General features: G+C 42.3%; 1 protein-coding gene and 1 long non-coding RNA gene across 2 annotated transcripts; both read right to left on the reverse strand.

The window, feature by feature from the left end:
- Window positions 1-28,817: 28,817 nt before the first annotated feature.
- On the reverse strand, window positions 28,818-33,048 carry LOC113024943 (uncharacterized). The gene is made up of 3 exons (XM_026172245.1): window positions 30,597-33,048; window positions 28,974-29,480; window positions 28,818-28,849 (listed from the first exon to the last, which is right to left on the reverse strand). Exons 1-3 carry the CDS (start codon window positions 33,031-33,033, stop codon window positions 28,818-28,820), a joined length of 2,976 nt encoding a protein of 991 aa, XP_026028030.1. The 5' UTR covers window positions 33,034-33,048.
- Window positions 33,049-34,990: 1,942 nt separating this feature from the next.
- Window positions 34,991-35,325, reverse strand: LOC113026432 (uncharacterized). The gene is made up of 3 exons (XR_003272914.1): window positions 35,294-35,325; window positions 35,148-35,212; window positions 34,991-35,064 (listed from the first exon to the last, which is right to left on the reverse strand). It is a non-coding gene; the product is annotated as an uncharacterized LOC113026432 (long non-coding RNA).
- Window positions 35,326-72,089: the final 36,764 nt, after the last annotated feature.

Genomic DNA, 72,089 nt, shown 5'->3' on the forward strand with positions numbered 1-72,089 from the left:
CTCTCATTGAGTAACGTAACGGAATACGTTACAAAATACATTTTGAGACATGTATTCGGTAATCTGTAGTGGAATATATTTTAAAAGTAACCTTCCCAACACAGCCGACAGATTACACCTACAGGAGTTGTTCAGCCATGGAAACCCACACATGAAGATCCTGGTGCACAGTTTTTGTGCTGATGTTAATGACAGAGGGAGTTTTGAAATTCTGAACGCTGAGTCAGCAGAACGTTGGCGAACATGCTCTGTAATGTGACATTGTTGGACACCTCTTGGCTCATAAATGCTTCATTTTGGTCCCAATTGATTGCTGATTACACTGACACGCTCAAATTCAATGAGCTCTTTAGAACAACCAATTCTTTCACAAATGTTTGTAAAGGTAGAATGCATAGTATCATGCTTTTATGCACCTGTGGCAATAGAAGTAAAGTGAAGTGAAGTAAATTCTCCTTCTCATTCCTCTAGGTTAGTCTTTAGTGCTGCTCTTTTTTCTCCTAAATTGCAAAAGTGTTGAGAAATTCCAGATATAGTGTTTCACCAGGAAAATGTAACATAATAATAGTTAGTTTTGAAATCTTACCATTTTATAAATATAGTAGTTTTATCTACCAAATAATCAGTCTGCAAATTTTGCAGATCTCAAAATTAAAAATGATTGTATAATTTGAGTGAAACCCATTTTCTTTTCCATCGTGGGTCCTAAAAGTGGATTCTAAATGGAAAACATGGATTCGATTTTTTTAATGTTTTTTTTTTTCTTGTCCATGACAGCACTCAATTCTATATGTGTTGTCTGATTTCTCTTGAAAAACATACATGTATGTTATTTATTAAATATTGATTTGCACTCGTGATGGCTAATGCCAAGTGGCAGGCATGGTCACTTGCGGCACATTATAAACATCATATAAATGTACCTGCAAATGTCACTTTGTTTATCGTATCTCAACAATGCCACGGACTTCAAAAACAACCCAGTCAGTCAGTAAATGGACTGGGACATCATCACAAAGCACATGACCCATAAGCTATACAGATCTATCTCAAAATAATAAACATAACTACGGTGTACATTTTAGGACATCGTCAGGTCTCAAGAAAAAAGTTGTCAGGTATCAGACAAAAAAATTGTCAGGTGTCAGTTGTCAGGAAAAAAGTTGTCAGGTATCAGACAAAAAAATGTCAGGTCTCAGTTCTCAAGAAAAAAGTTGTCAGGTATCAGACAAAAAAATTGTCAGGTCTCAGTTGTCAGGAAAAAAGTTGTCAGGTATCAGAACACAAGGTACCAGACAGAGAGAAAAAATCTTCGTGCAGGTGGCGGTGTTGTCATGTCCCACCCAATGACTGTATAAAAGATGGACGATGCGACAGCTCCCCAAAAATGAAGCCAAAACGTCTCTATCGCCCCCTGGTGTCTGGCTGCAGTATAGGTCATAAACCCCACCTCCTCCATGTTAGCGGATGGGACTGGGGTCAGACTAAAATTAATTTATTCTCCTCAGATAATTTTTTTCCAAAGATTCTTTCTTTTGTTATCAATAGTTCTCATCACGCTGATTGATGTTCAAGGGGTCTCCTCTCTCATGAGTTTGATTCTAATTCCTACCACGGTGATGTTAAATTGGGGTGAAACGTCATCATAACAGCTTTGACTGGCAGCTGCAGTCACGGAGAAACTTGCGTATCTCTGGACCCAGGAAACCCAGCTTGGTCCTGATGGTCTCCCTCACTAGTTTCTCTCCAGGGTGAATGTAGCTGTTATACACAATATGGATTATTATTAAATGAAAAGAACAAATTAGACTACACTACTGAAACCTTCTGCTGCTGTTTTTAAAGTTTCCATGTTACCAGGCTGTAGAGATTTAAACCGTTTTAGATCCATTACACTCACAGTCTTAAATGTTAAAATCTCAAAGGACAGCATTATATTTTTGATATTAACAGTAACTCTGGGCTTCTGTGGAGTGTGTAGCTGATCTCATTGCTGTCTAAAAATGGATAAAAAAAACCATAAGATGTGCTGAATCCTTCAATAACCCAGACTATTAGAGTAACAAGTGTGTAGCATCGCTAACTAGCTAGCAACAAGCCTCCAACACAGTGCGTATGCTAGCGGCTAATCTAACTAACGAATTAACAACAGAGCGATTTTAGAATAAGATGATAAGCTGTGTGTCTTTTTTTATAACAGTGACATGGTTGTTTTTACCTTAATTTAACGAGTAGTCAGTTGCGGTAAACCAGCAAAAATCTCGAGCTGCCGGGCTACGTAAAAAGTGTAGAGGGGCGTGTTTGCGGTCACGTCCAGCAGGTATGTGGGTGGGAGTGTTACACAGTCGCTCCACCTCAAGTCACTACTGCGCAGACTCTGGCTCCAAATTTGCAAGATGGCAGCCTCCACAAGCGGGATATTTTGGCTTCATTTTTGCACAATGGTAGGAGGCGGTGTCGCGTCGTCCATCTTTTATACAGTCATTGGGTGGGACATGACAACACCGCCACCTGCAGGAAGATTTTCTCTCTGTCTGGTACCTTGTGTTCTGATACCTGACAACTGAGACCTGTCAATTTTTTGTCTGATACCTGACAACTTTTTTCCTGACAACTGAGACCTGACAATTTTTTGTCTGATACCTGACAACTGTTTTCTTGAGAACTGAGACCTGACATTTTTTTGTCTGTGTGGAATATACTAGGCACAGGTACACGCACACACAGGTCTTTATCGCCAAGTTCCACATTTATTTACACTTTCACACACTGATACTATGGCACAGAATGACAGCTGTCCATCCCAGCTGATGTGTGTCTCTTTTTCTCCTCTCCCGCTCCTCTCCGTCTCACTATAACACAGGGGAGGGAAACCATCATCAGTCCATAAACAACATCAGCTGTTCTTACCGGCCTCGCAGCGCCGCCCTGATGAGCCTTCCGCTCCACTCCTCCCCTGCAGCTGCGCCCGGGGCCACGCCTCCGCCACACACCCCCACCGCCTGTTCGAGGCCGGGGAGCCGTCCGGCCGAGCCAACTCCCCCCCCCCCCGCGAGCGAGAGAGGAAATCGGCCACTGCCATCTGCGCCCCCGGCCTATGGATCACCTTGAACTTAAAGGGCTGCAACGCCAGATACCACCGGGTGATCCGGGCGTTGGCATCCTTCATGCGGTGGAGCCACTGCAGTGGGGCGTGGTCCGAACAGAGGGTGAATGAGCGTCCCAGGAGGTAATAGCGCAGGGAGCCGACCGCCCACCGGATGGCCAGGCACTCCTTCTCCACGGTGCTGTACCGGCGCTCGCGCTCTGCTAGCTTCCGGCTGATGTATAGGACAGGGCGGTCGGCCCCCCTTACCTGCTGGGACAAAACGGCTCCCAGCCCTCTGTCCGAGGCGTCAGTCTGCAGAACAAAAGGGAGGGAAAAGTTAGGAGTGTGAAGCAGCGGCTCCCCACAGAGAGCCTTTTTCACCTGCACAAACGCCGCCTGGCACGGCCCCGTCCACTGGACCAGATCCGGGGCACCCTTTCGAGTGAGATCGGTCAGGGGGCTGATTAGCTGCGCAAACCCCGGCACAAAGCGACGATAGTAACCCGCCAACCCCAAGAACCGTCTCACCTCCTTTTTCGTCCTGGGGCGCGGGCAGGATGCGACAGCCGCCGTCTTCTCCACCTGTGGACGCACCTGCCCGCCCCCCAGGTGGTACCCCAGATACTGCACCTCCCTCCGTCCAACCACGCACTTCTTCGGATTGGCCGTGAGCCCCGCCCCCCTCAGGGACTCCAGGACCGCGGCCACCCGCAGCACATGCTCCGCCCAGGTGTCGCTGTGGATGATCACGTCATCCAGGTAGGCGGCAGCATACGCTGCGTGCGGACGCAGAACCCGGTCCATGAGACGCTGGAAAGTGGCCGGGGCCCCGAACAGGCCAAACGGAAGTGTCACGAACTGGTACAAACCGTACGGAGTGGAGAAGGCCGTTTTCTCCCTGGCCTCGGCAGACAAGGGAATCTGCCAATAGCCCTTGGTTAAGTCCAGTGTCGTGAAAAAGCGGGCCGTGCCTAACCGGTCCAGGAGCTCGTCGACCCGAGGCATGGGGTAGGCATCAAAGCGTGACACTTCGTTCACCCTGCGATAGTCGACACAGAACCGTATAGACCCATCCTTCTTCGCCACCAGAACGATGGGGCTACACCAGGCGCTGTGCGACTCTTCTATTACTCCCATCCTCAGCATTTCTGCCAATTCCCTCTGCACGATTTTTCGCTTGTGCTCCGGGAGCCTGTAGGGCCGTGAACGCACCGTCACGCCAGGCTGCGTCACGAAATGGTGCTCGATGAGGGACGTCCGGCCGGGCAGGGGGGAGAACACGTCCGCAAAACGCTGTTGCAACGCGACAACATCCGCTCTCTGGGCCTGTGTGAGATGGTCATCACAAGGGAGGGAGGCGGGAATGATAGAATTTGGCACCTCAGGCCCCAACTCATCTCTCTCCTTCACCAAGCTCACCAGAGAAGCGGTTTCAACCTCTCGCCACAGTTTGAGGAGATTGAGGTGATAAATCTGCGTGGCTCCTCCCCTGTCCGACCGAGCGACCTCATAGTCCACGTCCCCGACTCGCCGTGTGACCACAAAGGGTCCTTGCCACTTGGCGAGCAACTTCGAGCTGGAAGTAGGGAGTAACACAAGCACTTTATCTCCCGGTGAAAATTGCCTGAGCCTAGCCCCTCTGTCATACAGGCGTTGCTGACGCTGCTGAGCCTGGAGCAAATTCTCCCGTGACAACCTCCCCAAAGTGTGGAGTTTTGCTCTCAGGTCCAACACGTACTGAATCTCATTTTTGGCGGGGCTCGGACCGTCCTCCCAGCTTTCTTTAATCAGGTCGAGCACCCCACGTGGCCTCCTGCCGAACAGCAGTTCAAAGGGAGAAAATCCCGTGGAGGCCTGGGGCACCTCCCGCACTGCGAATAACAGAGGGTCTAGCCAGTGATCCCAATTGCGTTCATCCTCGTTAATGAACTTCCGAATCATGGATTTTAAAGTCTTATTCAGCCGCTCCACCAGCCCGTCAGTCTGAGGGTGGTAGACACTGGTCCGAATAGATTTAATGCCCAGTAATTCGTACAGTTCCCGCAGTGTACGAGACATAAACGACGTGCCCTGGTCAGTCAGTATCTCTTTCGGGATTCCGACTCGGGAGATGACCTGAAACAGTGCCTGCGCCACACTCTTTGCAGAGATGGTGCGCAGCGGAACTGCTTCCGGGTACCGCGTTGCGTAATCCACCAAGACTAACACAAAGCGGTAGCCGCGTGCACTCCGGTGAAACGGCCCGATGAGGTCCATGCCGATGCGCTCAAACGGGACCTCAATGAGGGGGAGAGGGCGCAGCGGCGCCTTCGGTATGGCCGGCTGGTTAACAAGTTGGCAGTCCGGGCAGGACGCACACCAGCGGCGCACATCCGCTCGGATGCCCGGCCAATAAAATCGGGCCGTTATTCGCTCCAGAGTTTTCTCATAGCCCATATGCCCTGCCATGGGGTTATAGTGGGCCGCCTGGAAAAGCGTTTCCCGGCGGCCCTGCGGCACCAACAACTGGGTGTGTGTTTCCTCTGCCTGAGTGTCACGACTCACTCGATATAATCGGTCGTTTAATAAGACGAAACGCGGGTAGGTCTGCGCGGCCTCAGGGCGCACCACGTGACCATCAATAGCCATCACTTGGTCAAAGGCTGAGCGTAGGGTGCCGTCACGAGACTGCTCCAGTGGGAAATCACCCATGGGGGACACTTCCGGAGCCGGCGGGTCCCTCACGGGACGTCCCGCCGGCCCCTCCCCCCCGGAGTCAGTGTCGGACGACCCCGCGTCACCGCTGAACGCCGCGCACACGCTACACCCCGCTTCCGGTCGTGATCGCACCCCCGCGTACTGCCCCAGTAGCTGATGAAACCCCGGCCAATTGGTACCCAGAATCAGGGGGTGCGACAGGCGCGGGCTAACCGCCGCCGTTACTCTATGCGTTTTGCCCTTATACTTTAATAACAGCGGCACTATGGGATACCTGTGAACGTCACCATGCACACACCTCACCTCCACCCATTCTGCCTCCAGCAATGCCCCGGGGCGAACCAAGCTTTGGTGTACGAGGGTCTGCGTGCAGCCCGTGTCCACCAACGCCTGGCGTATACCCCCTCGAGTCCTTACCGGAATACTGTATGTCCCTCCTGGACCGGGGGAGGGTGCTGGGGCGCCAGCAACACGAAACACCTGCCCCACTTCCATAAGCGGACAATCCCTCCTCAGGTGCCCCGGCTGCCCGCACTTCCAACACTCCGGCCCCGGCGTCTGTGCTGCTCTCCGTGGCTCGGGGGCGGCTCCACTTGGCTCGGCTGCCCTGGACGGCACCAACGCCGCGAAAGGGTTAGTGGGGCTCAGCGCCGGGGCCTGTTTGTTCGGCCTCCGTCCGGCGTCCCCGGGTTCCCCTGCGCCAGCGGCAAGGTGGTCCTCCGCCAGCGTCACCGCTACCTCCAAGCTTGCGGGCCGGTGGCACCGGACCCATCTCGCCGTCTCCGCTGGCAATCCCTCCGTGAACTGCTCCAGCACCACCTTGTCCACCAGCTTCGTCTCCCCCTCTGATGTTCCCGGTTGCAGCCAGCGTACCGCCGCGTCGCGCAGCTGCCGGGCCCAGGCGAATGGTCGGTCCGTTGTAGCCAGCCGACAGGCCCGGAACCGCCGGCGGTGGTCTTCGGCGGTGAGCCCTAGCCTGTCCACCACCGCCCGGCTCACGTCCGCGAAGCTGCTCCTCGACGCCGGAGGCAGACTCAGGGCCGCTGTTTGTGCCTCCCCGGACAGCAGGGGGAGCAGCCGCGGAGCCCACTCCTCCCGCGGCCATTGGCAAGCCTCCGCCGTGGCACGGAAGGTCTCCAAAAAAACCTGTGGGTCGTCCCCGTCCCCCATCCGGGGCACCGCCACCGACAGTGGCGAGGGCTTCGGCGTGGCAGCGGCCCCGACCAGCCGCTCCAGAACTTGCGTCTGCCGGTCCGTCTGCTCCCGCAGCGCGGCCAGGTGGGCACGCTGGTCGGCCGCCTGATCCCGGCTCATCGTCGCCATCTCCGCCAGCATCTGCGCCAAGAATTGCAGAGGCTGGGCGGGTGGCGCGGCCTGTGGGTCGGACATTTCCCCACCGGCACTTTCCTGGGTTTCGGCACCACTTGTGGAATATACTAGGCACAGGTACACGCACACACAGGTCTTTATCGCCAAGTTCCACATTTATTTACACTTTCACACACTGATACTATGGCACAGAATGACAGCTGTCCATCCCAGCTGATGTGTGTCTCTTTTTCTCCTCTCCCGCTCCTCTCCGTCTCACTATAACACAGGGGAGGGAAACCATCATCAGTCCATAAACAACATCAGCTGTTCTTACCGGCCTCGCAGCGCCGCCCTGATGAGCCTTCCGCTCCACTCCTCCCCTGCAGCTGCGCCCGGGGCCACGCCTCCGCCACAGTCTGATACCTGACTACTTTTTTTTTTAGACCTGACGATGTCCTAAAATGTACACCGTACATAACCAATAAATATAAAGACAATAGTAGCTGTTAGGGACGATCGTGGCTCAAGAGTTGGCAGTTTGTCTTGTAATCGGAAGGTTGCTGGTTCAAGCCTCGGCTCCGACAGTCTTGGTCATTGTGTCCTTGGGCAAGACACTCCACCCGTTGCCTCCTGGTGGTGGTCAGAGGGCGTCAGTGTCCGGCAGCCTCGCCTCTGTCAGTGCGCCCAAGGGCAGCTGTGGCTACAATGTAGCTTGCCATCACTAGTGTGTGAATGGGTGGATGACTGAATGTAGTGTAAAGCGCTTTGGGGTCCATAGGGACTAAGTAAAGCGCTATACAAATACAGGCCATTTACTATTTCTTTTTTTTTTCTTTTTTACAATTGTAGCTGAAGACTTCCTGTCTTACAGGATTGATACAAATCATCATGATTTGTGTCCATAAAAATGTTTAGAAATACTGGCAACTAAGAATTAAATGAATGAACTGAACAGTGAGATGTACTGACAATTATTTAAATTGTAATCTTTAACTGCTCCTCATTCAGGATTTTTTGACAACAGAACAAATGGCTGCCTCATTTTCCAAATGTTTTACGTGCTGAATGTTAGATGAGTCTGAAATAATTTAATTCACAATAATGAGATTCTGATAATGATGTGGGAAGATTTTGGTTCGGTCAGTGGGAATAAAGGTGTAGATATGTTTGGCTTTTATTTTGGTAGATATAAAATAATATGGCTCCAACAGACAATTTGACAGAAATGAACTGTCCTATTGTAAAATACAACACAATAGTATTGTTAAAATATGAGCATTGGTAGCCACTAGGGTGAACACAAGTTTTCACTAAAATTTAAAGGAAGCTTCCTGTGTTGACTTGCATTGAATGCTGTCTGAACACAGTAATCAGTACAACACTAAACTACAGTATTGGGTGTGACATAAGTCTAACTATGTGACACATTCAACCCAAAGAGATGAATGACACATTCCTAAGTGTCACACTTTTGAGCCAAAGAAGGTTGTCACAGTGTTTGGTTTTTATAAACTTCATTTCAAGCAACTATATTACAAGAGTACAACTGATGTGCTTACATGTTCAGATTTTGTGGTTTCTGTTTTCACAAACATTCATTTTTTAAAAACGATTTTCACTGTAGCAGTTTCATTTGTCGGCAAATATACTGTAGCACACTTCTGGTTAATGGAAACTGGGATCATTCTAACACACAGTTCAATCATACTGTCCTTGCTCTTTGGATGTTTACATGTCTTCGCTCTAGCTCTATGAAAGGTACTTTGCTTTATTTTGAAGAGTGATAACCCTCTGGGATGTTTGGAGAAAAAGACCCATCCATTCAGGGTTCTCCTCATTATAATCTGCCTTTGAGGACAAAAATTCTCACTGTGTTTGATGAGCATTTGGGTAATACACCTTTTACCATTTTTTGGAAGGCTGCAGCATATGTAATATACCTTTATGGTAAAATGAGAAAATAAGTCAAAATATAAGGTTGCTGTTGTTATATTTTTAACACCAGCTTCATAGTTGAGAGAGACACTTTGCTAAAAACACTCTGTATATAAAAGATGGGTGTAGCTACAGTGATGACCTCATTATCACCATCTTGGTTTTTGGAAACCATGTATCATGCACAAAGAGGGAATCTGAGTGAAAAACTAGTGAACACTGCATGCTTGCAAGATAGAAACTTGTCATCGCAAAGCAGCAATGCCAATAATAGGTCTTCTACTCCAGGTGGGCCAATGATATGTAAGCTGAACAACATCCTGTATTTAAAAAAGGCATGAATCTAACAATAAAGTCTATAATTCAATTTACTTTGGTATTAAATAATGGAAGAAGTAGGGTTATTTTCTCATATACCTTTATAAAATTATGAGGAGTCTTCCCTGTTAGTAAATAGGAAGAACACAAGTTTGCGACACTTTGCAATTGCCTCATTTTTTTTAGACTCGGAGGCTATGTCCAACTTTTATTTACAGTCTGTGTTTGCAACATGATTGTATATGGTTGTTATAGCAATTCTAAATTTGAACAAGAAAGTTTATTTAAAATTAAAAATTATTGCTAAGTGGTATTTCAAAATTAAAACGAGGAGTATACCATTGAGTGGAAGACCATCCATTCCCTTCCACTTATCCTTGTCAGGGTCACAGGAGGGAGCTGGAACCTATTCCAGCTACCACATGGCGAGATGCGGGGTACACCCTGCACAAGTCACTAGTCTGACACAGTGCTAGCACAACTATGAGCAATTTAGCAATTAACCTAACCCCACTAACTACATGGCGGAGAGAACCACACCTAAAGGCCCTGGCTAGGTGATGGGATCAAACTCAGTACCTTCTTGCTGTGAGGCACCAGTGCTTATAACCGTGAAAGTGGAAGACCTATACATTCACAGCTGAAAATACACATCTGAATAAACATTGCAATGTAATACAATAGAAATATATTTTAAAAAACATGAATAAATTTACATGAACATCCAGCTGTCTCACTTTCATCGCCGGTCTTTCAGCAAATCTCTAGGTCTTATCACAGGCTTCACACACTACTTTGAAAACCTCCAAACTGTGTCACATTTATTGTGCTGGAGGGCATTTAAAGATTACTCCTCACATGCTATATAAAGTCCACTTAATGTATAGCAACACAGATGGTGTAACATTCTTGCAAAGCCAAACAGGGTCCAAAGGTTACATTTTAAATTTAGCGCTAGCAGAGTGTGATACCATCTTCGGTAGTTAAGTGAATATATTCAGTATGCAGTTATTATTGAATGAAATAGCTGGATAGTTGAATTCATGCCTTTAGGGGTTTTCTCAAACTACTTTTATGTATGAGCAGTAATTGCTAAAAATGGACTAATATAAGTAAAGACAAGAAACAAATTATTGAATTATCAATGTTAAGACAAATGGCCAAAAATACTGAAAGTCTTGCCTTCTATTCAGTCTCAGTGCATTTACGTTGGTGTAAAATTACAGACTCAGACATTTTTCCTTCTTTTTCCAGCCAGTAAATGTCAGCAGGCGTTAGTCATATTATGGATACAGTGTGTATAGTGTATTTAAAAATATCCATAATGCCTGGAGTTTAAGTCGAGGTTAGAATAAGTATTTTGTACCTGTATTTTGTTCAGTATGTCTTTATAAGCAGAAATCTTCATCCCAGGAGCACATCCTGCAGGAGAGTGCTTACCCCAACAATCATATTAGTGTGCTAGGAGACAGAAAATCCACAAGAGAAGGCATGAGGTGTAAATGAAGGTTAGTATCATACTTTAGACCAACACATAAACATCAAACAGCTTTCACGACAGAAGAAAAAAAGGTTTGGGGCATTTGGTGCATTTCAGATGGGTGACTCAAACTGAGGTTATTTTTATTGAAATATTATCATGTAGATGCATGAATTAATTTGTAGAAGCTGAGTGCTTCTCAAAAATACAACAACTTTTAAATTTCAATTACCATGTTTGTTTACGGGCAAGTGCTTTGGGCTTGCACTGAGTCACATGAGTTTTGGGTTGCTGCAGACGATATGCTGCACTTGTTCTTACAGTTTTTCTCAAATGTTAAAACACAAAAGCCAATCCTGTAACCCAAATGACCAGTAGTCTAAACACATTTACTAAATGTAGCCACCATATTCCAGTACCATAAACACATGTCACATGAAGACACAAGTCACAAAACACAACCCTCTGTACTCATAAATCTAAACACATTTTTCCTTGCTAAAACACATGTTGCAAAACAACTCTGCTCATATTCTCAAATGAAAGCCCATGTGATGCAAAATGCTTGCCACAGTCACCAATCTTTGAACACAGGGAACACACCTGGCGTCATTCACTACACACAATGACTCAAAATTGAAGACACTTGTTGCTAATGCTGTACCCACATGTAAAAGCAAGTTCAGAGTGCACAGTATGCTGAAGATTCCAAACAAACACAATGGATGAAGGCAGAGTCAGGGGAAGAGGAATTTGATGCAGAGGAGGGAGAAGAGCGGGCCCTGGAAGAAGAGGAGCAGGCCAATGAGGAAGAGGAGTTCAAATGAGAGGAGGAAGAGGAGCGACCAACGAGGAAGAGGAGAAGGCCAACATGGGAGAGGAGAAGGTCCAGGAGGGAGAGCAAGACAACCTCGCACCATCATTACGGACGAGATGCGAGCAACAGCTCAGCGACATGATGCCGCACAGTGATTGTGGTGTGTGTGTGGTGTGAATAACGTAAATAAAAAAACTTCACACCCTGTTCATGTTTTCAAGATTACTGTTGTGTGCAATAGATTCTGTTTTTGCATTGAGTTGTGTTACAGTAGTGTACGTACATGCAGGATTTTCTATAGATTTATACTACTCATATGAAACTCACAAATCTAAATGCCTAATCCTCTGCAGAGATCTACGACGATCCGTTACTGTATAGTTTCTAAAATATGCATTGGCAGTTATGAAACAAAGAACCTTCTCACAAATTGAGCATTGTGTTTTCAATTGTTTTGCTGTAGTGTGTAATGCTGTGTATGGTGTTTACAGTTTTGACAGCTTCGAGCTGCTCTCTTGGTGTGGGAGTTTGAGTTTTGCAGTGGGAAGGTGTGGTTGTGTTTATGTAGCTTTAGAGAAGGGTGTTGTGTTTGGACATTGGGGGACCTGGTGGTAACGTTTGTGACATGTGTTTTAGCATTTGAGAAAAACTGCTTTCGACTAAATGGAAATTCATCAATAGACTGTTAAAGACAGCTAAACCTGTTACGCTTTGCAACTAGATTTAGGCATAATTTATTGATGAGGCAATCTGGCAGAGACTGGATGTGAGGGTCTGACTTTAAATACTTTACTTGTTTGATTAGAAGGCGCATAAGTAAATATGTGCCAGCCGAGCACTGGGTAGAAATATTGAGTAGCTATTGCTGTGTATTGTTCAGTCTTAGTGAGAGAGACAGAGTGAAAAAGGAAAGGACACTCGAGCGGGCACTGAAGGCCTAATGACGATACCACACCTTTCCCTTTGGAATACTCTGGGGATACTGATTCATGCACTCAGACATCAAGTTGAATCCTTTAAAGACTTTTTCTGATCAATAATTTTAGCGGCAATATTCTTGTTCCCGAGTGTGTCACAGACCTTTCCTGTCTTTGGCATTTGTATGTCTTTTGTTAGTTTTTATAACAGTATTGATCGGTAGTGCTCATTTGCACTACATATGTATTTAAAAGACTGTGGGCACACTGTAGCTTTCAGAATCAAACAACTAGTTATTATTTTTCCTTACTTTGCTCATAACAATCACGGTATATCCTCCCAGTCCCTGTAATTGTAGCTCCTCATAATCCTGAATGGCATGTTCACTCTGGAAAGCAAAAACGTCAATTTTCCATACCTCAAGCACTGAAATACATAACATTACTCAAACACGAGTGCCACCAAGTTGCTGTGTACCCCCCACTGCAAAAAGAGAATTTAATTAAGTGCTTAAATATTCAATCACCCCTCTCATTACTTAAACTAAGAGCCTCTCTGTTTGGATTTGACAAAGAGCCAGGGCACACAGTGCATGCCTGGTAGTCAAAGATAGTAGTGAGTTGCCACCATTCACCCGAGACCCAGGGCTTTTCCCGAGAACAGGAGGCATAACACCAGAGCAATTGGAACTTCCTGCTATTAACCATGAATTTGGTATGAAATAAACGTCCTTGCTTGTTACAGTTTTTTCTGAATGCTTAAACCCTAACTGTGATTCCTGTAGCACAATCTCTAAAACTATTCAGACTTATAGCAAAACCACTCACTGAGTTTGCAAAACTAAAAGCACAAAAACTGCTTTGCACTCAGTTTGCAATTTTGTAACACACACTTTGCAAAACTGTAGGCACAATTCACTGCACAACACTCAATTACCAAATTTCCAACACACTCCTAGCAAAAGTATACACATGTATGGCTATCATTAACACTAATTTGCCAACTGTCTGGCACACTTTCACATGTGAAAACTTTCTTAGATAATTAGTTCACTTTGCAATCAGCCTAAGCACTATAATACAGGTAAGCTGTGTGTGTGGAGTACAATGGAGGGAGCAGAAAGAGTGAGAAGTAGAGGAGGCCGAGGAAGAGGACGTGGAGGTGAAGAAGTAGGATGAAGAGGACGACAAGGACAAGGAGGAGCAAGAGGAAGACGAGGAGGGGGGAGAGGAAGATGAGGAGGGGGGAGAGGAAGGGTAGGAAGAGTAAGAAATAGAATTGCTGATGACATCAGAGCTACAATAGTGGACCATGTAATCAACCGTGGAATGACCCTGAGGGTAGCTGGCCAACGGGTCCAGCCTAACTCGAGCCGCTACACTGTAGCAAGCACCATAAGGACATCTTGAAATGAGAATCGGTTAGTACAGTCACTTCGCACAAAGATCTGTAGCACTGCCATATGCCAATGAGAAACACACCAATACCATTGATGTAAAAATACTGAAATTGTTACTTTACAGAATTGCTAGATGACCAGATGCTGGGGCAGAGGAAGCATGTTCACTGCAGACCAAGTAACCCATATAGTCATTATGGCGATTGCAAATAATCTTATACTTGGAAATAAACACTTGTGTTTGTTTTGATGTGTTTGAATAAACACCAGTACTTGAAGTTTGGATCCCTCTATGCTTATGGATCTATGACAGAAGTATGAGCTCAAACTGACATAGCCTACCTTGTGCACAGAGAAAGCAAAAGCCAGATGTGTTTTGTATTCATACCATCAGTGTGCAGTTGGCGCATTGTGTGCTTAGTAGATGATGGCTTGTGTGTACTGTTTGATACGGAAACACCATTTTTACGAAGGTGTGAAGAGTTAATCTAGCTGTGTTTGCTTTTGCAAGAGAACTACAATGTTTTGATTATTGGGTGACAGGTTTTCTTATCTGTGTGAAGAGTTTTGCAAAATTAGCCAATAGTTACAAAAAATTTGCTTAAGCAATCAGAAAAAACTGTAATGTAAATGAAAATTTTATGTTGCAAAGACGTTGCACCTAAAGTCTGAAGTAGTTTCATCACCCTTGCCCGTCATATTAAATGGATAAATTAAAAGGGGTGCAGCTCACCATTAATTATAACTTAATCCTTTAAGACACTGTTTTTAGATATGTGAATTTGCGATGGTAAAAAGATCAAAGATGGAAAAATTGAAGTGTCGTTGGCGATTTATGGGTATTACGCGCTAAAAATAAATTGCACTACAGTAGTATTAGTAGCTTAATATGTTGCAGAAAGATGAATCTGTTGGGAAGTGCTGTTCTTGTGATAACATGTCCTCCAAATGCTAAAGTTTAATAAGAATGTCTTGTATCATAAATAGCTATGTATGTGTACAGAATATATATACACACATACAAGCTAGTGCAGCATACCTTCAGAACTTCCCGCAAAAGTCCATGATGGCATCAAATGATACAATAAAGGATATATGACTTGTCATATATAATATGTCAGCTAAGTGTGCTCTACCAGTATGTAGAGAAAATGCCCTTTTTTTTTTTCTTTCTTTTTTTTTTTTTAAGATTTTCACCTCTGTTTCTATGTGTTAAATCTCTGAAATGGTAAGACCTTTTCTGGGGCTGTTAGCATTTTGAAGAAGTGCCTATTATGCAATGTGTTTACGCTCAGGGGGCTTCTCCTCGCTTCCTCTGAGTTTTCATTAGCTTGGAGGGAGCCAGAAGAATATGAGAAAGGCCGAAAAGTGAATACTGAGCTCCGTGGTTCCTTGATGGCCAGGAGCTTGTAATTTCCTAGAGAAGCCAAGCTGATATTTTCATTTTTGTTTTAGATTTATGGTCGCTGAACTGTGTCGAGATCATGTCACCTGGTTGGAAATGGCTCAGAATCAGAGGCCCAAAACTAATCTTGATTTTGTTACCAACTTAATTGCATTTTATTTGTAAGTATTTGTTTTTCACATGCATCCCCAGCTTTGCTTGCGCCCCAAAGAATTAGGTAGATTATACATGTTGTGTTCATTCAGTGGATGAAAGACTCCTCAAAGTTTCTTAAGCTCTACTGTAGATTCTGTTGAAAATCACGATTTTAAGGCACACATCTGCGCACACTTTGAATATTTATCCGAATATATGTGGCTGTTTGATTTTATACTAAGTCTACTTTCTTTAAAAATATTTTTGGCCTTTTTCAGCTTTATTTGATAGACACAATAAAGAAAGGACAGGAAAACAGGGGCAGAGAGAGAAGGGGGAAGACATGCGGCAAAGGGCTGCGGGTGGGGCTTGAAACTGGGCCGGCCGCTCTCAGCCGTATGGCATGTGGTCGCCTGCTCAACGAACTGAGCTAAACCGGTGCCCCATTCTAAGTCTAAATTGAATTATATGAACATCCCTCAAGTCACCTAGTCTACTCGCAACACACACCTGTGGAAAAAACAAAAATCAGAGGGATTTGTTGCAGTTTCCAGATCCCATTTTGGGGCTAGAAAGCTGTCATGGCTCCTTGCTACAAGTACAGTATTAATTAGATCACTCTCAGAACTTTATTTATTTCATCTTTAATTTTTTTTAAGTTAAAAGACTCTAATTGTTGGATTATCACAAGATGTCATGAAACAAATTGATACTTTTATAGTCAAAGTGTATAGGATGGAGACTATCTAGGATGTTTGCACACTTATTTCATTAATTACAGCACTAGTACATTTAAACAATCCTCTGTGTGTTTATACAGTACTCTAAAGTATTGTATCTTTTTGGTCACGTAGGTTGCAGGAGTACTGAATTGTGCCAGCAATCAATTCCTCTTACAAAGTCAGTGAATTTTGACAGAAGTGGGAAAATGTGTGCAAATTTGAACCTTTTAGATGTTTAACATCTCAACCACCACTGGCCACAGTCTCATTACTTTGGGCAAGAAAGAACTTAAAGCCACTACAACCTTGAGTTCAGCCAGAAATACAAAAGGGCACAAATGTCATTTCTGCATTCTTTAAGCTCTCTGACCCTTTGGGAAGATGGGTCACAATAGCTATTCATCCCTCTCCTCTCATACAGATCCCTGACCCCATTCCATCCACTGTCCCATCAATGCAAAGCCTAATGTTTCCACAAAAGAATCAACCTTAACTAGCTAAAATCCCTTGATATGTATCTATTTTAAATGATTTTCTCTATGTAATTGTTTATCCATACTGCAATGAAGCTAATATCATTCTCCTATTTTTTTTCTGCCTTGATGCATGCTCAATCATCCAGGTAAGTAAATCTCCAAAAGTTGATTCTGTTCACCTGGACGTAGCGTTTTGTGGGAGAAACGTTTCGTCACTCATCCAAGTGACTTCTTCAGTCTCAGCTGACTGCAGGTTTCCCCAATCTTATAAACAGTACATTAAACCCCAAAACACGCTGTGCTAAAAATTGGTCCACCCCAAGGATTGGGTCCCCCAACACAAACAGAGTAACATAGTTTACGCTGTTAAATGCCAGGAGGATTGCCAGGAATTATACATCGGGGAAGCCAAACAACCTCGGGCAAAGCGGATGGCACAACACAGAAGAGCTACCTTGTTAGGCCAGGACTCTGCAGTCTATGTACAGTGGGGCAAAAAAGTATTTAGTCAGCCACCGATTGTGCAAGTTCCCCCACCTAAAATGATGACAGAGGTCAGAAATTTGCACCAGAGGTACACTTCAACTGTGAGAGACAGAATGTGAAAAAAAAAAATCCATGAATCCACATGGTAGGATTTGTAAAGAATTTATTGGTAAATCAGGGTGGAAAATAAGTATTTAGTTAATAACAAAAATACAACTCAATACTTTGTAACATAACCTTTGTTGGCAATAACAGAGGTCAAACGTTTACTATAGGTCTTTACCAGGTTTGCACACACAGTAGCTGGTATTTTGGCCCATTCCTCCATGCAGATCTTCTCGAGAGCAGTGATGTTTTGGGGCTGTCGCCGAGCAACACGGACTTTCAACTCCCGCCACAGATTTTCTATGGGGTTGAGGTCTGGAGACTGGCTAGGCCACTCCAGGACTTTCAAATGCTTCTTATGGAGCCACTCCTTTGTTGCCCGGGCGGTGTGTTTTGGATCATTGTCATGTTGGGAGACCCAGCCTCGTTTCATCTTCAAAGTTCTCACTGATGGAAGGAGGTTTTGGCTCAAAATCTCACGATACATGGCCCCATTCATTCTGTCCTTAACACGGATCAGTCGTCCTGTCCCCTTGGCAGAAAAACAGCCCCATAGCATGATGTTTCCACCCCCATGCTTCACAGTAGGTATGGTGTTCTTGGGATGCAACTCAGTATTCTGCGTCCTCCAAACACGACGAGTTGAGTTTATACCAAAAAGTTCTACTTTGGTTTCATCTGACCACATGACATTCTCCCAATCCTCTGCTGTATCATCCATGTGCTCTCTGGCAAACTTCAGACGGGCCTGGACATGCACTGGCTTCAGCAGCGGAACACGTCTGGCACTGCGGGATTTGATTCCCTGCCGTTGTAGTGTGTTACTGATGGTGACCTTTGTTACTTTGGTCCCAGCTCTCTGCAGGTCATTCACCAGGTCCCCCCGTGTGGTTCTGGGATCTTTGCTCACCGTTCTCATGATCATTTTGACCCCACGGGATGAGATCTTGCGTGGAGCCCCAGATCGAGGGAGATTATCAGTGGTCTTGTATGTCTTCCATTTTCTGATGATTGCTCCCACAGTTGATTTGTTCACACCAAGCTGCTTGCCTATTGTAGATTCACTCTTCCCAGTCTGGTGCAGGTCTACAATACTTTTCCTGGTGTCCTTCGAAAGCTCTTTGGTCTTGGCCATGGCGGAGTTTGGAGTCTGACTGTTTGAGGCGTGGACAGGTGTCTTTTATACAGATGATGAGTTCAAACAGGTGCCATTCATACAGGTAACGAGTGGGGGACAGAAAAGCTTCTTACAGAAGACGTTACAGGTCTGTGAGAGCCAGAGATTTTCCATGTTTGAGGTGACCAAATACTTATTTTCCACCCTAATTTACGAATAAATCCTTTACAAATCCTACCATGTGAATTCATGGATTTTTTTTTTCACATTCTGTCTCTCACAGTTGAAGTGTACCTCTGGTGCAAATTACTGACCTCTGTCATCATTTTAAGTGGGGGAACTTGCGCAATCGGTGGCTGACTAAATACTTTTTTGCCCCACTGTACACCTACAGGCCAGTGGACACTCTTTCAAGGATGAGGATGTGCACATCCTGGACAGGGAGGAACGCTGGTTTGAGCGCGGAGTCAAAGAGGCCATTTATGTGAAAAGGGAAAGACCATCTCTGAATCGAGGAGGGGACCAAAGGGTACATCTTTCGCCATTTTACAATGACAGCATTGGGGATTGCAGCCATTCCCCAGCTCTCTGTGAATGGTACTCATGGCCATTGATCAGTAGTTGTTGATCAATGGTCATGAGAGTTTGCATAATTAATATTAAGGAACTGACCTCCCAGCCCATTGTTCCTTCAGTGGGCTGGTTTCAGTCATTATGCAAATGTGCTGTTTATAAGATGAAACCTGCAGTCAGCTGAGACTGAAGAAGTCACTCGGATGAGTGACGAAACGTTTCTCCCACAAAACGCTACGTCTAGATGAACAGAATCAACTTTTGGAGGTTTTTCTGCCTTAAATATCTGATCAGTGTGAATCTATGGTAAGGCCCAAATTTTGCAAATTTATTCCTTTGAAAATGCTTTTTTTATGGAAAAAAAGACATAAAATGATTTGATTAATTTCCACAAATTGAAAAATGAACCATAAAATGTAATTATTGCTGCACTGTCATGCATTTCAAAATGTTGGCTTCTCAACATACCGCACTTTGATGACATTATAGCTGTAGCAGTTACAGTAAGCTGTACTGAGAGTTTGAGAACTGAAGCAGAAATAGGAATATTAATGTGCACCATGTGCTGTGATCTCCTAAGGCCTGTGTAGCATACAGAGAAGATATAACCCTGCTCTTTTCCTCTGCACACAAGAGGATTTTATTGTGTAATTCTGCATCAAGGATCATTGTCTTGTCCTCAGTGGTCGGAAGTACTGACATGTGTTAATACATGTAAAGCCTGTGTTAGAATTTCCATAAACCTATGTGCAGCACAAAAGAATACAGATACCATTCATTCACAAATACATTAACTTTGATTATATACACTCTTGCATGTGTCATATCCTTGTCATATTGGAAGAAATTTCATTCGCAGTTTTAATTATTCAGGACAGTGACATTGGTTGAAGAATTAATGGGGTTGAAGACAAGAAGTGTAGAGAGTGATTAAGAATTAATAGCTTCAGGTGTTTAAGTTGAATCACATTAAAATGTGGAACTTGTGCATTAAGTACCTCACACTATTTTAGGGAGTCAGTCAGTTTCAAGTTCAAATTATTTAATAAACAATCTTAATTGAAATGATTTAGTCATGCCATATTTATATACAGTTACATGCGTCATATATGCTTTGATTAGTACTTTTTTGTTTTTTTTGTTTTATGACATTAAATCTCTGCTGCCAATATGACCATTTGATGTAATTTATTGGATTATGTTAAAGTAGCAAATGCAGATTTTCACAGTGATCTGACCGGTACTACAGTAAACTGTTTACCGTAGAATCTGAGCTCCCTGAGTTCCTTTTATATGTTTTTGAATCAATCTGAAAGCTAAAAACTATCATCGCCTTTCAAATGGTTTCATATTACAGTTGTCTTATCATGTCCTAGCTATTAGGGTTTGATCTAGGTTAAGTAACTTGGTTACTTAAGAGCCTGGAATTCATGTTAATAAAAAAATTAGCAAATTGGATTGCATTGGTAGGGATTATGGTAAAACCATAAAATCTTCTGGGAGCTGGTTCGAAATAGGAGGAGCCTGAAAGTTTAAGGCTCTGCCTCCCATTAAATACTCAGGAACCACAAGTAAAACAACAGTCTGAGACCGAAGTGTTCTCTTAGGGTGTTATGGTACTGTGAGGTCTGTGAGATAAGATCAGGTCTGATTATACAATGGTACCTGCAGTCGGCACCAATAACGGCCTTAACTTGGGCTGAGGATTGTCCAGTGTCTTGACGGACAGCCAATTGGATCCTCTGGCTCAGTGCTGGTGAAATTCTTTTGGGTGTTCCACTTGACTTTTTGTTCCATAACCCTCAGGATCATTTATTCCAAATGACTTTCTTATTGCGTCCCACCTCAGCAGCAAAAACGGTGAGAGACCCTGCTTATGCAGTTCAACAATCTGACCACATTGTAAAAGGGAAGATTTTTTTTGCCTTTGCCATCAGAACGTCATGACAGTGGAACTACCTGACAGAAAATGACAATGAATCCACAGTTTTGCACAGATCTGACCTTTTAAAGGCATGTGGTGCTAAACTTTTGATTAGCTGTAAAACAGCCTGTTTTAGTTTAAGGATTGTTTTCAATAAATTGCACGTTGAGAAAATGTTATGTCTTTCTTCCATTTCTTCTTGTTGCATGTTGAAGCTCTACTTGGAACCTTGTTAAGATCCAACCATGCAATATATGATTTTTTGCCATTTTTAAAGTGGTGTTAAACTTTTCTTCAGGACTGTATTAATTGTGTTAGTATATGAAACCAAAGAGTGCTGCCCAAGTGTAGAGGAGGACTCACTCAGTAAGCTCAATAAGCACTGACTTTTACAGAGTGGCACTGTTATTACCAGATTGCAATAACATTTCATTAACATTAGCTAATACATAATATAGTTTATGAAATCTTATGCATACTAATGTCATCAGAACATAGCTGCTGTTTTTACTGATCAACAACTAATTATGTTTTTTATATGCAAACTAATGACAAAGTAACCAATTACAAGATATCTAATGATTAACAAACATTGTTAATCATATTTTCATTTCATTTCTTTTTCTTTTTGTAAAGATTAAAACGATTCTAATAAATTATTACAATTCATGATTTATCATAAGTCTTACCCAATTGTATTATTCATTGTCAACATTTTATTATATTCAATGCTGTGGCAAAGCTGCACTATTTATATACTCCATAGTCTTCAACATTTTTCAGCATCCATTGTAGCAGCAGTCACACATATCAGGCAGAAACTGAAAGTGACCTCATTCTTGTTTCTCTATATACCACCAGGGCACCCCCCTTTTTACCCGGTTAAAAGTCTGTGGGGTGTCGCCCCAGTGAGCCTTTAAGTGACAGAATCTAATTCTCAGCACATCAGTCAAAAGGGACACAGGAGGGAACCCACTGTGCAAGCAGGCACTGGTGAAAGCAGCACAAATAGCTGAAGGGGTCTGATTTTCCCTCTATCCAGCAGCATTTCCTCATTCTGGTAGCACACTTCCGCATAGGTCATAGTTTATGTTTGTGAAATGTGTACCAATGGGCTGTTGCTGGTCTCCAGGGAAAGACATGGCGTTTCTTGGACATCTGTGGCTATGCATCTATGGCCACCATGTACTGCACCATGCACTAGGGTGAGAATGTGTTAATGTTCCCAGAACATTTCAACAAAGTCACATCAGAGAATGTGCTGGGAAGAATAGACAACGCGCACGTCATTTTCTCACACGCACACACACACTGTCACTCATGAGATACCCTTCTGAGATAATAAGCTGGCCAAAAGAGTAGCACGGAGGGCTTCACCTCAAGGCCAACACAATGAGACACCCTGTGGCCTTGAGATTGACTCAAGAACAGTTAGAGAGCTTCATGGAATGGGTTTTCATGGCTGATCATCTGCATCAAATGCAGTGGTGTAAAGCACGTTTCACTGGACTCCAAAGCAATGGAGATTGTCTGGAGTGAAGATTCCAGCTTTTCTGTCTGGAAATCTGATGGACGAGTCTAGATGTGGCAGTTGTCAGAAAACCGGTACTTGTCTGACTACACTGTGTCAAGAGTGTCATTGGAATATGGGGGATTATGGTGTGGACACCTTAGTACCAGTGAAAGGAACACTTAAGGCTTCAGCATACCAAGAGATTTTGACCAATTTCATGCTTCCTGTCTATGGGGATGGGACCTTCCTCTTCCAACATGACTACTCACCAGTGCACAAAGCAAGGTCCATAAAGACAGAGCAAGCTTAGTGTGGAAGAACTTGACTAGCCTGCACAGACTCCTGACCTCACTCTCATATTGTTTGAGATGAATTAGAGTGGACACTGTGTCCCTGGCCTTCACGTCCAACATCAGTGTAAATGGCCTGGTAAATGGTAAATGGCCTGTATTTATATAGCGCTTTACTAGTCCCTAAGGACCCCAAAGCGCTTTACATATCCAGTCATCCACCCATTCACACACACATTCACACACTGGTGATGGCAAGCTACATTGTAGCCACAGCCACCCTGGGGCGCACTGACAGAGGCGAGGCTGCCGGACACTGGCGCCACTGGGCCCTCTGACCACCACCAGTAGGCAACAGGTGAAGTGTCTTGCCCAAGGACACAACGACCGAGACTGTCCGAGCCGGGGCTCGAACCGGTACAAGGCGAACTCCTAACTCTTGAGCCACGATCGCCCGTGTCTGACCTCACAGAAATTCCCATAAATACACTACTAAACCTTGTGGAGTTCCTTCCCAGAAATGATGAAGCTGTTATAGCTGCAAAGTATGGGCCAACATCATATTAAACCTTATGGATTAAGAATGGGATGTCACTCAAGTTCATATGCGTGTGAAAGCAGATAAGTGAATACTTTTTCAAAACAGCTGTCCAGTACCTGAGGTTCTATGAGTAGCAGAAAGAGGGATGCTGAGAATTGACTAATTGGATTGTGTGTAAATATTGCCCTCCCCCCAATTTTTTGATGTCAGGAAGTGGCTGACATCACGAATTCCTGCCAGAGGCTAGAAAAGTGTGGCCTAAAGCATAGCACATAGGCTCTTGTTATGGCAGTGCAAGAACTGGCTCTAGTCGCCAATCATAGAGGCATGAGTCTACCGCAGCTGACAGGACCCAAGTTGGAGAGGGTGAAAAGGTGCCCCAGAGACTTTCCTACACATAGCGTGATGCAGATGCAAGTTGTGACAGTGTACAATGAGAGAAAAAGCAAATTGGCTGGGGTAGTGTGCAGGTGCATCTGTGCCACATGTGGACAAGACGTCACTAAGTCCTGATGGGAGACAAAATCAAAGGTAGTTGAGAACCACAGGACTAAGATCCTGTGAGACTTTGAGTTCCAAACAGAAAAGCAGCCCAACTGACCAGACATATTGGTGATTGACAAGAAGCAGAAGAAGGTTGTAATAAATGTGGCAACCAGTGGACAGCAACATCAGGAAGTAGGAGTCCAAGAAAATACAGAAATAGTAGGGGATGAAGGAACAATTGCAGCAGATGTGGAATGTAAAGTCAAAAGTGGAATCCAAAACTGAAAGAGTGGCTCCACCAGATTCAAGGCACAACATCAGAGAGTTCTATCCAGAATAGTGCAGCCCCAACAACAGCTAATATACTCAAAGGCAAGTTTGAGGAACTGACACATACTAGTCCTCAGAGAGTGAGGTAAACCTGAGAGCTTGAAACCCTTCAGAGACCCGGTTCATTGTGCGTGCCGGCAAAACATTTTTTCCCATAATGAAGACACCATTGTTGGTGAAGGTGATATATTTTGCCAGATAGATGAGTATTTATTTACAGTGGCTTGCAAAAGTATTCGGCCCCCTTGAACTTTCCCACATTTTGTCACATTACAGCCACAAACATGAATCAATTTTATTGGAATTCCACGTGAAAGACCAACACAAAGTGGTGTACACGTGAGAAGTGGAACGAAAATCATACACGATTCCAAACATTTTTTACAAATAAATAACTGAAAAGTGGGGTGTGCGTAATTATTCAGCCCCCTCTGGTCTGAGTGCAGTCAGTTGCCCATAGACATTGCCTGATGAGTGCCAGTGACTAAATAGAGTGCACCAGTGTGTAATCTAATGTCAGTACAAATACAGCTGCTCTGTGACGGCCTCAGAGGTTGTCTAAGAGAATATTGGGAGCAACAACACCATGAAGTCCAAAGAACACACCAGACAGGTCAGGGATAAAGTTATTGAGAAATTTAAAGCAGGCTTAGGCTACAAAAAGATTTCCCAAGCCTTGAACATCCCACGGAGCACTGTTCAAGCGATCATTCAGAAATGGAAGTATGGCACAACTGTAAACCTACCAAGACAAGGCCGTCCACCTAAACTCACAGGCCGAACAAGGAGAGTGCTGATCAGAAATGCAGCCAAGAGGCCCATGGTGACTCTGGACAAGGTGCAGAGATCTACAGCTCAGGTGGGGGAATCTGTCCATAGGACAACTATTAGTCATGCACTGCACAAAGTTGGCCTTTATGGAAGAGTGGCAAGAAGAAAGCCATTGTTAACAGAAAACCATAAGAAGTCCCGTTTGCAGTTTGCCACAAGCCATGTGGGGGACACAGCAAACATGTGGAAGAAGGTGCTCTGGTCAGACGAGACCAAAATGGAACTTTTTGGGCAAAATGCAAAACGCTATGTGTCGAGGAAAACTAACACTGCACATCGCTCTGAACACACCATCCCCACTGTTGAATATGGTGGTGGCAGCATCATGCTCTGGGGGTGCTTCTCTTCAGCAGGGACAGGGAAGCTGGTCAGAGTTGATGGGAAGATGGATGGAGCCAAATACAGGGCAATCTTGGAAGAAAACCTCTTGGAGTCTGCAAAAGACTTGAGACTGGGGCGGAGGTATGGGCAGAAATCTGTGCCATCAGAAACTGAATTTGAATAAGTTAAATTTGAATTTGAATTGCTCAGATTGAATCTGAATTGTAACTTGAATAAATGCTTTTAAAAACTGAATAGGAATTAGCCTAATTTGAAATTCAATTTATTGGTTTGAAAATGATCATCACTAAACTGAAATTAAATTTTATAGTTTGAAAATGAATTCATTTGCTTTGAAACCATATTTTATCCTTTAAAAAGTTAGCTCTCGAATAATTTCAGATTCACTTCTCACCATTCAGTTTCAGTTCTACTATTCAATTTCAGTTCCAAAATTCAGTTTTTTGGGACTTACATCCGGTTCCGGTTCAAGAGTAATCGAGCGCAGATTAATATTACTACGTTTTACTAGCGGACCGAAAGTGTTACTGACGGGAATCTACAGCGTCTTGAGCTGAATTAAGACTTCAGAAGTCATTTGTCATGTCGAATGACCAGCGGATAAACTCTCAGGTTGGTAATAAATGTATTACATGTATAAGAACAAGCGTCATGTTAACAAATGATAGCCGTACAGTAACTTTTATGCTTATTGTAGCTGTTATCTAAAAACGCTAATTTAGCGTAGTTTGCCCTGGATTCAGCTTTGACAAACAAATATGATCGACTGTTTCTATTAGAATTCCAAAGTTGTCATCTTGTACCCTCTCAGAGCCCTGTATGCTTGCAGAGACCCCTACAGCAGGGAAGCATGCAAAACGGTGTCCAAACCTTTGTATTTTAGCTTTATTACCATATTTTCACGACCATAAGGCGCACTGTGCTAAAAGGCGGTCTCAGTTATGTGTGCCCTTACTGTATTTAACACACACATAAGGCGCACTGGACCATAGGGCGCATACAAATACCGTATGCGTATTTAAAAATAAAGCGGGAGCAAACCTGAATTCGGTACCTTACTCACATTTTTATTACCAATAATCGTCATCATCAACAACACACAAGCATACAAGTGTGCGTATTTAAAAATAAAGCAGGAGCAAAACAAAGTTTGGTACTCACATTTTTATCATCAATCAAACCCATCGAAGTCCTCATCCTCTGTGTCTGAATTGAACAGCTGCGCTAAATCTCCATCAAACATGCCAGGTTCACTGTCTTCACCGTCAGAGTCACTTTCCGTGCCGTGCGGCTCCTCGGAAACGATGCCGGCTTTTGCGAAAGCTCGAACAACAGTGCCAGCAGACATGTTAGCCCAAGCATCTACAATCCATTGGCAAATTGTGGCATAACTCGCTGCCTTCCACTCTTAGTGAAACTGTAGTCTCCACCGGTCATCCATCGCTCCCAGGCCGCTCGCAGCCTTACTTTGAACGGGCGGTTCACACCGATGTCCAGCGGTTGGAGTTCCTTTGTCAGGCCTCCCGGAATGACAGCAAGCTCACAGTTCATTTGCTTCACAAGTTTTTTCACATCGGCTGTGAGATGGGCAGGCATAGAGTCACAGATCAACAGCGATGGTGATGCGTGGAAAAAACCACCTGGTCTCCTTACATACACCTCCCTCAGCCAGTCTTTCATCATTTCCTCATCCATCCAGCCCTTTTCATTTGCCTTAATGATGATTTCTGCTGGAAACTTCTCTTTAGGCAAAGTCTTTCGCTTAAAAATCACCATAGGCGGCAGTTTCTGTCCATTAGCATGGCAGCCAAGCACAACAGTAAAAGAAGACTTTTCATACCCCGTTGTGCGTATCGCTACCGTGCTGGTCCCCTTCTTCTCCACAGTGTGACTCACCGGGATGTCAAAAGTGAGCGGGACCTCGTCCATGTTTGTGATGTGGCTGGGCTGGATGTTTTTGTCGCCGATGTGTTTGCTGCAGTAGGAGCGGAAGATGGCCAGCTTTTCCTTATAATCCGCTGGAAGTTGCTGCGCTACCGTAGTCCTGGTCCGGATGGAAAAATGGCACCGTTTCATAAAACGAAAGCACCAAGACGGACCTCCTTGGAAATGTTCAATGTTCATCTCTTCAGCTAGTGAAACTGCTTTTAGCCGAATGGTGACCGTCGAAACGCTTCTCCCGCTCGCTCTTTGCTCAATGATCCACCGCTCGAGTCTTTCCTCCAACTCGGGCCACCTCGCCTTATGTCCGCGGAAACTCAGCTGCGTTTTCTTGACCTGCCGGAGCTTGTTTTCCAGCTTCCTCCATTTGCGAACCATCGATTCGTTAATCTTAAATTCTCTCGCCGCTGCTCGATTTCCATGTTCCTCCGCGTAGCTGATGGCCTTCAGTTTAAACTGTGCTTCGTAAGCGTGTCTCTTTGCCATTTTCAGGGTTGTTAAAACAACGATGTCCTGCATAATGCACATACCTGTTCTTTTATACAGGTGTAGCGAGCGAAAGCCACCGAGTAACCGCTAAGGGCCTCTATACTACTTGTGCAAACTTTCAGGCCCAAAGCTCTCACAGGAACGAGCCCAGAATAAACAGGACAAGAGGGTCAATATCAGTCAGATATGTTAAAATTTATTATTTTAAAAGAACACAAAGGGTTTGCAAAAGGCCTAAAACATCAAAATGGTAAAAGGTCACTAACGACCACAAGATAGTGTTATTGGTGCAACCTGCCAGCAATGCAACTATCACCTGAGGGCTTGCTCTCCCTTGGCGGTCCCAGATGCTCGTTGCTTTAAAAGAAACAAATCCACCCCAAATAAATACGAGCCCAACAGAACACTTATCGCATGCACTAAGTGCTAGTTCAGGCAATAATCGGTGGCACTAAAAATCACTCTTAATAAAAACTTATTCACTGCAAATCCACACAGAGCACCTCTAAAGATCCTAATTCCCCTAAGGTAAGAGCCCCACTCAGGGATTGCACAATGCCCGACTAATATTGCACCAGCCCAGTAGAAATAAAAACAAACCCGGCATAAAAAAACAGTTTTAAAAGGTGACCCTACCAAAACCAAAAACACAACAACAAGGAGAAGGAGGGAAAAAAAAACAGCGACAAATTCACATGTGCAGCCTGCCCTGCAGGAGGCAATACAATATAAATTAGATTATAGTGCATCAATATACTTTTTTTTAATGTCAAATATATTAAGTTAACATACCTCCAGCAGACAACTGTGTTTGCTGCACACCTGGCTTATCTTGGCTTATCTTGTGAAAATCACTACTAAAACAAAATACAATAAACATCAAATACATTTCAACAAATTTAAAAAAAAAAAACACTAAAAGAAAAACAGCCTGTACCTTTAACCTCTGCTGTAGAGGTTTACAACAACTGTTTGTGTAGCAGACAATTAAAACTTCTCAGGCTCTTCACCTACTCACACAACCATTGTTCACAGCCGCTCGTCAGTGGAAAAGAAGAGCACCTGCTGCTACTTCCTCTTTTATACCCTCCATTGGGTCCCCTGGGTCCTAAAGACTTCCCCATTACAATTGCCCCCGTTTTAAAAGGTCACCGTCCCGGTGACCACTTACTGCCAGGGCCTAAATAAATTTTGGGGCAAATCATTATGGACAAGAGAGCTCTGTGAATCGCTAGTGAGAACAGCAGTAGTCTGATTTACTGACCGTGGGAGATTAAAGGGGTTAGAATGCTTTCCTGCTGTACTTCTTTTAGGCCGCCCCTGAACTCTTCCCGAGTCCTGCTCTAAAACATTCTCCCTATTATCAATCCCACTTTCCTCTGGCTGTTCTGGAACTATGGATACAGGGTTCAAGTTGCTCGAGCCTATGCTACTAGTTTCACTAACAAGCTCGGGAACACATACCGAGGGTGGCTGATCTTTGGGTGGGTTTGGAACAAGGGCGAGTACAACTCCACCAGCCTCACTGTCATCATCTGGTGTATCTGATGTTGACTGCCGGGGTGACTCAACTACCAGCCCTGGGTCAGAGAGAGGATATTCGTCTGGAGCAGGTGCTACAATACCTGAGGGTATTACTCTCAACTCGGCCCAATTTAAGTTCTTGTCTGGACCTGAACGATCTCTAGGGCGTATTTTGTAAACCCTGCCTTCTTTGTCCATACTCTGCACAACAACATACACCATAGGATCCCAGGCATCGTGGATCTTATGGCGGCCTAAAGGATGACTTTTCCGATAAACCAGAGTACCTGGGGAGAGAAGGGAAGTAACTGTGGGCTGAAAATGTTTATTTCTCCTCTCTGCAGCTTGTTGGAGTTGTTCTTTCGCATGCACATAAACTGAACTTAGACGTTGTTTATGCTCCTCTACCCACTCCTGCGCAGATCTAGACATTGGTTCCGACTGGGAAGCCCCCAGTAAGAAGTCAACGGGCAACTGGGGCTTCTGACCAAACATAAGCTCATAAGGTGAAAAACCGGTGGACTGATGTTCTGTGGTATTGTAAGCATACAGTACCTGTGGCAAGTATTGCGGCCACTTTCTTTTCTTATCAGGAGGGAGCGTACGCAACAGATCATGGAGTGTTCTGTTAAATCTCTCGCATTGTCCATTGCCCTCAGGATGATATGGTGTGGTCCTGCTTTTGTCTATGCCGTACAGGTGACACAGACGTTTCAGCAAGTCTCCCTCAAAGCTCTTTCCCTGATCACTATGGATACGCTTAGGGACCCCATAGATATAAAACTATTTTTCAGTTAATACCCGTGCCACTGTACTTGCCCGTTGATCTACTGTAGGGTATGCTTGAGAGAACTTTGAAAACACGTCAGTGACCACAAGTACATTCTCACGCCCATCACTAGACTTGTCGAAAACACTGAAATCAATGGCAATGACTTCCAGGGGTTTAGAAGCCACCAAACCCCCCCTGAATGTGCGAACTTTTGGTTTTACAGCCTTTGCCAAGACACAACGATCGCACTCCTGACAATATTTCTCAATGTCACGTGCCATAAAGGGCCAAAAACACCTTTCTCTCACCAGGCTGGTAGTGCGTCCAATGCCTTGATGCCCATGATCATCATGTAAACTTCTCAGGACCTCTGTTTGCAAGCACTGGGGTAGCAACAGTTGAAACAAAACTTGGCCATTACCAGGTGTCTGAACTTGACGATACAAGACACCTTCCTTCAACTTGATTCTGGGCCACTGTTGCACCAACTTTTTCACTCCCTTACTTACATTACCCATTTCCTGCTTGGTAGGCAGCCTCCCTCTTTCCCAATACTGTGAAAAAGGGCCAATTACCGGATCAGCAGCTTCAAGGGATATTAGATCAGCTTTAGGTCGGGATGGAAATGCACCTATGGCTCTACACATAGCGGCAACAGCATTTCCCAGTTGACCTACATCTGTCTGATCTTGCACTTCCTGTGGAACCTTCAACCCTGGAAGCAGGCCAGATGGACTCTGTGGATGCAGTTGCCGTGACAATGCATCAGCGTTGCGATTGCTGGGACCTGGCCTATATTTAATCTCAAAGTTGAACACAGCTAGTTCTGAGGCCCATCGCTGCTCTACGGCTCCCAATTTAGCAGTTTGCAAATAGCTAAGGGGATTGTTATCTGTGAACACGACAAACTTATTTCCCAACAAATATTCACGGAATTTTTGAGTGACAGCCCATTTTAGTGCCAAGAATTCCAACTTTCTAGAGCTATAATTGGACATATTCCTTTCACTAGGTCGCAGGCCCCGGCTAGCAAAAGCAACTGGCCGCCTCTTTCCTTCTTGCTCCTGAGATAAAACTGCCCCTAACCCTGCCTGACTAGCATCTATCTCAAGGACAAAAGGTTTAGCAAAATCTGCATATGCCAATACTGGGGCACTAACCAGCAGCCTTTTTAGTGTTTGGAATGCATTCTCACATTCCTCACTCCAAAGGTGACACATTGCCCCACTGGCACCACTTCTACGTTTCTTCTTGGTACCTCCCAGCTCGCCCACCAGCCGGTGGAGCGGGGCAGCATACTTGGCAAAACCTTCAACAAAACGCCGATAATATGAGGCAAATCCCAAAAATGACTGTAGCTCTGTACAAGTAGTCGGTCGTGCCCACTCAGCCACTGCACTAATCTTAGAAGGGTCGGTCGCCACCCCAGAAGCCGATATCACATGCCCGAGGTATTGAACCTCTGGCTGGAAAAAGTGACACTTCTCCAGCTTCAACTTTAGATTGTGTTCTTTGAGCCGCGTTAAGACCAAGTCAAGACGCTCCAGATGCTGCTCAAAGGAGGATGAAAACACAACAATATCATCCAGGTACAATAAAAGGGACTGGAAACTTTGATCCCCAAAAATCCGCTCCATTAGCCTCTGAAAGGTGCTAGGGGCATTACAAAGCCCAAATGGCATTCGATTGAATTCGAACAGACCAAAAGGGGTACAGAAAGCAGTCTTGGCTTTGTCCTTCTCGGCCACTGGTACTTGATTATACCCACTTGCAAGGTCCAATGTAGAGAACCACTGTGCTCCCGTCAGGGCATCTAATGACTCCTCAATACGGGGTAATGGATAAGCATCTTTCCGTGTCTTGGCATTAAGCAAACGGTAATCAACACACAGCCTAATCTCTCCATTTTTCTTGAAAACCACCACAATTGGGGAAGAATAAGGGCTACTGCTTAGACGCACTACCCCCCGATCCAACAAATCTTTAATATGGGCTTTCACTTGTTCATACTGAGAGGGTGGGAGCCTGCGATACCGCTGTCGCACTGGGGCATCATCCATTAAAGGGATCTCATGTTCCACCAATGTGGTACATCCTAAATCTCCCTCCCCATAGCTGAAAACTGAACAATACTTCTGCAAAAGTGACACTCCTTGTTGTGACTGTTCATTGGACAAGTTAGGCCATGAGAGCTCGGAAAAATCAAGGTGCGGATGCGCCTGTACAGTCACTTCGTGCATCGTTATCTGCAACGTGGGATCATCAGACTCTGCAGTAATGCCAGAGTCCCCAGATGATGGAGGGTCAACCAGATGCAATTCACCTAGTTGTGTACAGGGCGGTAACCAAACATCCTCAATTCCCACATTAACCACCGGAATGTCAACAACACCCTGTTCAACAGAAAGGAGGGCCGGAGAAACCAAGATGCCCCCTGGCAGGGGATTACCTGTCGCTATGGGCTCCAGGAGCACTGATGGAAGGTTAATGTTAGCAGCAGAGGGGCAGCTAGTACGTATCCATTTCAACGAACCAGCAGGGACACAAACAGCTCGACCGTGGACTTTTGCTTTACCTAAATACCCGGATGTATTCAAAGCCTCAATGCGCTGACACTTGTGAAGTGTCTCTCTCCACGTCTTACTGGCATTTTCAAGGGCAGGAGATTCAAACAGACGAGGGCCAAACTGCTCAAAGAGTAGGTGGTAACAACGGCTAATGATATTCATCCCCAAGAGGCCAGGCACACTCTGTGGCTGCTGAACGCTCCCATCTAGAGGGTCCTCCACCACCAACACGCCCATTTTTGTCAGGGTGCCACCAAAAACAGTCACATCAAGCTCCATGTAGCCTATATAGGGGATTTTCAACCCATTAGCTGCCCTGAGGCGTAACCATTGGCATTTCTTTAAGTGCCCCACCCCCTGCGACCTGAAGTGCTTCTCAAAGAAACTCTCTCGAATAGTGGTGACCATGGACCCAGTATCCAAAAGACAGGGAACTATAACACCCCCCATTTCTATTTCCACCACTGGACAATTCCCAATTAGTCGAGAGGGATCTTCCATAACAACTTCAGCCGAGCCTATAAACCCTGTTCCTGATGCCTGGCTCTCTGCACCAGAGGGACCTAGTTTCCCGATGGCTGAGACTCAGGGCCTTGTTCCACAACCTGACTTTGTACATGTGCATCAGCATGAGACCCACCACTATTCTTTATAGCTGGATGTTTTACCCTACAGAACCTGGCAATATGACCAGCCCTACCACACCGATGGCAAATTGGCTTTCCATCTGCCTGGAAACGAAAAGGCCTAGTTGTGGGAGGGGTCAGGGGTAGTTCAGTCTGAGACGGCTGTGAAAATTGGACAGACATTTGCTTCATGAGCGTATCCAATTGAACCTGTTGTTTACGAAGGCACTCTTTTATCTGTAGAATGTCATCATTAGGCCCAAGGGTGACTGCATGCATCTCTGCATTAACTCCCTCTACTACCTGACAGTTCGTATCACAAGAATAGGCTCGGGACCTAGTTTTCCCTCCCTGCCTACCTACATCAGCCCACTTAAGGGCGATACTGCGTAGGGCAAGAAAGGACATGTCTGGTGTTTGAAGGACCCGCTGTTTCAGCTCTCTGCGCAGCATATCATCATGGACATGTTCAGTAAACTGGTCCCTTAGCAATATATCAGAATTTGGAATACCACCTGGTGTCTTACAGATTACAGTGTCCATTAAAGATTTAAGGGCATGAGAGTAATCTCGCAGAGATTCCCCTTCTCGCTGGGTGCGCTGGAAGAACTGTAGCTGGGCAGCTACATATGACTGAGTGCAGCTATAGTGCTCGACCAAAATATCAAAGATCTTGTCAGGAGTGTCTCTGCTGATACTCGAATGAAAACAGACCTCAGATTTAGCACTGCCATCAAGATGGTCCATCACAAACATCACTTGTGCTGCTCTTGACATAGGACGAATCTCCAGGCATCTACGTACTTCTTCAACCCACTGGTCAACAGTTAACAAGTCCACTGACAATTTACCAGTAAACCTTGGGCATTTACGCTCCTGAGGTGCATAAACGTAACACACATTTGTAGCTTCATTTATTGGGTTGATATTTGATGGCACAGTAGATGGACCTGGCACTGGATCTGGCACTGGACCAGTCCCAGGAGAACGTTCCTGTAATTGGTCTCTCAACTGTTCATTTGCTGCTTTTAGCTGTTGCAGCTGCTCCAAGAGGGCCTGTACGTCGTCCATAGGGTCGGCGAAGGAGGTTTATTATCCCCGCAGCAGCCCAAGCGTTGGCTTCCCCTCCGTAGAAGATGTCACTGTTTTTCCTCCTCTCCTCTAACACTCTTACTAAAATAAACAGGGCCACACTAAAATAAAAACCAAACACCGTAACTGATATGACCTGGATCCTGTCGACAACGCCAAATAATGTAGCGCGCGAAAGCCACCGAGTAACCGCTAAGGGCCTCTATACTACTTGTGCAAACTTTCAGGCCCAAAGCTCTCACAGGAACGAGCCCAGAATAAACAGGACAAGAGGGTCAATATCAGTCAGATATGTTAAAATTTATTATTTTAAAAGAACACAAAGGGTTTGCAAAAGGCCTAAAACATCAAAATGGTAAAAGGTCACTAACGACCACAAGATAGTGTTATTGGTGCAACCTGCCAGCAATGCAACTATCACCTGAGGGCTTGCTCTCCCTTGGCGGTCCCAGATGCTCGTTGCTTTAAAAGAAACAAATCCACCCCAAATAAATACGAGCCCAACAGAACACTTATCGCATGCACTAAGTGCTAGTTCAGGCAATAATCGGTGGCACTAAAAATCACTCTTAATAAAAACTTATTCACTGCAAATCCACACAGAGCACCTCTAAAGATCCTAATTCCCCTAAGGTAAGAGCCCCACTCAGGGATTGCACAATGCCCGACTAATATTGCACCAGCCCAGTAGAAATAAAAACAAACCCGGCATAAAAAAACAGTTTTAAAAGGTGACCCTACCAAAACCAAAAACACAACAACAAGGAGAAGGAGGGAAAAAAAAACAGCGACAAATTCACATGTGCAGCCTGCCCTGCAGGAGGCAATACAATATAAATTAGATTATAGTGCATCAATATACTTTTTTTTAATGTCAAATATATTAAGTTAACATACCTCCAGCAGACAACTGTGTTTGCTGCACACCTGGCTTATCTTGGCTTATCTTGTGAAAATCACTACTAAAACAAAATACAATAAACATCAAATACATTTCAACAAATTAAAAAAAAAAAAAACACTAAAAGAAAAACAGCCTGTACCTCGAACCTCTGCTGTAGAGGTTTACAACAACTGTTTGTGTAGCAGACAATTAAAACTTCTCAGGCTCTTCACCTACTCACACAACCATTGTTCACAGCCGCTCGTCAGTGGAAAAGAAGAGCACCTGCTGCTACTTCCTCTTTTATACCCTCCATTGGGTCCCCTGGGTCCTAAAGACTTCCCCATTACACAGGTACAGTGGGGCAAAAAAGTATTTAGTCAGCCACCGATTGTGCAAGTTCCCCCACTTAAAATGATGACAGAGGTCAGTAATTTGCACCAGAGGTACACTTCAACTGTGAGAGACAGAATGTGAAAAAAAAATCCATGAATCCACATGGTAGGATTTGTAAAGAATTTATTCGTAAATCAGGGTGGAAAATAAGTATTTGGTCACCTCAAACAAGGAAAATCTCTGGCTCTCACAGACCTGTAACGTCTTCTGTAAGAAGCTTTTCTGTCCCCCACTCGTTACCTGTATGAATGGCACCTGTTTGAACTCATCATCTGTATAAAAGACACCTGTCCACAGCCTCAAACAGTCAGACTCCAAACTCCGCCATGGCCAAGACCAAAGAGCTTTCGAAGGACACCAGGAAAAGTATTGTAGACCTGCACCAGACTGGGAAGAGTGAATCTACAATAGGCAAGCAGCTTGGTGTGAAAAAATCAACTGTGGGAGCAATCATCAGAAAATTGAAGACATACAAGACCACTGATAATCTCCCTCGATCTGGGGCTCCACGCAAGATCTCATCCCGTGGGGTCAAAATGATCATGAGAACGGTGAGCAAAGATCCCAGAACCACACGGGGGGACCTGGTGAATGACCTGCAGAGAGCTGGGACCAAAGTAACAAAGGTCACCATCAGTAACACACTACAACGGCAGGGAATCAAATCCCGCAGTGCCAGACGTGTTCCGCTGCTGAAGCCAGTGCATGTCCAGGCCCGTCTGAAGTTTGCCAGAGAGCACATGGATGATACAGCAGAGGATTGGGAGAATGTCATGTGGTCAGATGAAACCAAAGTAGAACTTTTTGGTATAAACTCAACTCGTCGTGTTTGGAGGAAGAAGAATACTGAGTTGCATCCCAAGAACACCATACCTACTGTGAAGCATGGGGGTGGAAACATCATGCTATGGGGCTGTTTTTCTGCCAAGGGGACAGGACGACTGATCCGTGTTAAGGACAGAATGAATGGGGCCATGTATCGTGAGATTTTGAGCCAAAACCTCCTTCCATCAGTGAGAACTTTGAAGATGAAACGAGGCTGGGTCTTCCAACATGACAATGATCCAAAACACACCGCCCGGGCAACAAAGGAGTGGCTCCGTAAGAAGCATTTGAAAGTCCTGGAGTGGCCTAGCCAGTCTCCAGACCTCAACCCCATAGAAAATCTGTGGCGGGAGTTGAAAGTCCGTGTTGCTCGGCGACAGCCCCAAAACATCACTGCTCTCGAGAAGATCTGCATGGAGGAATGGGCCAAAATACCAGCTACTGTGTGTGCAAACCTGGTAAAGACCTATAGTAAACGTTTGACCTCTGTTATTGCCAACAAAGGTTATGTTACAAAGTATTGAGTTGTATTTTTGTTATTGACTAAATACTTATTTTCCACCCTGATTTACGAATAAATTATTTACAAATCCTACCATGTGGATTCATGGATTTTTTTTTCACATTCTGTCTCTCACAGTTGAAGTGTACCTCTGGTGCAAATTACTGACCTCTGTCATCATTTTAGGTGGGGGAACTTGCACAATCGGTGGCTGACTAAATACTTTTTTGCCCCACTGTATGTGCGATTGTCCCGGTATATACGATCAACGCCCACACTTCACCCTTTAACGTTCTCATGGTGTTCTCTACTACGTCCTCCTTACAACACATAGGGCGCACCGCGCTATAGGGCGCGCCGCACTTTTTGAAGAAAATCTAAGACTTTTAAGTGAGCCTTATGGTCGTGAAAATACGGTAATGTCTTACACAGCATCCCAACTCTTTAGCTAACTTAATGACTTTAGCTAAAGTGAATAGTTATTCTAATTCAGTGGTTCCCAAACTTTTTTTGCTGGGCCCCCCTTAGTTTTACAAGAAAAATATCCCCCCCCCCCCATATTTTGCTCCATTGCGGTTTATTTCACACCTCAAACATTTAGTAAACAATTAAGCAAATACAAATAATCTGCAGATAGTAAGAAAATAAACTACTAACTCTTTTACGCTGCGTCCGCACCTACACGGGTGATTTTGAAAACACAGTAAACACGTAACACGTAAGCGGAACGTGTTACGAGTTTTAAAAAATAACCGAAAACAGAGATTTTAAAAAAAATCCTTTTTTGGGTTTATGTGTGGACGAAGAATACAGAGTTCGTCACGCAACGTTAAAGGTATGTGCGCCACGTTATTGTTTACAGATGATGAATTGCAGAATGGCAGATAGTCAGATTAACAGTATTTTGCCTCTATCTTCAGGTTTTGCATGCTTACATTTACACACGCAGTTACTGTCCCTCCATTTAGAAAGGCAGAGGCGTCACAGAGTAATTTTTCTTGTGTAATAATATTCAACATTGCTATCAATACATATTCAGCTATGCTTCATCTCCTGCTTTGCGTTTGTGTGACAGGGGCCTCAAACTCCAGTCCTCAAGGGCCGGTGTCATGCAACTTTTCCATGTGTCCCTGGTGCAACACACCTGAATACAATTAGTAGGTCATGAACAAGAGAATAGAACTCGACTGCATGCTGAGGTGGCAACCCCTAACCCTACTCAAGTAAATTTAAGTAAATGTATGTATTTGGAAACATGTACTTCTAAAAATACTTTTATTGCACCATGTTCATTCACTCATGAGCTGCTGTAACATGAATCAAATGGCTGAATTGCCAACTCAGCATGCAGTCAAGTTCTGTAGTCTTGCTAATGACCTACTAGGTGTGTTGCAACAGGGACACATGGAAAAGCTGCAGGACAGCGGCCCTCAAGGACTGGAGTTTGAGACCCCTGCCGTATGGTGTTCATGCAGTTTTCTACCCCACAGTTACAGCATGTCTGACTGCCTGTTCAGCATATGCAAAAAATATATGATGAGTTTAAGCATGTGATGACAAAGGCCTTCCATTATAGTGTTTGTCATCACATGTCACAGACATCTGGATGATCATTTTGAATAAACTAAAAAGTAAAAACTTGTTACTTCATCTTTTATCTTTATTATTATTATTGTTCTTATTTTACACTTTTGATTGTTAAGAATTAGGTTTATTTGTATTAGTCCTTTCTAACTTCTTTCCCTCTTCCATGTTACTGTGTCAGCTTGTCAGCATCTATTTGGGGTTGGGAGTGGAACAGAAAGCAAGGAAATCCAAAGTACCATTAAAACCAGGAGAGGTTCTTATATTTCAGAAGAAGGGATTAATTCAAAAGAAATGACCTCAATGCCATATTTTATTTAGGAACCCTAGAGAGCACATTGCAAAATAACACATTCTTATAATTTCACCCTCAGATGAGCCAAGCTACGACTGTCAGGGAAGGTGATGTAGGTACAGAGCATGTGAGAGTGGTTAAGTGAATGTCTCTTGTCTAGATGAAGGCACAAGAGGGATCAATGGCAAGGTGTAGAGATTCAGTATCTTCAGTCTTCAGTGGACACTCCATTTCTGGCACAAAACACCTGTAAAAGATGGTTGATTTAGGAGGTGACCCGACAACTTCAGCCTGTCAAACATAGCAATGGAGCAGTATGTTAAAAAAAAAAACCAACTAATTAAGCATGCACTCAGTACCCTAAGAATTATTATGATAGTTAAACACAGTGATAGTCACATATTATACTGTTATCACTACATGTTGGATACACTGTGTATGTTAACGCAGGTCAACAGCAAGCCAAACTCAATTTTCATGAGCCAGGAAACTGAGCATCTTGCTCCTTTGTAAGCCATCGAGAAGACCGTAATAATCTTTTACAATTGTGGCTTGAATAGCTCGATGAAAGTGCTGAGTGAAACTAAAAAATAAACCAGAAAATGAAATATCCTTTAGCTCTTTGACATTGTGAAATAAATGCACAAAAGAAATAGTTAGTGATAGAAAACATGTATCAAAGTTAGTCTTAGCTGCTAAGTAACGATAAACAGTAGTTTTATCAATCCTCTGATATGCAAATTAGATCGCTAGCATCATTGCTATGGTAATAGACCATGCTCTAAGCAAAATCCGCTTCTGGGATAAGGCTAATTCCTGGTACAAACACATTCACAAAACGATCTCTAAATCAGCTGTTATAAACATATAAAACAAACCAGAACATGTAATAAACTTACAGCCATTACTTTCGATGGTGTATATAAAGATTCAGGCCACAGGATAGGCAGGTTTTCTGTACAATGCTTTTTCCCAACTGACTGCAGCTTCTGCTTCCCACAATGCATTGCGAGCACAGATTACTCCTTCAAAATAAGATACAGAAAAACTAATGCTGACTGTATAGAACATATTTTTAACTAAATGACTCTTTTTTAACATAAATTACCACAGATGAAATATGACATTTTTATCACTAAATTATTATGAACCATTTTTAATCTTTTACTTGGGACAGAACACTCCCCGCCTGGCATTACTGATGCCACTACTACTTTCTATCAGTCACTTCGTTTTCTAAGAGCACAACAACATCCGAAATGGGACGCAGGTAAGTCTTTGAGACTCCCTGGGAAGATGTCCTCACTTCGACCTTTCTGACCTTCCCATCACTGCTTGGAAAGGTGGCTGTGATGATAGCCATCGTCCATTCATTTCTGGGTGCTTGATTTTGTTTCAACAACACAATGTCGCCTGACTGAAGATTGCAGTGTGTTCCATGCCACTTGCGCCTTGATTGGAGGGTGTTGAGATATTCGTTTCTCCAGCGACTCCAGAAACCATTGGCGAGTGCTTGCACTTGTTTCCATTGGTTCTTGAGCAAGTCTTTTCCACAAAAGTCTCCTGGTGGAGAAGGAACGCCCTGCTTTTGGGTCAGTATCATTGCAGGACAGAGTATGAATGGTGAGGAAGGGTCAGTTGAAATAGGGACCAAGGGCCTTGCATTGATTATAGACGATACCTCAGCCATTAGGGTACAAAGCACCTCATGTGTGAGACAGGTGTGTTTGTTCTGCAAGAGCATAGAATCCAATATTCGGCGAGTTACCCCAATCATCCTTTCCCAGACTGTTCAACCCCCCACAGCATGTGGGGGGTTGAACTCCCATGTGCAACTGTTAGCGTGAAGATGGTTGACAATGTCGGGAGGGTTCTTGTTTGGTTGTGCCATGCCAAGCTCCACGCTTGCTGCGATGAAATTGGTGCCCCTGTCTGACCGCATTTGTTTGGCTGTGCCTCTTATTGCAAAGAATCTGCATATTGCATTTATGCAGCTGCAAGTGTCCATAGATTCAATGACTTCGATGTGTACACCTCTTGTAGTCATACACTTAAAAAGTATCGCCCACGTCTTACTTTGTGCTGCGCCACCTAGTGTGCGTCGAGTGACCACTGACCATGGGCCAAACACGTCCAACCCGACGTACGAAAATGGAGGGCATGTTTCGAGTCTTTCAGGCAGGAGATCTGCCATTTTTGAATCTCTAGTTTCCCCCTGAGTTTCTTGCATGTTACGCAGCGGTGGATAATGGATGAGACCAGTCTTTTGCAGCCTACAATCCACAGTCCAGCTTGCCTAACTGCACTCTCTGTGAACTGTCTTCCTTGATGCACAACCTTAGCATGATAGTGCAGGACAAGCAACTTTGACACGTGATGTTTGCTTGGCAGAATTTTTAGATTCTTTAACGTTGGGTCCAATGAAGCATGTTTGAGGCGACCTCCAACTTTGATGAGGCCTTCACCCATGAAGGGGTCGAGGGCTACAATGGGGCTAGAGGTGTGGATGGTTTGATTGGCTTGTAAAGCAGCATACTCATCAGGAAAAGCGTCCGTTTGAACAGACTGGAGAATGAGGTTACTGGCGGCATCCATCTCCTCTGAAGTGCGTGGTTCTCTGCATTTATGCCAGCCCCTACATGAGTGATTTGATGAGTTGCTTGATGAGTGAGAATGGGCTTGGTGAATTAAGAAGGCAATGGCATGTACCAGTGAGGTCCAGCTTGAAAAGCGTTGGAAACGTTCTGGTGTGAGTCCATTCTTCTGAATCTGAGTAATGAAAGTACCAACTTGTCGGATTTCAGCATCCACTTCAGGTTCAATCAGCTCAAACGATTCATGTGTCTCTGGTTCATGTAGTTTGTAAAGGAAGTCTGGTCCCCTAAACCACATAGTGTCCATGAGCTGCGATGCAGGTACCGACCTGGTTGCTAGATCGGCTGGATTTTGCTGTGATGTAACATAATGCCACTGTTCAGGGGATGTGGACTGGCGTATACGATGAACTCGATTATGTACCAGCTACAGCCACCCATAATACAAAGGTTTGGACACCGTTTTGCATGTTTCCCTACTGTAGGGGTCTCTGCAAGCATACAGGGCTCTGAGAGGGTACAAGATGACAACTTTGGAATTCTACTAGAAACAGTCGATCATATTTGTTTATCAAAGCTGAATCCAGGGCAAACTACGCTAAATTAGCGTTTTTAGCTAACAGCTACAATAAGCATAAAAGTTACTGTACGGCTATCATTTGTTAACATGACGCTTGTTCTTATACATTTATTACCAACCTGAGAGTTTATCCGCTGGTCATTCGACATGACAAATGACTTCTGAAGTCTTATTACAGCTCAAGATGCTGTAGATTCCCGTCAGTAACACTTTCGGTCCGCTAGTAAAACGTAGTTCTATTAATCTGCGCTCGATTACTTTTGAACCGGAACCGGGTGTAAGTCCCAAAAAACTGAATTTTGAAACTGAAATTCAATAGTAGAACTGAAACTGAATGGTGAGAAGTGAATCTGAAATTATTCGAGCTAACTTTTTAAAGGATAAAATACAGTTTCAAAGCAAATGAATTCATTTTCAAACTATAAAATTCAATTTCAGTTTAGTGATGATCATTTTCAAACCAATAAATTGAATTTAAAATTAGGCTAATTCATATTCAGTTTTTAAAAGCATTTATTCAAGTTATAATTCACATTCAATCCGAGCAATTCAAATTCGAATTTAGCTTATTCAAATTCAGTTTCTGATGGCACAGATTTCTGCCCATACGGAGGTTCACCTTCCAGCAGGACAACGACCCTAAACATAAAGCCAGGGCAACGAGGGAATGGTTTAAAACAAAACATATCCATGTGTTAGAATGGCCCAGTCAAAGTCCAGATCTAAATCCAATCGAGAATCTGTGGCAAGATCTGAAAACTGCTGTTCACAAACGCTGTCCATCTAATCTGACTGAGCTGGAGCTGTTTTGGAAAGAAGAATGGGCAAGAATTTCAGTCTCTAGATGTGCAAAGCTGGTAGAGACATGCCCTAAAAGACTGAAGGTGGTTCTACAAAGTATTGACTCAGGGGTAGGGCTGCACGATTTTGCATAAAATGAGAATCACGATTTTTTGGCTTAGAATTGAGATCACGATTCTCTCACGATTCTCTTTTCCAGTATAAATATTTATTGCACTTATTAACTGCACATCAACTTCGTAACAGTTGAGACTGAACATAAAAACAATAAATAAACATAAAAACAACAAATGTCTCACGTTTTGTTGTTGTACTGCTTGAAACTCCGTCTCCACCGTTGCTCGACACTGTGTGTATAGAGCAGGTAGTGCAACAACAGAAAAATAGTTGCGGGACGGCACTGTGTAGCGTTTGTCTAGGGTGTTGATCATTTTCCTAAATCCCTCGTTTGCACAGTGTTGATGGGAGCCATATCTTTGGTCAGGTGATAAGTGATAGCCTCCGTAATTTCTTTGTGCCTGCGGGAGTTCGACGGGTATAGGGAAGTGCTGTATAAGGTTCCCGTTATTGATGTTTGGGTGGTTGACCGGGACGGATTTTCTCCTGTCACTTTCTCATCATCCCTGACGTGCTCTCCGTTGTTTTTTCCCTGCTAATTTTAGCATGACACGGCACAGCTTCTGTATCACGTGGTATAAGGCTCCGCCCTTGTCATTTGTTGAGCAGGAAGAGTGAGCGCTTGTTTTCATGCAGATTACGTCCCGGATCAAAATGCGGTACAATCGTCGTCGTCGTCTTTTTTTTTTTAAATCGTTGTCATTTGGAAATGAGATCCCACATAAGTATGACTCGAGATCGCGATTTTCTAACGATTAATCGTGCAGGCCTGCTCAGGGGGCTGAATAACTACGCACACCCCACTTTTCAGTTATTTATTTGTAAAAAATGTTTGGAATCATGTATGATTTTCGTTCCACTTCTCACGTGTACACCACTTTGTATTGGTCTTTCACGTGGAATTCCCATAAAATTGATTCATGTTTGTGGCTGTAATGTGACAAAATGTGGAAAAGTTCAAGGGGGCCGAATACTTTTGCAAGCCACTGTATTTATTTTTCAGTTTTGTAAAGGGCCTGTAGTATAACCAAGATAATAACCTCTAAGGCCTTCTGTTGTTGAATAAATTATGCTCTCCTTCGAGGCAAATAACTCCCTCCAGCGCCTCCATGTCAAGTACACACCTCAGAGGGTGTCATCCAATGCCACACAAGGCGAGGAAACCAAGTAGCTTTATCTGAATGTAGAGACTACAGTACGGTCAAAATTAGAAAGGGAAAACAAGCTCTCCATTAACCTGCTACAGTGTTACCTCTTTTTTCATAGGTAAATATTTTTTTAATTCGTTTATTTATCTTTTCTTATTAACAAACCATAAACAAAAGTACACCCGCTTTTGTTTCAGGATCTGTAGGAATGTTGGAAAAATGAATGTGGTTTTATAACAATGATAAATGTGAAACCTCAGTGGTAATGAGACACAGTGGATGCAGCACAAGCTCCTTGAGATCTGTCTCAGCCAGTATTAAGGCCTTCAAATGAATACAGATCAGAGGTAGAAACAGATCTGACAGGTGTCTCAGGAAGCAGCTGGCGCCAGCTTATTCTTGTTGCTGCCTGCACAACCATAAACAGTGATTACGTTGGGATTAGGATGACTCAAATTGTTGAAACATGTGAGTTAAGTTGAGACAGAAGTTAAGATATTCCACATGTGAAGTCTATAAAATTCAAGAAAAATATCGAGATAACAGCTTGATTTTTTTGACAACAACATAAAAAGTCATTAATGGTGATCAAAGTACAAATTAAATCAATTCCGCTGCACCAGATGATACAACACTTGCAATGAGGCCTTCAAAGTGAAAATAAAAAGAAGCTCTTCAGTCACAGGGCACATGGGGAGGAATCAATATCTGAGGAAATAACAAGGCCCCAAAGAGTATATTTAGCCACATGCAACCTGACATCTGTTGTGTTAACAGCCAGAAAGAGACTTGATACCACATTCCCCCATGTTCAACTTCAAATGAAACCAATTACTTGACTGTTTACTTTCTGGTGTACAAAGTGCTATAAGACAACAGACCTTACCACATCCTTTCCCTCTGCTTCCCTAAAGCTGTAGTAGACAGGAATAAGAGTATGGGAATTAAAAACAACAACTAACAGCAACAAAAATAATTCAGTCCACTGCCTTCCTTTCTCCCTTCATGAAGTCTGTCTGCATACCAGTTTCAAATATATGTATGGGGTGAAGTTACATAAATGCAATTAACTCTTAATCTTTTATGCACAATGCAGCACCTTTCACTCAATCTCACTGTAACTAAAACATTCATCAGCAAAATTAATATTGCTTTGCTTTTCAGCAGAATCCCCTAATGCAGCAATAAACACACTGTGATATGTTGAGCAGGCAATCAAGCTTCGTTTTATATTAGAGAAGAAGTTTAGCTCCATTAGTATTTCTTAAATACAGAGCCCCGCAAGGGACATGGGAGAAAAAGAATTACGATGGGTCACAAAATAAACTTTTAAGATATTTTGAGGTGTGAATGTAGTGGTGTAAACGTCAAATATCTGCTCGGTTTACAAGACATCACATATTTGCAAAAGTGCTGCGACATTTTCGGAGATCTGACACCCACCATCTCGAAGCTAACGGGAGGTCAAGACCTACTACAGCCGGGAGGAACACCGCTCTCCCGGCACATCGTGCCTCGACCTCCCGGTTGGCTTCGAGCTGGCGGCCTCCGTAGAATGCGGCTAAAAGTTTCGCGAGATCTTGCAAATGTTTTGCAAGATCCCGAGCTTGTTTTGCGAGATCTCGCAAAAGTCCGTCTTAATTTTTTTTTCTCCCATGTCCCTTGCGGGGCTCCGTACTTAAACCAGAAGGAAACTTTAATAAAAAAAAAATAAAAAAAAACCTTGAATAGAAGGCAACAATTTTCAAATCTCAAACAACCATATTTCTGCTCACAAGAGACCACAGATGTTGACGTGCCATTTTGAGAAAAATATTGGCTCATTGAATATGATGGTGGCAGTACCTCTCAATAAAGGATAGAACCATGTTTACAGCTATGTAGCATACCTGCTTTTTTTTAATGACATCTGTAAACCAAGGAAACCAACTGCTGGACTTGTAGGAGAGGAATTCTGCCCTATTACCTGTATGATACTGGATTTTATTTGCTCAGCATTTCTGGTTATTCTTTGCTGTATTTTTCATTTTATGATGCACTTCTCTTCGACACCATTGCTGCAGTATTTAGTTTAGCATTTTCTTGCTGGAACATGCAAGGCCTTCCCTGAAAAAGATATCATCGGGATGATGGCGTGTGCTGCTCTAAAACTTGCACATCCCTTTCACCATTGATAATCCTTTTCCATGTATGCAATAGTGATGTTTCGGTCGCGAACGAAATGGCTCTTAGAGCCAGATCTTTGACGTGAATGACGCAAGCCGTGGGGATTTGCTTTTTCTTTCTCTAACCCTCTCTCTCGCACTTTTTTTCCACGTCACTCCGCACGCGAGCCTTGTGCTTTGCGCTGGGAAGAGAGGGGAGGGACGGTAGTTACACTCGCAGTAGCAAAGGAACAGAGCCGGAGGGAAAAAGAGCCAGGGACAACAAGTCACATTAGAAAGGTATAGTAATCATCCACAACTATTTTCAGTTGCAGATGATAAAGGATTCAGAAAGTTTATTCATGCAGGCCTGAATGACAGAGAATATGCATCTTCTTTTTGTTCTCAAATTTTAATTTATATTTAATTGTGTTATGGTTTGCAGTGTTTTGTGTTGTTTCAAAACAGCTTGCAAAGAAAAGCGTCTGGACTTCTTTAAGTTGCTTGAAGACATTTCACCTCTCATCCGAGAAGCTTCTTCAGTTCTAAGGTCAAATGGTGGAGAGTCCCAGATTTAAACCCAGTGGTAATATCCCCCCAAAGAGGGACAAAAGGACCCACTGCCCTGATGATCCTCTAATCACATAGGGGATGACAATGTTGTTGAGTCTGTCTTTCTTTTCCTCCTGGTGTCTGATCTTGTTAAGAAGCTTTACGACACCAACTCTCTGCCATCTATAATCCAGTTTTGAGATCCTTTACCAGACACCTTAACGCCCACTCACATCCTGGGTCATCTGACCTCAGGAAATCGCATGATAAGGTGGGGTCAGGTTTCACAATGAGCTCACCCGAAATCCTGGCTGATTGGGACCCACACCCAGTTTCACACCTTGGCTCATGTGATTAGAGGATCATCAGGGAGTCCTTTTGTCCCTCTTTGGGGGGATACTCCCACTAGGTTTAAATCTGGGACTCCCCACCATTTGACCTTAGAACTGAAGAAGCTTCTCGGATGAGAGGTGAAATGTCTTCAAGCAACTTAAAGAAGTCCAGACGCTTTTCTTTGCAAGCTCTTTTGAGTACAAGCATGTACAAACTCTGAAGCACGTACAAAAGACAACAGAAGTGCTCCAGAATGCTAAGGGCAGTGTTGAGCTTTTGTTACCTAGTGGCTACACAAGCCAGCAAGTACCAACGACCGGATTTGGTGTGTGGTAGTAACAGGTAAATGAACATTTTTTTTAATTATTTGAATATATGTGAGTGTTTGTGTATAAATACACAAACAATACACATATGCTTTCAATTGTGTAATTTAAGTGATCTAGGTAGCTCTGTTTTGGAAGTTCAGTTAATGCTAGAAATGTGTTTTGGAGTTTGTACGTGCTTTGTCTCTAGGGGCCACAGCATATATTTATATATATATAAACATATATAAATAAAACCACTTTTTTGTTTACAATAGTAATCCCTTTTGTGCATAATTTTATATTATTGTTAATAATAAATTAATTAAAGCAACAAAACAACCTGAAGAGCCCGTTCGGAGCCAAAAGAGCCGGCTCCTTTTAGTGAGCCGAGCCTGAAATCCCATCGCTAATAACAAGGATGCACGGCCCCCCTTGTCTTTAGTCTGGAGGCTTCAACATCCATGACTTGTCTGACCACAGAACAATTTTTGCTTTGCCTGGATCCATTTTAAATGATCATTGGCCTTGAAAAGATGGCGGTGTTGATCGGGCGTGAGCCAGCCTTTCTGGATCATGCTCACCTTTGGCTTCTTCTTTGCATGATAGAGCTTAAACCTGCATTTGTGGATTGCACAGACAGTCATTTCTGTAAGTTCTCCAGTGCTGCCTGAGAGCCCAAAAATCATGGGCATCCAATATTAATTTTTGCAATCATCCCTTGGGCACAGAAATGTCTTTTAATGATGATGATGACCTGGATGACTGAGAACCTTCACTGACGTCTTTTAATAATATTATGTCCTGTAGACAAACAGATATTCAAAGTCAATTTTATATTGAGAAAGTGTTCCGAAATTACTTAAATTATTCAATTTGCAGATACAATTTTTGTTTTGCAGATTGGTGGCTCTTTGCTGATCGTCACTTCAGAAAAATTCTGCCTTGCCAACATTCTTTTTGTACCAATCATCTTACTGACCTTTTGCATATTAATCTAGTTAGTTGCAAAATGTTCCTCCAGCAATTTCATTTTAGCAACAAGCTGGACTTTACTAGCCTTTGGTTGCCCTTCTCCAAATGTATTTATTTACCATATGACACAATCATGACACCATTGCTTTAAAAGGCAATTGTGACACTGGTGCTCCACAGTGACATGTATGCCTGTTGAGTCTAGAAACTGAAAGAAGGGGCCTCACAAACTTCCAGAGTACATTTCCAGAGATTGGTAGCTTTTTTTTTCTGACTAGAATCTGGAAGTCTTTATACCACATTAATTTTATTAATGTATACTGATAATGTAACTTACTAATACTGAGGTATTATGTGATATGTATGATTTTAGCTTGAGTCAAGCACTAATAAAAGCAGGAATAGGAATGTCATTCAACCTGGAAGCATGAAATCGGTAACAGTATTATACAAACTGATGACCAGATCTTCATTTATGTTAAAACCTTATAGGGTCATGAAGTTTTTGTAATTAATTAACTAGGGGTGACTGAAATTTCCTAATGCAAAAGGCAGTGCATTACTCCCTGAAGATGCAGTAACTGATAGTTTGCTGCGTCTGTCAGCATGTGTGGAATAAGGTGCCATATTATGACACACTCAGTGTTTTCCAAAGAAGAACAAATGAGCCCAGTAAATGTATTACTTTTAAAATCTGGTTTGGAGTACAGAAAGCAAAGCCTTATTATAGACTGCAGGATATGCGAGTTTGTTCTCTGCAACTTGTGCTCCTTGATTTCTCTTCTTCCGTGTGTTTGAAGCATTCTCTGAAAGCTTTCCAAGTAATGACAAAACTGAGCTTTCAGTGACTACTTTGATATTTTGTTAAATTCGTTTAATTAAGGCTAAAATTGTAGCTCTGAAAGATATAACAAGATATGAAAAGGTCTTGTTTTTATCATATTATGTCCACATTAATCAAATCTGAAGTGCTAGACTAAATGTCTTGTAATGCTGATGAAGTAGGTCAAACTGCATTTTGAAAAGAACAAATTCTGTATCATTCAGCTGAGAAACTACCAAATTGTCTGACCTTCTGCACAAACTTAAGAATAAGAATGAGAATAATTTATCAATTTTCTGTTTTTTATCCGGGTCCAGGTTATTGGGGCTTCAGTCTAAAGAGAGTCTTACCTCCCTCTTCAGACGCCATCTGCCCCTTGGGTGTGCACGGAAATTCTAACCATAAAAGTTATGAACAGAACTGGTGACAAAGGTAACACTGGTGGAGTTCAACAGTCACTGAGATCACATTTGACTTATCACCAGAAATGCAGTATTATTTTTCTTGTCCCCGAACTTTATATCCACTACAAAAGCATGTCAGTACAATTGAGGTCCTTGAAGTATTTCTCCCACCACCTGATTATGCCCTCAACTGAGGTCAGCTGAATCTCATTGCTACTATAAGACTATGTGTACGACGGAGGCCAGAGGAAGAAGCCAACAGGAGGCTGCTTCCTTCTCCTGGTCATCTGGCGGTTTGCTTCTACTTCCAAATTCTTAAACCTCACCTCGTCAAAGGAGCTTGCAAAGAAAAGCGTCTGGACTTCTTTAAGTTGCTTGAAGACGTTTCACCTCTCATCCGAGAAGCTTCTTCAGTTCTAAGGTCAAATGGTGGAGAGTCCCAGATATAAACCTAGTGGGAGTGACCCCCCACAGGGGGATATAAACCTAGTGGGAGTGACCCCCCACCATTTGACCTTAGAACTGAAGAAGCTTCTCGGATGAGAGGTGAAACGTCTTCAAGCAACTTAAAGAAGTCCAGACGCTTTTCTTTGCAAGCTCCTTTGACTACGATGACCTGGATGACTGAGAACCTTCACAGACATCTCACCTCACCTCAAATCAACAGCTAGATGGTTAAAACTTTTAGTTGTCCTGTTGGAACAGTCAATTTTAGCAATCACCCCAAGTACACATAAAAAACAGATTTTGGAAACCAGACTAACATTAATCTTCAGGAATGGCCTTCTGATAACCCCAACCTCAACTCTACCCAAAATGTGTAATCAAAGTCAGTGTCAGGAAATCAGTCAGTTTGAATAAGTGGTCAAAAATCCAGTCAGAATGATGCCAAAAACTAGTAAATAGCTACCAAAAGCATCTGTTTAAGATGCAACTTGCTATGGTACATTTAACCCCATAGTTTGATGTTGCTGATTGTGTCTGGCCAGCGAATGTGGAGAATCCTTCTGAGACAGCTGTTGAGGAATATCTGGATTTTTCTTTTTAAGGTTTTATTTGTCTTCCAGGCTTCAGCTCCTTACAGCAGTACTGACTTCACGTTGAACAGTCGAATCTTGGTAGTCAGGGTCAGCTCTCTGGATGCCCAGATGTTCTTGAGCTGGATGAAGGGGACTCTTGCCTTGACGTCTGCATCGGGTCCACCTTGCTGGTTGATGATGCTGCCTAGGTAGTAAAAGAGTGTACTTCCTCCAGAGGACTTCCACTAAGGATGATTGGGTTGTTATTATTGGAGTTGAGGTCAAAGGAGCTTGCAAAGAAAAGCGTCTGGACTTCTTTAAGTTGCTTGAAGACGTTTCACCTCTCATCCGAGAAGCTTCTTCAGTTCTAAGGTCAAATGGTGGAGAGTCCCAGATATAAACCTAGTGGGAGAAACCCCCCACAGAGGGACAAAAGGACCCCCTGATGATCCTCTAATTGTCTGAGCCAAGGTGTGAAACTGGGTGTGGGTCCCAATCAGCCAGAGTTTCAGGTGTGTTCATTGTGAAACCTGGCCCCACCTTATCATGCGAATTCCTGAGGGCAGATGGCCCAGGATGTGAGTGGGCGTTAAGGCGTCTGGGAAGGGATCTTAAAACTGGATTATAGATGAGATCCCTTCCCAGACGCCTTAACGCCCACTCACATCCTGGGCCATCTGCCCGAAACTCTGGCTGATTGGGACCCACACCCAGTTACACACCTTGGCTCAGACGATTAGAGGATCATCAGGGGGTCCTTTTGTCCCTCTGTGGGGGGATACTCCCACTAGGTTTATATCTGGGACTCTCCACCATTTGACCTTAGAACTGAAGAAGCTTCTCGGATGAGAGGTGAAACGTCTTCAAGCAACTTAAAGAAGTCCAGACGCTTTTCTTTGCAAGCTCCTTTGACTACGATGACCTGGATGACTGAGAACCTTCACAGACATATTGGAGTTGAGCTTAAGGATTTTGGTCTTCTCCTTGTTGATGATGAGTCCAGCCTGTGCTGATGTGGCTGCCAATATGTTGGTCTAAGAAATCATTAAAACCCCCAAATTATCATAACATTCATGCCCTTGATGAGGTTTTATAAACTTCTAATCACAACCGGATCTGGCCTTGGAACTTTTTTTTAACATAATTTATTACTGTATTAAAGCAGCCAATGGAAAAGTGACGGTGTTCCAGCAAGAGCATATTACTGCAATTAAAGATTGGGCCTTTAAGTAATTTGCACTTTGCAGCTGAATGAGTCCCCACTTAACTGCTGACTGAACAGTGTTTCTGTACGCACTTATGCACTTTTCCCTGAGGAAAAACAAACTCGTCTTCCTCAGCTAAGAAGTTTCATCAAAGTCTAGTGGCAGGTATCCCCCTTGTTTTAAATCCAGTTTCTCACTTTGTCAGATGCTCTTTGTTGCTCAGGCACAGGTTCTCCACTCTGAACCAATTGCTGCAGCACAAGGACATTTTAATGAATATTTATATAAATATATGCAACATTTCTAAAAATTTGAAATGAATGCAGTTGCAGTCGATACAGTTTTCATGTTTGTGGTCCTAATAGAATTTCAGCCCTGTTTTTTCAAACTTTATATTATAGGAATTGTCGGGCTCATTAACTGCTTATTTTGTGCAGTAATAATTTTCTGCATAGTGCTCTGGGAGACTGACAGTTTAAGATTCATGAGGTTGCATAATTGCTGGATTATTAAACAGTTTTGGGACATTCAAAAAGAGTTACATGGTATAAACAAGATGGAGACACACTTTAGATGTTTTTCACTTTTAAATTGATTAATGTAGTGATAAACAGGGACGGCTAAGCAAGAGTTTTGCTTATGAGATGAAATATTACAAATTAAAATCTAATTTGTAGTTGGTTTATTTGCTCTAGTTGCACTGTAAATGTTTAACGAAAACCTCATTTTAAAAATTCCGTGCACGAAGAGTGTCTTCCAAGCATGAGCTCAGTGAAATGCAAAATTTATTTTTTTTTGTTTTGAAGAAAGTAATAAAACTAGCCTGAAACTCGAAACGGTGTGTTTTAACAGCGGGAACTGTGTGCTGCAGTTAGTTTAAATTAATACCTTTCAATTTTTCCTTCATTTGAAAATATTTCCTTCATAAAAAGCATAATATCTTTACAATATATTCTTGCATATCCTGGGCCACAGCATCTTCTCTCCTCCTAGTTTGTTCCCTGCTATGTCTCAGTTCTGCCTTTTGTATGTGACTCTTTGTCTATGACAAATTTTTTATCATCCAAAAAAAAAAAAAGGCTCACTTTTGTTTCTTCAATTTGGTGCCACGCGTCTACATATGGGTCTTCGATCTTCCTACCGTATTTAAACCATCCTGAGCCCCAACACCACAAAAAGGGTCAGTTGAGCACAAACAAAAAAACATCAAAGTGATGCATAAATCCACATCTTAGCTTTGACTAATGTACAAACTGAATGTATTACTTGAATGGCCAGAGGGAGAGCAGAAGCAAGCCATTGCGCCTTCCAGTGTCTGAGTGCTCTAGCAGCACACTCACTAAGTGAAGAAGTCTTTTGATTTTCCAACAAATTTGAACAAGCTCTTGATGTGTCACTTTCAAAGAAAATTTCTTTTTGTGGGGCACTCTCATAAAGGAAACTTTGTTTCATCATATTTTGACTTAGTTAATAGAAATATGGTAAGTAAATTAAATTGTAATCTAAAGAATAGCTGTTTCTGTTAGAAGGGACACATGTTTATTTGAAAAAAACCTCTATCATTCTAAAAAATGTAAAAAGTCAGCATCAGTGTGATACTACAGTTAAAGTTACAGTAACAAATCAGCCTGAACAGCAAAAGTTTTAATAGTATTTAATATACTGAGTACTATTAAATTTATGGGTGTGCGTGTTAGCCTTCAGCTTGACATATCCAAGTGCACTAAACCACAAGTGCACAAAGGAATAGTTTCCTGCTTTGATGGAAAATAATTTGATTGGCCTGCCTACAGCCATCCACTCAACTGCATTCACCATCCCTGGGATGGATGGGAACAACGAGTGTGAGCAAGCCCATATGGAAAAGATATATATAAATCTTATAAAGTTTGTATCTGTCTTGTGTGAAACTTGTATGAAAAGCATATAAGTGTGAAAACAGATATAAGATCCCTTGAAAAATTATATAATGAAACTTGTATGTTTTGGATACTTACTAAAACAATGCATGAAAGTAATGCGAAAGTGGCCACTTTCATGAGTAAATCATGTAAGCCTTATATGATTTCACATATAAGTTTTTACTATTTCTTTTCCATATGGGAGGCCTTACTGCCTAGCACCAGTACCTGAACAGAATCAGGAGAGTCAGTTAAAAAAACAGTACACTGCTGTACAACAGTTCAAGAAAAAACCGTACCGAGCTCTGACTCAGAGTTCCCGTATGGGTTCCAGAACCTATGCAGTGATTTCCAGGATTGTATCGTAAATGTTTTTAATGCAATGTTACCTGAGGGCTCAAAGACCAGGCTATCAATTGATTTTTAGCCTTCCTCCTTGTGCTTGGAAACTTCTTATCATTCTCAGAATGTTTTGTTGATTTTATGCACTGTACATAAAGAGCTACTGGAAGTTTTAGCAATTTAATATTGGGGAATTGTACTCTGAACATTTTTCACAATTGAATTTGTTGACACAGTTTTTGTTTTCCAGATTGAGAGATTAGCCTCTGTCTCTTTACTTCTCAGAACCTCCGCTTAACTAAGATTTTCTTTTTATACCCAATCATGTTACTTACCTGTTGCCAGTTAACCTATTTAGTTGCAAAATCTTCTCCCAGTTGTTCCACTTACTCTACCAGCATTTTGTTGCTCTTTTCCCAACTTTTTGATCCATTTTCTCTTTTTCTATTGTGAATTGAAATAGAAGTTTGTGAGATTTTCAAACCATTGCATTCTGTTTTTATTTAGACTTTACATAAGTCCCAACTATGAGAGCAGATTTTTGACCATATAATCTAAACATGAAATCTCTGTTTTAACGGGGTATTTATGACATAAGCTTCTGAGTAATATACCCCTACTGAGTCTAGAAACTAATGGTGGTACCTCAAGAACGATGCTGAGGACTTGGATCAGTCCTATGTAGAGCTGACATATTTGTGTGTTCCTCAGACTCAGGTTTTGTACCAGTCATAAATAAACCACTCTGTGTGTCTTCAAAGGAGCATCATGCTGGTTGATAACCAGAAAAGGACGGATAGATGGATGGTTGTGTCATGAAGGTCAAAAACCTCTGTGAAAACAGAGACATCTATTCCAAATGTCTGAGGAGACAATCAGGAAAATTCTGTTGAGGAAGTAGGATATAGCTAATTATTTGGCATATCGACTTTACCTTTGGTGAGAATCTGCTGTCTCCATTGTCACCAGGTGAAAACAATGTTTCTGTGCTTCTCATTTGTCGGTTTTAGACTGTGGCTAATGAGCCGTAGTTATATAGTCAGTCTCAGCTCAGCACTGACAGTTGCAGGGGTCTGCTCAGCCAGAAATCAGACAATAATTAACACCATATTGACAATATGGAAACATTACATATTTTGTTTGGTATGGAAAATCAGACATTTTTAATACCCCCGTCTATTCATTTTGAATTTTATGTCTCTTGATTTGGTTCCAGTGCTGATGTCCTATATTTTAGTTTGGGATGAGGTTTACAGCTCAGTCTTAGATAAAAACTAACAGCAAAATACATTTAACATGCAATACCCAGTGATTTTTGGCATACAAAAGATACATATATCAAAGTGCTCCCGATTCCACTTATGGCTCTTGCCTCGAAGTTGTGTGTGTCTTATGTAGAAAGGGAACACTTGCTTCATTTGTAAAAAGATCAAGACTACCTTTTAAATTACAGACCACATAAATTAAACTATAAGACTGGGTGGGTAGAAAGAAAAAAAAATATTTACTCATTTACTGCTATTTCTATTTTGTGATACAAAAGACTTCTATAAATTTTGGATTTATTAAAATATTTTGTTTTATGAATTTTATAAAATAGAAATGGTTTACTGTGGATGTAGTGATTTAAATTGTTGCTGTTAAACATCAGAAGGCACTTTGTTGTATGAGGGAAATTTCAGGTACTAAAAGAGGAAACGTATTTGTTAGCACAGAGGCTGCCTAAAAGGAGAAACTCACCTCACTACAAGCTAATGAACTACACCACATCTGGTGCTCCTGTGCAGTTCTTCATATACAATTCTGAAGGTTTCATCTGTCACTGCATTACTTGAAAAGAGATGAAATCTATGGATAATTAAACATTTTTTAATTAAATTGATCATTTTTGTCATCTTAATTTTTTGAAGATGTTTTTTTGACTTGTGCATTACATTATATCATAATGATCGACTAACTTATCAGTCACCAAAATATGTATTCACAATGGAATTTTGTTTGACCATTATACTAGCATTATACATTATACTAACGGTCTTTCCAAAAATAGTCTAGTTGACCCTTCCCAGACTGGTATAGTTGACCTCTTCTGGAATTTCTTTTGACTTTTGGCATATTCTGCTATGGGATTGCATAGGAATTTCTTTTACTTATGTATTAATCACATTGTCAAAGGAGCTTGCAAAGAAAAGCGTCTGGACTTCTTTAAGTTACTTGAAGACGTTTCACCTCTCATCCGAGAAGCTTCTTCAGTTCTGAGGTCAAATTGTATGATGCCTTGGTGCCACTGGATTTTAACAAGTCTCACACTCATACATTAAGACAAATGGTGGGGGTCTAGTAAGGAAATTGGGGGAAGCAGACAACTCCACAGGAAGAGTCTTTTGTCTCTTTGAGGACTCTAGGAGGTAGCAAGGGAGTGTGAACCTTAAGGTGTGAAACAGCTGCGTACTGCCTTTTGTTCCTGGAGAAGGTATTTAACTGAGAGCCTGCTGACCGTCTGCCCTACGGTCATGTGGGCTCTCCACAAGCTTGGTTGTCTGTTCTTTGTGTGTTTTGATTAAAGAATGTTAGCTACCGCTCACCGCTCATCTGCAGGCTTTATTTAAATGGAAAACTTCCACAACAGGCCCTTATCCAGTGTCATGATTTTTCTTTAAACTGTCTATTTAAGGCAAAAACACAGGCAAATATATTTGTGAGTTACTGTCAAAACAAATGATCACCAAAATATTAAAGAGGGTTTTTTGTTTTGTCTTGTTTTGTTTTATGCACTGAAAAGTTTACCATAAACTAGACAGACTTTGTCTAATCACAATCTGGGCTTGACTGACATTTTGCTGACCTGGCCTCAGTTGTACATAAATGACTAAGTTTCCAAAGTGAAAGGTTACTCAGGAGGGAAAAATAGCATAAAGTATTAAAGCTAAATTACTGCTCAACAATATGAAAATGGAATTGAACAACAATACATGCAGTAAATAAGAATTGCATGCAGCTTTATTATTAATTAACAAAGCCTAAAATGGAACCTGTTTATTGCTTCAACATAGTCAGCATATAAAAGGCTCTTAGAGCAAACAGCTTTGTGAAATGAGGACTCTCTTGGCATTATGCACAGATGATGCTGTGCAGGAAAGAGCCTGCTTTGTATTGTGTTGATGGACTTGAACTTACTTGCTTGGAAGTTTCAAGTTGCACTCAGGGCTAAACCTTTAGGAGTGAATGAAAGGACATTTCTGTAAACATTTTACAGCCTTAGCACCATACAATTTGTTTCTGCCTCAGATTCCCACTGCCGCATATGACAACATGGTCCACTCAGAATCTTACAGTCATAAATAGCTTTGACATCAACGGAATATTAAATACTCTAATGTAGCTCACTCTTTATGACACCCTTTTTGCAGTAATTATCAAAATACATCAGAACCATAGGATTATATGATTGATTTGAATTTGTGAAATCCAGTTTTTGCCTAAAATAAAGATCTGCACAAACCTCCAATGCCCCTGGAGTCGCAGTGGTCTGTCAGTTTGGAGGTAGTTCAAAGGAGAGGAGCCAGGTGAACAGCTACTGGGGGGTGATGCCTGCTATGGCTGCGACTGTCAAAGATAACCAAAAGCCAGGTGCCTCCGTGGAGTGACCCCAAATGTCGAGGTAGTTCAGAGCAAATCTATCTAAGAGTAGCTCAACTGTAATTTAAAGAGCACATTTACCACCAATTTTTCATGCGTAAATGAAAATCTATCTGCATCTTGGTTTTACCAATTCTTAAACCAATGCATAATTAAGGAAATTATCAGGAAAATTTGAATAATACCAGAGTTTTTGTGACCGTTTTTTGACCAATTTTACTGAATTTAACACTTTATAATAACTACTCACCATTAAGAATGAATAAGTTAAATGCTTAATTCTTAATTCAAAGCATTACTACTTCTTACAAATTCTAAGCACTGATTTAAATGGTTTAGTCATGAATAAGAAGGTCATACAGAATGTGATTATTGGCAGAATTGATGTTCTTCATAAATAATGTATAGTATCACATCAAGCACAAACAAATTATTTAGGAACTATTATTTGTCAATAGACGCATTTAAAAATCTTAGTAAATGGTTATATAAATATTTAAATGCATAATTATACATATAATGAGGCTGAAGAGGTAACAGTTTTAGAAATACTTTGTTCAAGCCCTTACTACTTGTTTGTTAAGTCTTTTACGTGACTTCATCTAAAGTGAGGAATATCTGTGCCTTGCAAAGAATTTACTAATGAAAGTGAAGAACGTTAAAGGCCAGTAGTACCTCAAGAATCAAACAAGTCTCAGGCATCTTCAGAACAGAAAGAAGAAACAGACAAATACTTAAATGTATGTGCAAGGCTCTAAGGAGTGGTTGAAGAGCAGCTGAAGCCACAGGGTATTTTACCTGAAAAAGCTGTGTTGATTGAATGAAAGTTGATCCCTGGCTGTGGGAACCTGTGGGCCAAACTACACAAAGTCCTTGGGCAATATACTGAACCCCAAGTTGCTCTCTGATCATTGGCGCATGAATACTGTATGTGTGAACTATAGTCAGAGTCATGTCAGCATATATTCAGTAAACTGAAGTTCTCCTAAAACAAACAAGGACGTTAACTTGTCAGGTGCAGTGCCTGTGCACATGTTAACTTAGGTAACGGGAAGAAGTAATTGATTAATAGATCATTTGTGTAATCACAACATTCTAGAGATGTTGTGATTACACAAATGATAAAAAAATACCTTCAGGTCATTTATTAATTTGCTTCAAATGAAATATGAAATTTTAAATGATGTTGTATGTATATCTACTGTGTTTTGTTTTGGGTTTTTTTGCATATTTGTCACATTTAAATGTTTCTAATAATCAAGCAAATGGTAATATTAGAGAAGAGTAAATGCAAATGCAGTTTCTAAGTGATCCCATACAATAAATAGCCATTTATTAATAGAAAAAAAAAATGCAATCCACACCTACCTGGACGTTGAAAAGTATTTGCCCCCTAAACCTAATAACTGGATGTGCCACCCGTGGCGGCAACAACTGTAGCCAAGCATTTGCGATAACTGGCAATGAGTGTTTCACATCACTGTGGAGAAATTTGGCCCATTGTTCTTTGCAGAATTGCTGTAATTCAGCCATTTGGCATTCATTTAAGGACTTTTCAAGCATGAACTGCCTAAGGAGCTTGGAAAGAAAGCGAATGGACTTTTAAAAGTTTCTGGAAGACGTTTCACTTCTCAACACTTCAGACCAAATGGTGGAAAGTCCCAGGTTTTGAGCTTTTCCTTATGAGGCTCGTTGCCCCAGTATTGATCATGTGCCTCATCACATGAGCCAAGGTGTGGAAAAAAGGTGTGAATCATTATCAGCAGAGCTTTCAGGTGAAACCATTTTGAGACCTTGCCTCACCCTATCATGTGACTTCTTGATATCAACTGACGCAAGATGTGATGTCCACAATATGAAGAGTGACCTTTGACCTTTAACTCCAGATGTACAGCTGAGTCTTGTCCTGTCAAGGTCTAACAGAAAAATTTGTTTGATGATCAGAAACATTTAAGTGTGACAAACACGCAAAAAAATACATAAATAAAAATCAGATATCAGGAAGGGGGCAAACACTTTTTCAAGACACTGCAGTTTCATCTGTCACTTAATTAGCAAATTAATTAAAGGCTCGAAGGTAATTTTTATCAGTTGTGTAATCATAAATCCCTGGATTTGGATTTGCGTGAGTTAGAAATAATCATTAACGCGTGTATTGAGATTTAGACATCCGAATGTGCTGAAATGTGCCTTGTGATAACCACCAACGAAGTTGTATCCATCCACTAATTGCATTTTCAGTCAGAAGCACCTAATCAATGACAGTGTTCAGCCTCTTACTGTGTCCTTCATCGAGAAATACACCAGTTGGGCTGATAACAGTTTGATAGAATCAGATGGGGGTCAGGGATGTCCCCATGCTGCCATTTGTATCAGTCGCATGGTACCACAGTGAAAGCTGCAGATGGTGATTTCATTAGTGAGCGAGAGCTAGCTGTTCAATATCCACTAATGTGGGCAGCTACTGTCATATTCCACCTAATTGTTTGCAAATGTATTCTACATTGTTTTGCTCTTGTATTCGAGCGAATTCAGTCAGCATTATGAATGTTTTGTGAAACTCCAGATAGATAATTAGATATGGTCTCATCTAATCTCATGCCAAACAAGCTTTGAGAAGATAAATGTAGGTTGTTTCAAAAACAGCCCAAACATTCTTTGGCTTTGAAAGGGATCCAAAAGACGCACAATTAAACGACAAATCTTAGGTGAACTCTTTTGGTCCACTGAGACGTATAATAACAGCTATGTCACTGCACTAGGCGTTACTTAAGGAAGCACAATACTCATTTTTGTAGCGGGTTTATTAAAAATAGATAAGAGAACATCAAGTCACAAGATGTTAATTGCAGCCTCTGAGCCTGACGGTTCCATGTATGCAGTCCCTCTGGAGTACAGTGCAAAACTAATTGCTTGAACGACACACTTCCTTAAATCACTCACATCTTCAGCCACCCCAGTATTTCACTCGCTGCCAGATATTTCAAGCTTGTGACGTCATGAGGAAACAGCAAAGAACGACAGAGGTTCATTACTAACATCACTGGACAAATGAGTATTTTGCAACATAAAGGCACAGAAAGTGCATAACCCAATCTTTATACATGTCACAAAGAACTTAAAATTCTCAGACAACAGCAGATACAGAAACGGTGCATTTTTCTGTTACTGCAAGTCACATATATAAAGTATAAAGTGAACAGGCAAATCAAGGATCAAAAGCACAGTTATATGTGCTATATTAAATTGTGTGTAGAGGCATGTGAAACAATGTAATATTCAAGGAAAGACTGAAAAGTTGTGTTTTTCCTCCAAAACAATCTTCCAGGAACATAAAAAAATAAAGCAATTTAAACTTCGGAGATTAGATACAGGAAGAAGACACATATATATGATATAAAGGCAGTGGGGTTCTAAAAATGACTTTTTGGACTATCACCAAAGATTTAGAGCTCAATTCGTTTGGTTGCTTCACCCTCTTAAGATTGTGATGTAGTATGTTGTAGCAGCTAATACTGTGCTTCCCACCACAGTTTCTATTGTTAGTTTACAATCAGTGACTATAAGAAAGGAAATGGGTAAATATCAAATCTCATTATTTAATCCTACTTAAGGATGCATAAACTGCAAAACAAAACAACAAAGAAAAACTAGACTTGCAAGAAAGTCCACATTCTGGGCAAAAACATGAAGCAAATACACGTTTTTAAGCAACTCTGTTGTTTTATTAAATGCTTACGTAAAGCGCAGTGATCCTGCAGCTCCACAGTAAGGTCAGAGTGGTTTTTTTTAAAATCCAGGTCACGTACTGAATAAGTAGCAGCCCAAAAGACTGGTCTTAGTTTTCAACACAAACAGTTGACAGTGGGCATAAAAATCGTAACTTGCTCCCCACCCCCGAGCCGTAGACAAAGAAAATACAATTGGGTAAAATAACAAGTAGAAGAGAAAAAATGGAAGTATTAATAAAAATGAACAATGGTCTGCTGTCTGTTTCCATTGTTGTTATTTCTGTATTCACAAAAACAATAAACATGCTGAGGCAGCAGGAGGAAGACACATGAGAGAAAGCTTAAGCACGCTATCACTGACCACAGGGAGAAGGATGTTTGACTCAGATGCAAGAAAAAGCGCTGCTGTCATCTAAAGTGGAGAAAATAAGAATAAGCAAGACTCTGTACATGCTTTCAGAACATATAACTCTGTGGAAAGTTTCAATTCAATGTATCTTAGCATAAAAACGCATTACACAGCAAGGCTTTTATATTGTTCATCAGAACTTTGCCTTCATCATGTTGACAGAAGAGCACTACGTATGGAGTTCATTTATCACTGAGTGGCTGCTTTAAGAACATCCACAGTTGAACATGAAGTAAAATATACAAAAGTATATCAGTAGAACCCAAATAAATGTTGAAATATAAAAGGTGTAATGAAGGGAGGGCAAAAAAAACAAAAAACATCAGGTCCAAATCTCTTTTTCATTTCATTTCATTTTAAAATCCATAATAATTGAAAACTGTAAAACCTTTAATGTGTCTAGCTGTACATTTGTGTACTGCTGTGTGCATACAGGCACTCTGTTCTTTGTGTGTTTGTCTGTGAGAAAATAATAAACTCTTTCTTCTTTTTACTTGTTTACTTCCGCTGCTTTCTGTTCCAGAGGTGAGAAGTGTTAATGAGGGTGCGCCAGCCCTTCCCACCCAATAACAAATAGCAGTCCACAAAACCCATCAATACTGTGATAGCGTGCACGCACAGATTTGCTGGTAATTATGCCCTCTGGATGTTCCTGAATCCACCCCCACAATCCCCCAGCTGTCCAACCCCTCCCTCCATCAACAACTGTCCTGCCCAGCCTCTGGTCCCCCCAACAGGAGAAGTAAAGACACTGTGAGCCTAAGCATGGGGGTTGAACCAATTAGAGGAAGAAATATACAGCACAAGAGACTGCTCTTAGATCACCCAAGCACAGTAGTGCCAGGCATTGTTTCTTAGCTCTCATCCAGAAGCTTACCGGTGTGTCAGCTTGAAGAGAAAAGACCACTGTCTACTTGCAGCTTGTTGAGAAGACTGTTGTTTCTTTTACTGTTGAACTTGGATAACAAGGATCCATAATGACAGAGGCTGCTTCTGTTCACTTCAAATTGGCACAGCAAATCTTTCCAGGAGGTCAAAATTGGCACAACAGATCTTTTGAGGAGGTCAAAAAAAAGGACAACTTTAGAAACAGGCCATTAACAGTGCTACGAGTAACCAAAGGGTTCCATAAACACAGTAAATAAATAAATAAATAAAAAATCCCTCCTCAGGATTTAACATCTTCTATTTGTTTTCCTGCTAGCATCAAGCAAATTTAGTGAAATGACCTCAATCCATTAGTGTGCTCTAGTGGGACAATTTCTCCTGAACAAAGAGGTGAGAAAAGACCCAGATGGTGGTGAGAAAGGCGCTGCCTCCTTCTCTCCCATAGGACACATGCAGATGGCAAAGTGGCAGAGCTGTTGTCATGGAAACCTTTTTTTTGTATTTCAGCTGTCCCTGGCAGGTTCTGACAGATGTGTTAAGCCTTGTGGGCAATTGGAATCGAGAGAACTGACCCCTTCCCACCTGTTTTCTGTTGTGAAGTTTGGATTTTTAGAGGCTCACAAAAAATAAAGATAAAAAAGTAAAGGAATCAGAGATGGCAAGACAGCCAGCCAGGAAGTAAACGTGATCAGTAACCTCCTTTTTGCTTATCCCGCTGTGTAATCAACGTGACATTGCAGGTGGAAAGCTCTGGGAACTTTCTTTGCCAACGGGCCCTAGGGCGAGCCGCAGGGATCGCCGGGTGACAGAGAAGCCCAGCTCAGGGACTTGTGATGTTCCCTCTCAGTCCATATCAGCCTCACACAGTCCACAGCATGAACCCAGCTCCTGCACCATCCCCAGGATTACTTCCAATAAACAGCATTTGTAGTCAGCACTGTCAGAGCCTGGAAGAGCATAACACTTCTCTCATAGAAGAAAATCCATGGAAAATGTGAGAGTTAAAATGGTTACTTATATTTCATGACCCTTGTAGGAGTTTGTCAAGGGCCAATTTTACCCTTCTAGGAAAAAAGGAAACCAAAATATAATATATAAATACATGCATATGCTCATTCAGTTGAGCTGCATTTCATTTTATTTACTTAGCACTACTTTGCACAAGGCACATTACACTTTTATCCCACTGATAAAAATGAGGTAGGAAGAATGTCAAGGGCTGAAATATGAGTTAGATCCTCATTTAATTTTACAGAGAAATCCTCACTACAAGAAAACAGCAGAAGAATCGAGTCAAATTCTTGTGGCCATATTTGTAAAACTACTGATATATAAGTGTTTTGTAGCCACTGTCACAGTATTACAGTAGCGCTCGTAATCACGACATCATAGCACAATCAGAGCGTCAGTGCGATGTTAGACTGTTTCGCACACACAGTATGCTTCAGATTTGTCGTGCATGTCACTAACAATTCCAAGGTTAATGGCACCTGTACAGACAATGAAAGCATCCATGCTGCTTTAAGGCACTTCAGATAAAAGCACCTAGCAAATAACATATGTTTTGTTACAAGTGCAAACTCAGAGGGAATGTAGAGCATAAAGCGGCAGTGATTATGTTTTGAACTACATAATACAGAACATAATTGTTTGCAAATAGAATTTTCCTCCAAAAGAACTGAAACACCTTGATGTCCCAAAAGCCGGGATGAAAACAAATTAATGGCTCTGGTGTGAAAACATAAGGGAAGCACATGTTGAGTACACACTTTTATACAAATAGGCCTTTGCAGATTATGCTGAGTGCAGGTTTAGACAGCATTTACAGTGTATTCTGCTCAAGTGTTTAGCTGCAGACATCTTGGCACATTGCTTTTGCATCACTTTTCCACTCAAAGAAGAATAATGTCTCCCTTTTGCATCCATTATTAATCTAACTGACGGAGTTTGGTGAAACTACTTGCTGACACAGGTTGACATTACAATGCATGGGCTGCAGTGTCTGCTGCAGTGCTAATGCAAATTAGATGCAAAATACAGTACTGTTGATTCCTGATGTCGAGGCGATATTGGCTTCAAAAACCAGCCTTTAGGTTCTCCTCGTCTTATTATCAACTGGCATTGTGTTGAAATGTGTCTGCCAGGACGTAGCACACTTGATTAGAAGCCAATGAATGTGAGGGTGAATGGCCTCAATGCTGTTTCTTTGACTACTGCGGCAATGAAACTGTTCCAGACTGCAGACAGACAAATGAGGTCTGTGGTCACAGTTGTCAACAACTCAGTTTTTTGGTGCTGATTTTAGATCTTGAATTGCAGCTATTCAGACGCCAGCCAGATGTCCGTCTGTTGCAGTTTGTCAGCCACCTCTTAACCCCATTGGATGTGACATAGCATGTCATATTTCTTGATTCTAACAACATATCATATATACATTTTTTTTCTTTTTTTCCCTTCTTCTTTTCTTGCCAAAGGTCACAAGTGATACATGTGCTAAAACCCCTGACAGCGCCTGCATCTTTGTCAACGTATCGTTACTACAACAGAGACAAAGCTGTCCCTGCCCCGTGGGCCCTGTTCTCAGGAGACTGTTACTGTAGTTGTTGATGTGCATCTTGCTGTATGTTTGCCCGACTGTAGTAAAGAAACAATTAGCTAGGTAACCTCCTGTATACAGATTTGAAGATTTTGAATAGAGTTGAGTAGAATTTTGTTTATGGTTATTATCTTAATGATAACACAAATATAAGAAGATAACCTTTTGTTACTATCATAAAGATAAGTATACAAGCAATAAATAGATTAATAACTGTAACACTAAATTTTCTAATGTTATTGTCATACATGCATTTTTTAATTGTCTAGATTAGATTAGATTAAACTTTATTAATCCCTTGGGCAGGTTCCTCCGGGAAATTCAGTTTCCAGTAGCACAGCACCAACAGAAGTTGCATGTTACAGATACAATAAAGGGGAATGAGAGTAAGGATATAAGCATAAATATGCCATATATACATATACACATATATAAATACAGAATATATAATATAGATAAATAGAAATACCAGTGGATAAATATCAAGACCAGTGGATAAATAGGAATGCCAGTCTATTACTTATCTTCAAATTAAAAGAGAAACAAAAAACAAAAACGAAACAAAAAACCAAAAACAAAACTGGATAGACTGTTGACTCATCTTTAACTGATTAACTTTATGATGAATATAGGGTAACATAAATATAACTCGTTTGTGTCTAGCTGAAATAGATAGAGGTGGAAAACAGAAAAAAAAAAGTTATTCAATAACCCTGTTCTACACAAATGCAGGGCATATCTGCCTTATTCTGCTGTGTTAACTTTCATATATTCTGTCTTCCTGGTCACACAGCATGATATAAATAAGCTGGCTGTCTGACATCAAAGATTTCTGTTAAAAAAAGTTTTTCACATGCTTGATGTAAAAAAAGGATATCTGTATCAACTGTAAATTGCAAAAAAACACTTTCTTTCCATGCACACATGTAGTGCAGTGACTTGTACATCAGCTTGTTGACTCAGTTAGCTGCTGCTAAATGGTCAAACCAATAAAATGTTCATTTTCATGAGCAGTTCTACACCACACCTTTTCAGTTCTTGGTGTTTGGCCAATTTTGTAATAGCGCTGCTCATTATTCAACAGTGCACAAGCTAGAAGACAAACAGTGTGCACATTAAAGTGCTTCAAAGCCACAAGCTGACTAAAAATGAGTGCTGGAAGACTTCCCTTTTTTGTGCTCAGTTATTCTCAGTGAGTTTGGAAAGTAAGGGTTTTACTTTCAAAGGGATTGCAGGTTTTTTTTAAATTTTATTTATTTATTTTTAATAGAAAAAAGAAGATAAGTAAAAGAAAAGTGAAAGTCCAGTAGATTCAAACTCTTCCTTCCACATTCTCTGTTGTCCCCCTCAGTTGTAGCCCCTGGTGCATGTTATGTGTTTAAATAAATGGCAGATATGGCCAGTGTGCACATTAGGTAATGAAAAATGTTACATAAAAATTCTGCTGCATTTATCCCAATTATAGATAGTATTTAGTATTTAGTATTTATTTATTTATTGTCATTGTCAAGAACAATGAAATTGCGTTTGGGGCTTCCATACAACCCCAAAAAAAGAAGAAAATAATAAATACCCCTTAAAACCCAAGTGTACATATTTAACCCAGTGTGACTCCAATGCAATAAGACAATCCTTAGCAATAATGTTCGTAGAAATTCAGACAAAGACCTGAGAAACATGACAAAATACAACAATGCAACCCATTCAATATTATTGTACTGTGAGATATGATATCAGATATGATAGTTATCTATTTAAGAAAGAGGGGGGGGGGGGGCAGGAGGGGGAAGAGAATAAAGATATGATGCACCAATGCAGACCAGTTCATTGCTATTAAGAAGTTGGATATGGTTATTGTCCGTGAGAGGGGGGCAGAGAGTTCAGGAGCCTCACAGCCTGTGGATACAGGCTGTTGGCCAGTCTGGATGTTCTGGCCTGTATAGACCTGTACCTTCTCCCTGAGGGCAGCAGATGGAAAAGGTGGCGCGCAGGGTGATGTTGGTCCCGCAGGATACTGTGCACCCTCCTCAGACAGCGAGTGGGGAAGATATTACTGATCTCTGGCAGACTTGTTCCAATAATTCTGCCAGCTTCTTTCACCACCCGCTGGAGTGCTTGCTGATCGGCCTTGGTGCAGCTGGGGAACCACACTAGAAATCCATACGTCAGAACGCTGCTGATGGCACAGTTGTAGAAGTTCAACATCAGAGATCTGGGAATGTGTGCGCTCCGCAGTCTCCTCAGGTAGTAGAGGCGCTGTTGGGCCTTCCGTACAACTGAGGTGATATGGTTGCCCCAGGACAGGTCCTCGGTCACAGTTACCCCCAAGAATTTAAAACTGCTCACCCTCTCCACCGCCTCACTGCCAATGAAGAGAGGCAGATGGTTGTTATGACCCCTCTTCCGGAAATCTACAATGATCTCCTTGGTCTTTTTGGTGTTTAAGACCAAGTTATTGTCGTGGCACCATGACTCTAGTTGTTGCACCTCTGTCCTATAGTTTGTCTCATCATTGTTGGATATAAGTCCGAGCACTGTAGTGTCATCTGCAAACTTAACAATGAGATTGGACGCGCAGGAGGAAATACAGTCATGGGTGAAGAGAGTGTATAGCAGAGGGCTCAGAACACACCCCTGAGGGGCACCGGTGTTGACCACAAGGGTGGAAGAGGTGTTCTTACCCACTCTGACACTCTGTCTACGGTTAGTGAGGAAGTCCACAATCCAGTTGCACAGAGAGGAGTTAAGTCCCAGTTGGTGGAGTTTGGGACGGAGTTTGTATGGCCGGATGGTATTAAAAGCCGAGCTGTAGTCTACAAAGAGGAGCCGTGCATAGGTGTTCCTGTGTTCCAAGTGCTTCAGTAATGTGTGCAGCACTGTGGCGATCGCATCCTCGGTTGACCGGTTCTCCCTGTATGCAAACTGGTGCGAGTCCAGGGATGGTGGAAAAGCAGCTCTGATGTGTTTAATGACCAGTCTCTCCAGGCATTTGGCGGGAATGGGGGTGAGTGCCACAGGTCTGAAATCGTTCAGACATGTGACATTTGACTGTTTTGGGATGGGAACGATGGTTGCTGCTTTGAAACAGGATGGTACCAGTGAACAGGACAACGAGGTGTTATATATATAGAGGTGAAGACGTCCGCCAGGTCCGCAGCACAGTCTTTTAGCACCCGGCCCAGCACTCCATCCGGCCCGGCCGCCTTCCTGGTGTTAATGCTCTGGAACACACGCCTCAGCTCATGAGTGCTCAGGACCGGAGCAGGGTCGGTTGAGGGGAGAGGGGACAGGACAGGGTCGGTGTTCTCCCTGTCAAAACGGGCATAAAAGAGATTTAGATCCTCAGCCAGAGTAGAACTGTCGGCTGAGGGTGGTGGTGTTCTTCTTTTGTAGTCCGTGATAGCCCTGATGCCCTCCCAGACCTGCCTTGGGTTTGTGTTGTTCTCAAACCTGGCCTCGATACGCCTCCTGTGCTGCTGCTTGGCAGTCTTGATGCCTCTTCTCAGGTTGGCCCTGGCAGCACTGTATGCCTCCTGGTCCCCGGATTTGAAAGCGTTGTTCCTTGTTCGAATAAGTTGTTGAACTCCGTGTGTCATCCAGGGTGGATTATTAGGGAACACACGGAATCGTTTCCAAGTTGTTACATTGTCCACACAGAAACAGATGTAGTCCAAGACAGTGGAGGTGTAACTGTCCAATGCGACACGATTGTCAGTGTCCTGCACCTTGAATACATCCCAGTCTGTGCAGTGGAAACAGTCCTGAAGCATCGGAATAGCATCCTGCGGCCATGTTCTCACGGTTTTGGTTGTAATCCCAGTGCTCTTGATCTTTTGTGTGTATATTGGGTGTAGCAGAAGGGAGAGATGGTCTGACAGACCCAGGTGGGGATAAGCCTGGGCTCTGTACGCATTCGCCATGTTGGTGTACACCTGGTCCAACGTTCTATCTCCTCTGGTAGCACACTTCACATTACGGTGGAAATTGTGAAGTACAGATTTCAGGTCTGCGTGGTTAAAATCCCCAGCCGCAATAAAGACACTGTCCGGGTGTGCTACCAGGCTGTTATTGATGCTGCTGCTCAATTGTGCTAACGCTAGCTTAGCATTAGCATCTGGTGGAATGTAAACAGCGCAGATGTAAACGGCAGAAAATTCCCGAGGGAGATAGAATGGACGGCACTTTAACACCAACAGTTCTACCTCTGTACTGCACAGTTTTTCAGTTACCGTGACGTTCGTGCACCAAAGGTTGTTAATATAGATGCACAGCCCCCCGCCAGTCTTCTTACCCGAGTCCGCAGACCTGTCGGCTCGATAGGCGGTGCGGCCTGCTAGATCGATAGCCGCATCGGGAATGGCGCTGTCCAGCCAGGTTTCAGTAGCTAAAGAGAACTTTTCACAAATTTGCTTCACTGATTCAAAAATTCCCATAAAAATATATGTCTAAGGCAGCGGTCCCCAACCCCCGGGCCTTGGACCGGTACCGGTCCGTAAGTCGTTTGGTACCGGGCCGCGAGAGTTGAGGCTCAGGTGTGAAATGTATGGTTTTCTGGGTTTTTATCGGTTTTCAGCGTTATTTTGTTATCGTTTTTATCGTTTACTCGGTTTTCCTTGGTCTTTTCACATGTGTTATGAATAAATTTTCTTTTTTTCGGTACCGGTCTAAGGCATAGAGTCTATCATTGTTACCATGACATACTGGACACGGAGCACAAATTACATCCACTAGAAGAAGAAGACAGAAAAGAAAAATGCTTCAATACACCATAAACCATAGTGCTTTCTTTGAAGGTTAAGAGCAACTTCATCAGCAGCACATATTACACTTGTAATTTCTGTTGATATGCTATCAACATAGCATAGCTTTTATACGATATCATCTCTGTCATATTAGTAAACCAAAACAAGATGGCATTTAAATCATAGATTAATTGTAGTTGATATTGCTGCAGATAACTGCAGGTTTCTTTTTTAAACAATCTAAAACACAGTCATGTACTCGCTTTTCTTCTTTCTGAAATAACCACAATTTGAACCTGAGGTGTTAAGTGGATTCATTGATGGGAGAAAACAGTTGCAGAAGAGCTCAGTATCAATCAGACGTACTCCAGTGACTATAAAGTGGAAATGAGATGTGGATGGAATAAACTTTTATCATAATACAGGTTTAAACCAGTGGGGTAAACCTATGTATGTGCAACACCTCTCTTTTTGACTTCTCCCCTTGGTCTATCTAAAGGCAGAGTACAATATTCCAAACTGCAAGGCCACGTAGAGTGATGCTAAGCTGCAGGGAGGCTGAGTGTGACTGCTGTGAATACTGCTGTGCCAGTGTTTGTCAATGATGTATCGTGTGTAGAACGAGGCAGCAGCTTGGGGGTAGATTACTTTCCTAAACAAGGCAACGGTCTTAGAGGGTGAGTTATGCTCTGGCTATTGGTTTCTCTTCCAGGGACCCTTGACAGCAGTAGCATCTTAATACTGGCTACAGACCATGGCAACAGATTCCCTGCCAAGTGGCAGCAGCCTGGCTAGTCTGTCCTACTGCGTCAGAGAAGCTAGACCTAGAATAGGAAAAAAAAAAATAGGGATGTGCAGAAAGCACAGTATTTGATTTGTACTGATTAATGCATTTGTTTTTGGCACATAGTGAACAAAGATAATAGAAAATTGTGTTATTATAACTTCTAAAATACTACTAACATTACCCATAACAACAACAACAACAACAATAAAAACCTTGAATATGAGAAAATTTAAATTCACTTAAAAGAAGGAAAAACACTAAACATTTATATGAGTTTTATAGTATAGAAAACAGCACAGGCTCTTTGCACCTTTGATGTAGTTTGAAGCAGAGTGTTATGGGATTGTGGCAAAAGATTCGGAAACCCGAGTTTTAAAGATTGAGAAGCTACAAGGAAACATCAGTGCTTCAAAGAAAACTGACATAACGCATTGTCTTTCTATTAAGTGATATTTAATGCTATCATTTCTTTCAAAATATGCTTGCCATTCGAAATTACTAACAAATAAATATGATCTCAAAGACAGTGTTGCCCGCAGACAACAAACAACATTATCGACTTGATGGATCTTTGTCTGTGACTTTCTAATAGGCACAACTGCTTTCAGCCCTGTTTTGATTTTCTCTTGCATCTAAGAAATATCTTACTCTTTGGCTTCTGAAGGTTTTATGGCAATGCATTTTCTTCACAAACTAGTTGCTAGCTTTATACGTATGCTGTCTGTGGCTTAATGAGAGTAGCAATGCTGAATTATGGAACAAATCTGCTGTCATGTGTGTTGTGCAGCTAATTATGACCTGACAATAGAATCAAAATAACATGGAGTATATTTAAGTTTAAGTGACACTGATCAGTCCTTAAGTTAAAGTTATGATATGAGCAAAATAAGAAGTAAGGTGACATTTTTATAGCTCTACAAAGTTTAAAATTGGAGGAAGTTGGGGTAAATGGATTAGTCAAACCAAGACAGATATCAACAAGGAAACCCATTGTGCCGGGAAGATTTAAAACAATGTTATAGTCAACATTGTTTTCTAACAATGACCTTTCCATAATCTTTACTATGTATTGAGTACTTGAAAAAGAACATTTTTAAAGTCTTTGTTTGAACACAGCCCACTTTTTGTAATTTAACATATAATATAGTATTTGCCTATCATGAAGAGGTTGCATATTGTCTACTGCTTATTTGTAGCACATCATACAGCTAGTATGTCCTCATGGCATTGAGGTTATATCAAGGTGAGCAAGGAAGGCAGTATTTGCCCAGTGAAATCTAAAAATACACACCAATTAAAATCAAAGTGAAAGTGATCTT

This window comes from Astatotilapia calliptera, chromosome 7 (genome assembly GCF_900246225.1).
Source record: "Astatotilapia calliptera chromosome 7, fAstCal1.2, whole genome shotgun sequence".
NCBI lineage: Eukaryota > Metazoa > Chordata > Actinopteri > Cichliformes > Cichlidae > Astatotilapia > Astatotilapia calliptera.

Excerpts from the sequence above, each read along its gene's own strand:
- LOC113024943 (XM_026172245.1), bottom strand. The coding sequence starts at position 33,033 with ATGGAAGATCCCTCTCGACTAATTGGGAATTGTCCAGTGGTGGAAATA. Across the intron at positions 29,481-30,596 it reads CGCTATGTGTAGAGCCATAG|GTACTCTGGTTTATCGGAAA; the intron begins GTGCATTTCCAT and ends TTCTCTCCCCAG. Across the intron at positions 28,850-28,973 it reads TCAGGGGCGGCCTAAAAGAA|GCCCTGGCAGTAAGTGGTCA; the intron begins GTACAGCAGGAA and ends AAATTTATTTAG.